Source organism: Entelurus aequoreus, linkage group LG22 (genome assembly GCF_033978785.1).
Source record: "Entelurus aequoreus isolate RoL-2023_Sb linkage group LG22, RoL_Eaeq_v1.1, whole genome shotgun sequence".
Taxonomy (NCBI): domain Eukaryota; kingdom Metazoa; phylum Chordata; class Actinopteri; order Syngnathiformes; family Syngnathidae; genus Entelurus; species Entelurus aequoreus.
In genome coordinates, this window is record NC_084752.1 from 11993751 (window position 1) to 12065839 (window position 72089).

Consider the following 72089-nt stretch of genomic DNA (forward strand, 5'->3'; position numbering starts at 1 on the left):
AATTCTAACTTACCGTGTTTTCCGGACCATAGGGCGCACCGGATTATAAGGCGCACTGCTGATGAGCGGGTCTAGTCAGGTCTATTTTCATACAAAAGGATTATAGGGCGCATTAAAGGAGTCATATTATTATAATATTTTTCTAAATGTAAAACACTTCCTTGTGGTCTACATAACATGTGATGGTGGTTCTTTGGTCCAAATGTTGCATAGATGATGTTTTACAGATCATCTTCAAGTCGCTTTCTGACAGTCGCTTCAGGATGCGCCGTTTTGTGGGCGGTCTTATTTATGTGTAGTCTATAAGCTTCTTCTTTTTCTCTATCTTCTTGTTATGGGACATTCATCCTCTGCTGTTGCCATTTCTAATATAAAGTAGTGTAAAGTTCTTACTTATATCTGTCAGTAAACTCGCCATGAAAGCGCTAAAACATACCGGTGTAGTGAGTTTACATTATTCACCCAAGGAACTTTAGTTATTAGAGAGTTCCAGTCAGACGGTTTTTCACGGGACACATTTCCGGCGTTGTTGTTGCACTAGTGAGCCACGGATGAGGAGATGCTGCTCCTTTGTTGATTGAAGTAAAGTCTGAATGTCATTAAAACAGTTAGCGCCATCTTTTGACACTTCTTCCACTCCCGTCCTTGCACGCTACACCGCTACAACAAAGATGACGGGGAGAAGACGCTGTCGAAGGTGAGCCGCGTAAATAAGACCGCCCACAAAACGGCGCATCCTGAAGCGACTGTCAGAAAGTGACTTAAAGATGATCTGTAAAACATCATCTATGCAACATTTTGACCAAACAACCACCATCACATGTTATGTAGACCAGTGTTTTTCAACCACTGTGCCGCGGCACACTAGTGTGCCGTGAGATACAGTCTGGTGTGCCGTGGGAGATGATCTCATTTCACCTATTTGGGTTAAAAATATTTTTTGCAAAGCAGTAATTATAATCTGCAAATGATGTGTTGTTGTTGAGTGTCGGTGCTGTCTAGAGCTCGGCAGAGTAACCGTGTAATACTCTTCCATATCAGTAGGTGGCAGCCGGTAGCTAATTGCTTTGTAGATGTTTGAAACAGCGGGAGGCAGGGTGCAGGTAAAAAGGTGTCTAATGCTTAAACCAAAAATAAACAAAAGGTGAGTGCCCCTAAGAAAAGGCATTGAAGCCTAGGGAAGGCTGTGCAGAACGAAACTAAAACTGAACTGGCTACAAAGTAAACAAAAACAGAATGCTGGACGACAGCAAAGACTTACTGTGGAGCAAAGACGGCGTCCACAATGTACATCCGAACATGACATGACAATCAACAATGTCCCCACAGAGAAGGATAAAAACAACTGAAATATTCTTGACTGCTAAAACAAAGTAGATGCGGGAAATATCGCTCAAAGGAAGACATGAAACTGCTACAGGAAAATACCAAAAAAAAGAGAAAAAGCCACCAAAATAGGAGCGCAAGACAAGAACTAAAACACTACATACAGGAAAACAGCAATAAACTCCAAATAAGTCAGGGTGTGATGTGACAGTTGGTGACAGTACACCTACTATGAGACAAGAGCTATAGTGATGCATGCTTGGTTATGGTTTGAATTCATATCCAACAATTGCGACAACGACTTTTTACTGTCAACTGAGTTTCGTTTTGTAATGATTTCTGCTGGTGGTGGTTTTCCTATAATCCGGTACGCTTTATATATGAAAAAAGATCAAAAATAGACCATTCATCGGCAGTGCGCCTTATAATACGGTATTTATTATATTTCATCTTTCTGAACATAGTTTTGGTGTTGTACAGTACAAATTACACAGGTGGAATTTTCATTGTCAATCATACTGTTGGATGTCAGTTGTCATTCTAATAGTGCACCCTAAGATTAAAGGGATCCAAGCAAAAACTGAATTTCCGTTAGGTGACTGAAATATAATTGAAGTAGGTCGAAATAAAAATGTAATGACCCGTGTGCAGAAGTTCAAAGGCAAACGATGGACAGTTCTGATGGAGGACAAATGTACGCCAACCGACTAAAGTGACCATATCCTGTTACTGCTGGCAGGAACTTCCTGTTATTGGAACTGTAGCCAGATGCTGGATATGTCAGGCATCTCTCTGTGTCCTAAGACTTCCTGTGCAACAAGTGACCTAAAGAATTGTGAATTCTCGTGAGAATGTGGACTGAAGTGAGAGTCATATAGAACATGTTGTGACGAGACACACGTGAGTCAGGACAGTCCATGACTCATGAGTACCTGTGATGTCAGACAAGGAATAAACACTTCACCTTTTACCCTTTTTCTCTGCAGGTGCTGCTGACCATCATGATTATGTGAGTATTGTCCAACTTTGTCGCCATCTTTGCTATACCTTCAACTTCTTGAAGTACAAAGAATCGAACCACCGCTTTTTGAACGCCATGTGTAATGTTTTATATTCTCAATTAAGGATGTCCGATAATGGCTTTTTGCCAATATCCGATATTCCGATATTGTCCAACTCTTAATTACCGATACCGATATCAACCGATACCGATATATACAGTCGTGGAATTAACACATTATTATGCCTAATTTGGACAACCAGGTATGGTGAAGATAAGGTCCTTTTTTAAAAATTAATAAAATAAGATAAATAAATTAAAAACATTTTCTTGGATAAAAAAGAAAGTAAAACAATATAAAAACAGTTACATAGAAACTAGTAATTAATGAAAATGAGTCAAATTAACTGTTAAAGGTTAGTACTATTAGTGGACCAGCAGCACGCACAATCATATGTGCTTACGGACTGTATCCCTGCAGACTGTATTGATATATATTGATATATAATGTAGGAACCAGAATATTAATAACAGAAAGAAACAACCCTTTTGTGTGAATGAGTGTAAATGGGGGAGGGAGGTTGTTTGGGTTGGTGTACTAATTGTAAGTGTATCTTGTGTTTTTTATATTGATTTAATTTTTAAAAAACACACCAAAAAAAACGATACCGATAATTTCCAATATTACATTTTAAAACATTCATCGGCCGATATTATCGGACATCTCTATTCTCAATGGAATATTTAAAGTGCTGGTGTTGTTTACTGGCGTCATATTGCAGTCTACACATATTTATTTTGTGTGACTGTCATCTACTGGTCACGCTTATCATTACACCATGTACCAAATAAAATAGCTTCGAGGTCGGTATGCACAACCAGAATTATTCCGTACATTAGGCGCAAAGGGTTATAAGGCGCTCTGTCGAGTTTTGAGAAAATGAAAGGATTTTAAGTGCGCCTTATGGTCCGAAAAATACGGCACATGTGAAGTACCAGTGTCCATGCACTCTCTCCAATTCGACTATTGGTCGTACGCCTTATTTCATTTTAGCAAAAATAAATGAATTATTTTTCCCGTCGACCTATGACATCACATTAGCCATCTGCGGATCGTTGCTACTCGTTGGCACAAATGACAAATATTACGTCTCTAATGGCTACGCTGACGTTAAATAGCAGACAGCATCAAGAAATGATCTTGGATTGCGCTACCAACATGAGGCTACAACCAAGAATGTATCGGGGTGGATGCAGGTTTTGTCAATGCGTGGACTATGGGATGGTTTGTTTTCCCGGAATGCAAAGGAAAGTTGGAGCGGGCAAAGCATGAAGGTAAGGACATATTTATTTAAACACTAACAAAAGGAACAAACGAAAAGCGCGCACATGGGCGGAAGTACAAACTTGGCTAATGAAACAAAAACTTGCACAAAGGCAGAAACTATGAACATGAAGCAAAACTCGCTAACTGTGACATGAAAAAACAAAACTTACGTGGCATGGCATGAAGCATAACTATGAACAGGCATGAGTATCAGAAGTAGCATGGCATGAAGTGAGCAGCGGTAAACAGAGTTAGCATGGGTGTCAGAAGTAATGTCGCCAGACAGACTGCCTAGCAACTGAAAGCTTAAATAATACAGACATGATTAGTGACAGGTGCGCGAGTGCAAAACGTGAGACAGGTGAAACTAATGGGTCGCTATGGTGACAAAACAAACTAGAGTGCACAAAGAGTCCAAAAACCAAACCGGACATAACCAAAAGAAAACTTGATCACACAGACATGACAGGTATGAAGCAAAGAAAGACCGGCGGCAAAGTTTTTTCCGAACAAATTTGCAGACGAAGAATCATGGAAACGAAAGTTTCATAAGGCTCTGTGGATTGATGGAAGGAGTTTTAAATCTAAAAGAAAAGACTGATTGTGTGATATTGTTCCAGATAAAGGTTGCTATGCTGGATTATCTTGCCAGTTGTGTGGAATACAGAGTTGTTATTGATCAGTCTGGAATGCTCAAATGCAGCCTGAAGAGGTTTGTGTACGCTTTATTATTCTCCTTTATTTACCTGCTTCATTCTCTGTCATCTCATTCGCATTTTGTTCGGAAGTCACCTCGGAGACCTGGGGCTTCATGTATAAGAGTTGCGTGGATTTCCTACAAAAAAAATTGTGTACACTCAAATTAAGAAAAGGTTGTACGCACAGCTTCGGATGTATTACAGTGAGCACGCATTATTCCAAGCACACATACTATACAACTGATTTGTACAGCTATACATACAGTATCATGGCAGAACGTTGTTAGTGCTCGTGCCTCACAGTAAGAAGGTCCTGGGTTCGATTCCCAGGTTCGGGGTCTTTCTGTGTGGAGTTTGCATGTTCTCCCCGTGACTGTGTGGGTTCCCTCCGGGTACTCCGGCTTCCTCCCACCTCCAAAGACATGCACCTGGGGATAGGTTGATTGACAATACTAAATTGGCTCTAGTGTGTGAATGTGAGGGTGAATGTTGTCTGTCTATCTGTGTTGGCCCTGCGATGAGGTGGCGACTTGTCCAGGGTGTACCCCGCCTTCCGCCCGAATGCAGCTGAGATAGGATGAAGGCCCCCCCGCGACCCCGAAATGGACAAGCGGTAAAAAATGATGGTTGGATATACATATACTGTATGCAGTACAGGCCAAAAGTTTGGACACACCTTCTCATTAAATGTGGTTTCTTTATTTCCATGACTATTTACATTGTAGATTGTCACTGAAGGCATCAAAACTATGAATGAACACATGTGGAGTTATGTACTTAACAAAGAAAGGTGAAATAACTGAAGACATGTTTTGTATTCTAGTTTCTTCAAAATAGCCACCCTTTGCTCTGATTAATGCTTTGCACACTCTTGGCATTCTCTCGATGCGCTTCAAGCACACATGTGAAGTGAAAACCATTTCAGGTGCCTACCTCTTGAAGCTCATACATATATATTTATATATATATATATATATATATATATATATATATATATATATATATATATATATATATATATATATATATATATATATATATATATATATATACACAAACATACATATATATACATACATACATACACAAACACATATATATACATACATACATACATACATACACAAACACATATATATACATACATACATACATATATGTATATACACTACCGTTCAAAAGTTTGGGGTCACCCAAACAATTTTGTGGAATAGCCTTCATTTCTAAGAACAAGAATAGACTGTCGAGTTTCAGATGAAAGTTCTCTTTTTCTGGCCATTTTGAGCATTTAATTGACCCCACAAATGTGATGCTACAGAAACTCAATCTGCTCAAAGGAAGGTCAGTTTTGTAGCTTCTGTAACGAGCTAAACTGTTTTCAGATGTGTGAACATGATTGCACAAGGGTTTTCTAATCATCAATTAGCCTTCTGAGCCAATGAGCAAACACATTCTACCATTAGAACACTGGAGTGATAGTTGCTGGAAATGGGCCTCTATACACCTATGTAGATATTGCACCAAAAACCAGACATTTGCAGCTAGAATAGTCATTTACCACATTAGCAATGTATAGAGTGTATTTCTTTAAAGTTAAGACTAGTTTAAAGTTATCTTCATTGAAAAGTACAGTGCTTTTCCTTCAAAAATAAGGACATTTCAATGTGACCCCAAACTTTTGAACGGTAGTGTGTATATATATATATATATATATATATTATGTATGTATGTATGTATGTTTATTTATATATATAAATATATATGTAGGTATGTACATCTGTATTTAAAAAAATAATAATTTAAAGTCCCGGCCCCTGGCCACATTTTTTAACCCAATATGGCCCCCAGATCAAAAAGTTTGGGGACCCCTGAACTATAATATCAAATATATTTTCAGTTATTTCACTTTTTTTTGTTAAGTACATAACTCCACATGTGTTCATACATAGTTTTGATGCCTTCAGTGACAATCTACAATGTAAATAGTCATGAAAATAAAGAACACGCATTGAATGAGAAGGTCTGTACTGTATATATACACAACATACACACCAGCCCCACATTTTTTTCTCTCAACGTGGCCCCCCCCCCCCGAGTCAAAATATTCGCCCAGGTCTAGGTTAGAGCACAAGAAGTTAAGTTAAAAAAACAAAACTAGGTATAAATGTTAGTGGACATCACTGATAACCTCTTAAATGTAATCACATAAGTTAGTGTTAAACATCTAATGAAGTGTAAAAAGCTTTTGGAGATGGCAATCATCATACTACTCCTAGTACTTCCTCAGTCCCTCCCTGTTTCAGTGACCCTCAGCAGGCTGATGATCCACAGCAAAAGGGAAAACGCCATCAGAATTTCCAGACAAGAACAAAGCCGTTTGGGCTGTGGCTTCCTTCCTTATCGGCCCCCAAGATAAGCAGCGTGCCTCATTCAAATGACCTCAAGGCCCATCTCAGGCAGCACACTCTAGCTCAGAGTGTTTTCATTCTTCACTCCATCATCTATCTCCTTACATGGTGTTGATGAACAACATCTAAAGCCAAGGGTGTTTCAACCTTGCCACTGTGGGCCGTACGTGGACATGATGCAGGGACAACACTCAAAATCATCCAAAGAAAATGAAAAAAACATACTTATTAAAGACATGTTGAACCTGAAAAATATTATGGCAAATTAATGGAATTTTTTTATGCATTGTTTTTGTGAAATAGTTGAATTAAAAATACATGAATAATTGAGTGGTGGACTAATAAAGTACATTGTTGATCAACATACACTACCGTTCAAAAGTTTGGGGTCACATTGAAATGTCCTTATTTTGGAAGGAAAAGCACTGTACTTTTCAATGAAGATAACTTTAAACTAGTCTTAACTTTAAAGAAATACACTCTATACATTGCTAATGTGGTAAATGACTATTCTAGCTGCAAATGTCTGGTTTTTGGTGCAATATCTACATAGGTGTATAGAGGCCCATTTCCAGCAACTATCACTCCAGTGTTCTAATGGTACAATGTGTTTGCTCATTGGCTCAGAAGGCTAATTGATGATTAGAAAACCCTTGTGCAATCATGTTCACACATCTGAAAACAGTTTAGCTCGTTACAGAAGCTACAAAACTGACCTTCCTTTGAGCAGATTGAGTTTCTGGAGCATCACATTTGTGGGGTCAATTAAACGTTCAAAATGGCCAGAAAAAGAGAACTTTCATCTGAAACTCGACAGTCTATTCTTGTTCTTAGAAATGAAGGCTATTCCACAAAATTGTTTGGATGACCCCAAACTTTTGAATGGTAGTGTATGTCAAATACAGTGTATGCATAAACTGTTCACAGCGCTTCACTTTTACCATTTTTTGTTATGTTACAGCCTTATTCCAATATGGGGGGAAAAAAAAAAAAAATGTTCCCTCAAAATTCTACACACAATACCCTATAATGACAATGTGAAGTTGTTTTTCATTTATTTTGCAGATGTACACTACAGGCCAAAAGTTTGGACACACCTTCTCATTTCAATGCGTTTTCTTTATTTTATTTTTTTGTAGATTGTCACTGAAGGCATCACAACTATGAATGAACACATGTGGAATTATGTACTTAACAAAATAAGGTGAAATAACTGAAAACATGTTTTAGTTTCTTTAAAACACACCTTCTCATTCACAACACACCTGATGGTCCCAACCCCATTGATAAAGCAAGAAATTCCACTCATCAACCCTGAAAGGCACACCTGTGAAGTGAAAAACCATTTCAGGTGACTACCTCTTAAAGCTCATGGAGAGAATGCCAAGAGTGTGCAAAGCAGTAATCAGAGCAAAGGGTGGCTATTTTGAAGAAACTAGAATATAAAACATGTTTTCAGTTATTTCACCTTTTTTTGTTAAGTACATAACTCCACATGTGTTCATTCATAGTTTTGATGCCTTCAGTGACAATCTACAATGTAAATAGTCATGAAAATAAAGAAAACACAATGAAATGAGAAGGTGTGTCCAAACTTTTGGCCTGTACTGTATATAGACTAAAGAAAACACAAGTACATAAGTATTCACAGCCTTTGCTCAACACTTTGTTAATGCACCTTTGGCGTCAATCACAGCCTCAGGTCGGTTTTTGTGACCAAAATGTATTGGTTATCATTATCATTGCGGTATTTTTGAATGTGCTAAAAAATTTCTAAAAGTGCATTTTACTAAAATCTTTTAACCAAGTTGCATGTAAAAAACAAACAATTTCCTTTGTACCTCAAGTAAAAAATGAATGTGCAACAAAAACGGAGGGGGAGTAGCTGTGTACGTGATAAAGAACCTGAACTACAAAGTGGTACATGTCATTTGCTATAGAAAATATCTTAGAATGTACAAAAACCAAAACCAGTGAAGTTGGCACATTGTGTAAATGGTAAATAAAAACAGAATACAATGATTTGCAAATCCTTTTCAACTTATATTCAATTGAATAGACTGCAAAGACAAGATATTTAATGTTCCAACTGAGAAAATATATTTTTTTTTACAAATAATCATTAACTTAGAATTTAATGGCAGCAACACATTGCACAAAAGTTGGCACAGGGGCATTTTTACCACTGTGTTACATGGCCTTTCCTTTTAACAACACTCTGTAAACGTTTGGGAACTGAGGAGACCAATTTTTGAAGCTTTTCAGTTGGAATTCTTTCCCATTCTTGCTTGATGTACAGCTTAAGTTGTTCAACAGTCCGGGGTCTCCGTTGTGGTATTTTAGGCTTCATAATGCGCCACACATTTTCAATGGGAGACAGGTCTGGACTACAGGCAGGCCAGTCTAGTACCCGCACTCTTTTACTACGAAGCCACGCTGTTGTACCACGTGGCTTGGCATTGTCTTGCTGAAATAAGCAGGGGCGTCCATGATAACGTTGCTTGGATGGCAACATATGTTGCTCCAAAACCTGTATGTACCTTTCAGCATTAATGGTGCTTTCACAGATGTGTAAGTTACCCATGTCTTGGGCAATAATACACCCCCATACCATCACAGATGCTGGCTTTTCAACTTTGCGCCAATAATAATCCGGATGGTTCTTTTCCTCTTTGGTCCGGAGGACACAATGTCCACAGTTTCCAAAAACAATTTGAAATGTGGACTCATCAGACCACAGGACACTTTTACACTTTGCATCAGTCCATCTTTGATGAGCTCGGGCCCAGCGAAAACGGCGGCGTTTCTGGGTGTTGTTAACTGGCTTTGGCTTTGCGTAGTAGAGTTTTAACTTGCACTTACAGATGTAGCGACCAACTGTAGTTACTGACAGTAGTTTTCTGAAGTGTTCCTGAGCCCATGTGGTGATATCCTTTACACATTGATTTCGCTTTTTGATGCAGTACCACCTGAGGGATCAAAGGTCCGTAATATCATCGCTTACGTGCAGTGATTTCTCCAGATTCTCTGCACCTTTTGATGATATTACGGGCCGTAGATGGTGAAATCCCTAAATTCCTTGCAATAGCTGGTTGAGAAATGTTGTTTTTAAACTGTTGGACAATTTGCTCACGCATTTGTTGACAAAGTGGTGACCCTCGCCCCATCCTTGTTTGTGAATGACTGAGCATGTCATGGAAGCTGCTTTTACACCCAATCATGGCACCCACCTGTTCCCAATTAGCCTGTTCACCTGTGGGATGTTCCAAATAAGTGTTTGATGAGCATCGCTCAACTTTCTCAGTCTTGTTTTCCACTTGTGCCAGCTTTTTTGAAACATGTTGCAGGCATCAAATTCCAAATGAGCTAATATTTGCAAAAAATAACAAAGTTTTCCAGTTGGAACTTTAAATATCTTGTCTTTGCAGTCTATTCAATTGAGAAGGATTTGCAAATCATTGTATTCTGTTTTTATTTACGAATTACACAATGTGCCAACTTCACTGGTTTTGGGGTTTGTAGGTGTCAGTAATAGTCAGCCATCATTCAACTCTGTCAGCCACCTGTTTTGTAAGTACTGTGCTGGGTAACAATATCTTTGTCATCGGTCTGCTTGCTGCAGCGACCCGAGCTCGTCTGTAAAGTTGTCTGGTCCAGTTCTCCAATATTGTAGTCTGTCCAATCATGTGTCTCCATATTGCCATTCTGTCACAACCCTAACTTTACTTTGGGAGCTATATTTTTTCTTTTCAGTTTATCACTAAACCTTCTTGTAATGTTCTTATGTTAGAACTGTATTCTTTGAAAACGCCGCTGGGCAATTAGTGCACGATTCTTTGTGTGTGCGCAGGGTTGCGTGGAGTATGCTGATCTCAATGGCGAACACGCAAATATCAATCATCGCCAATCAGGAATCAACAACTGCCAGGATCTGCCCGTTCCAGTTGATTAGGAGATGCATCTTCATCACACGCCGTTCTGTTTCCACTCCCACTCCCACTCCCAAGTCATGCACACACTCCTGTAGAAGCACTACTTTTCTATCAGTAACATATTTTCATTTTCAATAAAAGCATGTGTCACATTTTTGCTGTATGTGCTTATTGTCATGATCCGCTGCCCGGATCATCTTGGTTTGGTTTTTGACCCCCTCAGTTCCTGTTTTGAGCACCCATGGGTTTGTGTTTTCAGTTGCCATGACTGCAGATTGTTTTCACCTGCCTCTGATTAGTGTTTGGGACGCTCACCTGCTCCTGGGCACTAATCAGAGAGCTACACTATATTGACAAAAGTATTTGGCCACCCATCCAAATGATGAGAATCAGGTGTCCTAATCACTTGGCCACAGGTGTATAAAATCAAGCACTTAGGCATGGAGACTGTTTCTACAAACGTTTGTGAAAGAATGGGCCGCTCTCAGTGATTTCCAGCATGGAACTGTCATAGGATGCCACCTGGGCAACAAATTTTCTGTTGGTTTTATTATAAGAAAATGGGAGAGTTAGGGAACAACAGCAACTCAGCCACCAAGTGGTAGACCACATAAACTGACAGAGAGGAGTCAGCGGATGCTGAAGCGCATAGTGCAAAGACTTTCTGCACAGTCAGTTGCTACAGAGCGCCAAACTTCATGTGACCTTCCAATTAGCCCACGTACAGTACGCAGAGAGCTTCATTGAATGGGTTTCCATGGCCGGGCAGCTGCATCTAAGCCATTCATCACCAAGTCCAATGCAAAGCGTGGGATGCAGTGGTGTAAAGCACGTCACCACTGGACTCTAGAGCAGTGGAGACGCCTTCTCTGGAGTGATGAATCACGCTTTTCCATCTGGCAATCTGATGGACCAGTCTGGGTTTGGAGGTTGCCAGGAGAACGATACATTTGCCTGCATTGTGCCGAGTGTGAAATTTGGTGTAGGAGGAATTATGGTGTGGGGTTGTTTTTCAGGAGTTGGGTTTGGCCCCTTAGGTCCGGTGAAAGGAACTTTGAATGCTCCAAGATACCAAAACATTTTGGACAATTCCATGCTCCCAACCTTGTGGGAACAGTTTGTAGCGGGCCCCTTCCTCTTCCAACGTGACTGTGCACCAGTGCACAAAGCAAGGTCCATAAAGACATGGATGACAGAGTCTGGTGTGGATGAACTTGACTGGCCTGCACAGAGTCCTGACCTGAACCCGACAGAACACCTTTGGGATGAATTAGAACGGAGACTGAGAGCCAGGCCTCCTCGACCAACATCAGTGTGTGACCTCACCAATGTGCTTTTGGAAGAATGGTGGAAAAATTCCTATAAACACACTCCGCAACCTTGTGGACAGCCTTCCCAGAAGAGTTGAAGCTGTAATAGCTGCAAAAGGTGGACCGACATCATATTGAACCCTATGGGTTAGGAATGGGATGGCACTTCAAGATCATATGTGAGTCAAGGCAGGTGGCCAAATACTTTTGGCAATATAGTGTACATATTCCTGTTTTTCGCCACACTCCGTCTGGGTTTCTTGTTTGCCTGCTTGTCTTTTGATTCCTGTGCTAAGTTTCACCTTAGCTCCCCGTGCTATCGGCACGCTTGTTTGTATTTTTGAATGATTTATGAGAATAAATTGTCGCCTTACCTGCACCTTGCCTCCGGAGTTCCTGCTGCATCTTGGAAGAACGACCCGCACATCACCATGCGACACTGACGTAACGCGTATTTCTCTTCAAATATTGTTTTGAAGGGTAATTGTATGTGATTCATGCTTTGAGGAATGCACTGCTTTGTTTCAACTGTGTGCAGAGGTCAATGTTACACTGTGAAGCAGAATGGACCTGAGCAGCAGAGAAGTGTGCACCGCACAGCAACACCCTCCTCCGGTATCATGGCAACTAAGGAGAAAGAGGAAAGGCAGAAACGCCAAGGTAAAATTCAAACTGCAAATGGTGCAAATCAGTCAAAGGGGAACTTCACTCTTTTTAGAATTTTCACAATAAGAGACAAGACCACAAGACTTTTTTTCTTCTTGATTTTAAAGATGATTTTTTTATTTTTTTTAAACAGGAAAAAAATCCTATTGAAATTAAAAAGCTATTTTTCAAGTAAATCCTGGCCAAGAGGCAGCAAAGTTACACAATAAAATGACATTCACATTACCCATTAAAATGACAGGATGGACATCAAGTAAAACAGTTACAGATAGTTTGACAGTTTAGATTTAAAAGCATTTCAGGATAAAAATTCAGTCAGCCTTGAGTTTGACACCTGTGCTCTACAGTTCGTGATGAACCTCAAATAAGCACTTAAACACAGTCTACCTTCCGAAAACAGGAATTCAGTAGCATATTAAGGGACACATCTGACAAGTCCCGCCTCCCTGCGCGCTAACTCCGTGCAGCCTGCAGCGACCTCTTGTGGCGCAAACCTAAACTTGTTTGGGCATTGAAGCAATATACAGTATATGATGAGAGTAGAACTCTGGATTGGTACAACAAAAGAACAAACACTTTATTTCTACTGAATGCATTACAGTGTGTTTTTTTCTACAACTTTATCGGTCATACCAAATTACCCGTCTGGCCTCAGTGCGGTGTAGCCTCGTCTTGTGTAAAGCACCTCAAAGCTGCCGTTTACAAAACCCAAAAGCAGTGAAGTTGGCACGTTGTGTAAATTTGCAAATCCTTTTCAACTTATATTAAATTGAATAGACTGCAAAGACACTTAATGTTCGGAGAGAGAAACTTTTTTTTTTTTTGCAAATAATCATTAACTTCGAATTTAATGGCGGCAACACATTGCAAAAAAGTTGGCACAGGGGCATTTTTACCACTGTGTTACTTTAAAGGCCTACTGAAACCCACTACTACCGACCACACAGTCTGATAGTTTATATATCAATGATGAAATCTTAACATTGCAACACATGGGGTTAACTTATAAAGTGCAATTTTAAATTTCCTGCTAAACTTCCGGTTGGAAACGTCTATGTATGATGACATATGCGCGTGACGTCACGACGGTAACGGAAGTATTCGTACCCAATGTGTCACCATACAAACTGCTCTGTTTTCATCGAACAATTCCACAGTATTCTGGACATCTGTGTTGGTGAATATTTTGCAATTTGTTTAATGGACAATGGAGACTGCAAATAAGAAAGTTGTAGGTGGGATCGGTGTATTAGTGGCTGGCTGTAGCAACACATCAAGGAGTACTTACTTGGATAGCAGACGCGCTAGCCAACGCTAGCCGCCAACCGCATCTGTGATCGGGTGAAGTCCTTCGCGTCGATCGATGGAACGCAGGTGAGCACGGGTGTTGATGAGCAGATGAGGGTTAGCTGGCGTAGGTGGAGCGCTAATGTTTTTATCATAGCTCTGTGAGGTCCGGTTGCTAAGTTGCTAAGTTAGCTTCTGCGTCGTTAGCAACAGCATTGTTAAGCTTTGCCAGGCTGAGAATTATTAACCGTGTATTTACATGTACATGGTTTAATAGTATTGTTGATCTTCTGTCTATCCTTCCAGTCAGGGATTTATTTATTTTGTTTTCATCTGCATTTGAGCCCGATGCTATCACGTTAGCTCCGTAGCTAAAGTGCGTCAACGATGTATTGTCGCGGAGATAAAAGTCACTGTGAATGTCCATTTCGCGTTCTGGACTCTCATTTTCAAGAGGAAATAGTATCCGAGGTGGTTTAAAATACAAATCCGTGATCCACAATAGAAAGAGGAGAGAGTGTGGAATCCAATGAGACCTTGTACCTAAGTTACGGTCAGAGCGAAAAAAGATACACCCTGCACTGCCTCTCTAGTCCTTCACTCTAACGTACCTCATCCACGAATCTTTCATCCTCGCTCAAATTAATGGGGTAATCGTCGCTTTCTCGGTCTGAATCTCTCTCGCTCCATTGTAAACAACGGGGAATTGTGAGGAGTCCTTCCTCCTGTGACGTCACGCTACTTCCGGTACAGGCAAGGCTTTTTTTTATCAGCGACCAAAAGTTGCGAACTTTATCGTCGTTGTTCTCTACTAAATCCTTTCAGCAAAAATATGGCAATATCGCGAAATGATCAAGTATGACACATAGAATGGATCTGCTATCCCTGTTTAAATTTTTAAAAAATTCATTTCAGTAGGCCTTTAAAAGTGTGTTACATACACTTCAAAAGTGCAAAATAGTAAAGAAAAGCAAAAACGTTTGACTCTCTTTCTAATCATTCAAAGTCCTCCTGTGTCCAATAATGTATTTACTGAGATTGTCAACAACATGACAATATCAATCATGTAACGATATAAACCACACAACAGCAAAACAAGTCTTTGATATTTTCATCACAGTAATATTGATATTTATTCTGTGGTAAGTCTGATTACTTGTTTGTTGCTCAGAGACACGCATGTTTTGTTGTCTTTTTCTACGCTGAACATGATTAAATTACCGTCATCCTGTGTTCACGTTAATAACTTGCGTCATCGACAGTACTGCGAACGAACGCTCTTTGTTCAGTGAGTCCAAGGACCACAGGGGCCTGGCGCGCTAGCGTTGGCATGGCAACATCATAGGACATTCAAAGTGGTCTTCGTTACTCCTGCTCTTAAAATCCCATTAGGCTTTAATGAGTGACATCGTGGAGGCGGTCAAAACAGGTATTCTAATAATGCGCTGGTTGAACAATGTGCCTCAGTTCATTCTACTTCCTCCACTTATAGAGGGAGAAGTCATTTGTATACGGTTGTCCAGCTTGCAGCTCTTTTATTATTGGCCCATACCATGTTCTCCAAATTAAACTTGACTCTGGGGATTTAGTTTGGTTTAGGTGAACATTTCTAAAAGTTATGGCATAAGAGATTAAATGCACTGACTTACAACGTCCACGTAAACCCCCTTTGATTGCAGAAAGTAGTTGAAGCAACATGGTGTTTTCCTGTGTTGCATCAGCTGACCTGACATCAAGGCCTGTTTATGTCATGTGACGCAATCACACTGCTCTTGTAATTGTCCTCTTCTATTGGTCTACTATTGCAATAGAAATACAGTTAGTCTTTGTGTGATAAAACATTCTTAATTTACAAATTTACATTTACATTTTCCACATTTTGTTATTTTACTGCCTTGTTCCAAAATGAAATACATTCATTTTATAATGACAATGTGAATGAAATTTTATTTTTATTTTGCAAATGTATTTAAAAAAAAAAAAAAAAGACATGTACATGAGTATTCACAGCCTTTGCTCAATACTTTGTTGATGCACCTTTGGCAGCAGTTACAGCCTCAAGTGTTATTGAATATGATGCTACAAGCTTGGCACACCTATCTTTGGGCAGTTTCGCCCATTCTTCTTTGCAGCACCTCTCGAACTCCATTAGGTTGGATAAGAAGCGTTGGTTTTCATCCAGGATGTCTCCGTACGTTGCCGCATTCATCTTTCCCTCTATCCCGACTCGTCTTCCAGTTCCTGTAGCCAGGCCTGGCCCTAACCAATCTGGCGCCCTAGGCAAGATTTTAGGTGGCGCCCCCCCTCCCTCCCACATCGGCAGTGAAGTGTATATACTCACAAGAAACCGAATAGCTTTGTCTTTGACCTTTTTTTTTTTACTTAAAGAAAGCAAATTAACATATTATATGAGAATGTTATGATTATCTTTAACCGAATCACAGCAGTGCTCAAATTAAAAAAACAGCATTCCCTCTCATGTGATATTGCTTGATTAACATTAATGATGTGCACTTTAACAACTAGGCTTACAACTATACCTAATATATAAAGGGGTGGAAAAGTGACTATTACCTGCAGGGCAAACATTAGCTAACCAGAAGGCAATAACAATGTAAACAAAAAACACCTGCTTAAAAGATCTAATACAAATGTCCCTGAGGAATGTAAGGTGGGAGTACTGTAATTACCTAACGTTACATTATTATTTTCCATAACAATTTATCCCCCTCCACAATATTAACCCGACGTTAAAACAGAACTAGCTATTTATTGATTAGCAATTGCCGAATCATGTAACATTAGCTTAATGCTAAAAAGCCAGGTTACTATCACATTCTGTAACAGACAAATAATTTCATGTAGGCTAACGTTACCTACCTGCTACCTCTGTCTTTTTCTCGTTTCTCCTCCTCTTCTTTTCTCTTTTTTCTTCCCTGGGCACCTGACAGTTTTGGCCGTTTTGACATCTTGTGTTGATTTTTTGATGGTAAGAGTCATGATACGGGAAGGGAGGGGGCGCACCGTGCGGAGGGATGGGGGGCTGGGGGGGAGGCGTAATGTTGTAACAAATAATATTTCTATTAAATAGGCTTTACTTTGCATTTTAATTAACGTGGAATTATTTTTTGTATTTAGAAATAATAGTACCAACTTTTTTTTTATTTTTTTCCTCCAACATTTGTTGCACTGGCGTGGCGCCCCCTGATGGACGGCGCCCTTAGCATTTGCCTATACGGCCTATGCCACGGGCCGGCCCTGACTGTAGCTGAAAAACATCCCCACAGCATGATGCTGCCACCTCCGTGCTTCACTGTAGGGATGGTTTTCTCCAAACATCATGTCTGGAATTTGCTCCAAAAAGTTCCATCTTTGTCTCATCAGACCAGAGAATTTATTATTTATGGTCTGAGAGTCTTTCAGATGCATTCTGGCAAACTTTTGACTAAGAAATGGCTTCCGTCTGCGGCCACTCTGCCATACATGCCTGATTGGTGTATTGCTGCAGAGATGGTTGTACTTCTGGAAGGTTCACCTCTCCTCGGGTTCTTGGTCACCTCCCTGACTAGACTAAGATGAATGCAGCAATGTACAGAGACATCCTGGATGAAAACCAACACTTCCCATCCAATCTGATGGAGCTTGAGAGATGCTGCAATGAGGAATGGAGTCAATTGAGTATTGAGCAAAGACCGTGAATACTTACGTAGATGGGATTTTGAAATTATTTTTATTCGTAATAAATTTGCCAAATTTAAAAAAAAAAACTTTTCACATTGTCATTACGGGATATTGTGCGTAGAATTTTGAGGACAAAAAAATGACTTATTTCATTTTGGAATTAGTAACATAACAAAATGTGGAAAAAGTGAAGCCCTGTGAATTAAACATCTACATCCTCTTATCATCCATATTCCAGGAAAAGAAGAAAGCCCAATCAGGACAATGTCCTCCAGGTGAACGTGACTTTGAACAATAGGAAAGCCTGTAATGTCAGCATGCGGACACTGTGTCCATGTCTTGTCTAAGTTTCATTCTGGCTTTTTTCTAAACTCTTTCCTCTCCTTCCTGCGCTGTCCTGTGACACTGATGGGGTCGAGCAAGCACTCGTGTGAATCTGTCAAATTTAAAGCTCGAGTGTGGAAGGGCAGAGGTTCACCACATAAATTAATAGTTTTAACAAGAAGGATTACCACAGATAGACAGACAACATTCACACTCACATTCACACACGAGGGCCAATTTAGTGTTGCCAGTCAACCCACAATAGTTTAATATCCAAGAATCTCAATAATGAATTAATTTTATTTCTACAATTTCAAGAGTGCCAATGAAACACAAATACTCTATATTGCCAAAAGTATTTGGCCACCTGCCTTGACTCACATATGAACTTGAAGTGCCATCCCATTCCTAACCCATTGGGTTCAATATGATGTAGGTCCACCTTTTGCAGCTATTACAGCTTCAACTATTCTGGGAAGGCTGTCCACAAGGTTGCGGAGTGTGTTTATAGGTATTTACGACCTTCTTCCAAAAGCGCATTGGTGATGTCACATACTGATGTTGGTCGAGAAGGCCTGGCTCTCAGTCTTTGTTCTAATTTATTCCAAAGGTGTTCTATCGGGTTCAGGTCAGGACTCTGTGCAAGCCAGTCAAGTTCATCCACACCAGACTCTGTCATCCATGTCTTTATGGACCTTGCTCTGTGCACTGGTGCACAGTCATGTTGCATCCGCTGACCCCTCTCTGTCAGATTACGTGGCCTACCACTTGGTGGCTGAGTTGCTGTTGTTCCCAAACTCTTCTATTTTCTTATAATAAAGCAGACAAGTGACTTTGGAATATTTAGGAGCGAGGAAATTTCATGACTGGATTTATGGCACAGGTGGCATCCTATGACAGTTCCACGCTGGAAATCACTGAGCTCCTGAGAGCGGCCCATTCTTTCACAAATGTTAATAGAAACAGTCTCCATGCCTAAGTGCTTGATTTTATGCACCTGTGGCCGGGCCAAGTGATTAGGACACCTGATTCTGATCATTCGGATGGGTGGCCAAATACTTTTGGAAATAAAGTGTATATTCTGCACTTTGGACACCCCTGTCTATACAAAGCCAGCATAGTTAGGCATAGTTGTAATACACTTAACATAACAAAGTGTATTACAGATGTACACTTTAGGGGTGAACAAGGGGATGGGTCAAATGCAGAGGACAAATTTCACCACACCCAGTGTGTGTGTGTGACAATCGTTGGGACTTTATCTTTAACTTTAATAAAGTTTTGTATTATTGTAAAGTTTAAAAAAAAAAAAATGGGCAGATCGATCCAAATATTGATAAAATTGATACTGATGTGTATTTCTGGTCTTGCCATCCTCGTCCAACAATATAATACAAGAACAATACTATACAAACAAAAACAAGAAAATCTCCTGTTCACTAACAATACAATAGTACAACTGTTACTATGAGACAAGGCAAGACGAGACAATTTCACCATCTACGGTCCGTAATTTCATCAAAAGGTTCAGAGAATTTGGAGAAATCACTGCACGTAAACAGCAAGGCCTTAACTTTCGATCCCTCAGGCGGTACTGCATCAAAAAGCGACATCAGTGTGTAAAGGATATCACCACATGGGCTCAGGAACACTTCAGAAAACCACTGTCAGTAACTACAGTTTGTGACTACATCTGTAAGTGCAAGTTAAAACTCTCCTATGCAAAGCCAAAGCCATTTATCAACAACACCCGGAAACACTGCCGGCTTCGCTGGGCCTGAGCTTGTTTTATTTGTTGATGTTGTGGCAATCTTGAGCCAACAAGAGATTGGTCAAATGCCTTTCTGGTGACTTGGAAAAGAATGCTCTTTATTGCAGTAGCAACAAGAAACAATGACTAGGGAGCTCAAACAAAACAGACTAACATGAACAAAACATCAACCGCATGAATGTGCATGAATGTTTGATGATGGTTGGAAGGGCAAATCGATAACTATGATGGGTTGTCAGTTTTCTCTGTAAAGCGCTTTGAGTGTCTGGAAAAACATTATAAAAATTTACAAAACCCAAAACCAGTGAAGTTGGCACGTTGTGTAAATTGTAAATAAAAACAGAATACAATGATTTGCAAATCCTTTTCAACCGATATTCAATTGAATAGACTGCAAAGACAAGATATTTAACGTTTGAACTGGAAAACTTTATTTTTTGCAAATATTAGCTCATTTGAAATTTGATGCCTGCAACATGTTTCAAAAAAGCTGGCACAAGTGGCAAAAAAGAGTGACAAAGTTGAGGAATGCTCATCAAACACTTATTTGGAACATCCCACAAACTTTATTGATCCACAAGGGAAATCGTTCCACACAGTAGCTCAGTCACAAAGGATGGAAAGGACAATGCAGGTATAAAGTAGACTAAAATGTACCATGGTAGCAATATAAAATATAACATACATGTAATATTTACATATTATATATACAGTATATAATATATACTAATATATTATATTATTATATTATATGTTTATATAATATATACAATATATTTAAAAAATCCCAATTACCATGTACAACAAAAATAAAAATTTAAATAAAAAAATTTTTTTAAAAAAGGACAGCATAAATAAAGAGTAGATCCAGAAGAAAATATGCATTACATGTTGGTCTGAGTATAATCCATCCATCCATTTTCTACCGCTTGTCCCTCTCAGAGTCACAGGGGTGCTGGAGCCTATCCCAGCTGCACTCGGGCGGAAGGCGGGGTACACCCTGGACAAGTCGCCACCTCATCACAGGGCCAACACAGATAGACAGACAACATTCACACTCACATTCACACACTAGAGCCAATTTAGTGTTGCCAATCAACCTATCCCCAGGTGCATGTCTTTGGAGGTGGGAGTTAGCCGGAGTACCCGGAGGGAACCCACGCAGTCACGGGGAGAACATGCAAACTCCACACAGAAAGATCCCGAGCCCGGGATTGAACTCAGGACTACTCAGGACCTTCGTATAGGTTGATTGGCAACACTAAATTGGCCCTAGTGTGTGAATGTGAGTGTGAATGTTGTCTGTCTATCTGTGTTGGCCCTGCGATGAGGTAGCCACTTGTCCAGGGTGTACCCCGCCTTCCGCCCGATTGTAGCTGATAGGCTCCAGCGCCCCCCGCGACCCTGAAGGGAATAAGCGGTACAAAATGGATGGATGGATGTACTAACCCCTGTGCCACCGTGCTGCCCATAAATAAAACAAAAAATGTAAATAAAAAAAGAATGGGAATCACTTGACATGCAAAAAAAACAACAAAAATAATAATCAAAAATAAAAATAAATACAAAATTAAAATAATAAATGAAACAAACAAACAAAAAAATAAATATTTTAAATAAAAATAAATAATAATAATCACTGGACACGCCCCCTTTGAGCTACGTGCTACGACGAGCCTGCTGGTGGGGGCGAAGTGCCAAGCAATTAATCCGAAAGAATGCCTGCACATTGTGCTTGTTTGAACAAGGACATTTGGAATAAAATCCAATGCGTAAACTTGGCAAATAATAAAATGTGTTTTGACGAGCGAGTGAATATAAATACAATGCCGTTAATGGTAGATTCCACTCGGGCATTTTTTTTTAATATATTATATATACCACAACATATTACAGCCACTATGTTTGGATACTTTTTATTTTTTAAACCTTTATTTATAGTATTCAACATTTTACAACATTAGCATACATCCACTCAGGCATTTCGCTGCATGGATACCGCGGTGCGCTGACGTACGTAGTCTGTATGCACACGTATGTGCCACGACGGTGTCTTTTTTTTTATTGTTTTGATTGTATATGTATGTGACGTTTGTGCGCGTCACTGACGTAGGACGACGGTCGCCCGGCGCCTTAATTCACTTCCAGGTGCAGGCAGCTGCGGTCCAGTCACATTTCAACACGAACTGCTTAGGACCTGATAAATACGCATGCGCACTGCAGCTAACCCCCCTCCGCTTCCCGAGTGCACTGCCACGTTAGTGAGCGCCAGACACAAAACATAGCACCAAAAAAAGAAAAACAAAAACCAATAAGGAAGAACAAAATAGCAAATTTGACTGCAAATCTGTCTGTCCCTGCGGAAGACTTCTCGTCGACGAAGATGCTCAAGATATTCCTCCTGTGCACGTTAGCCGTAGCCATTCCGGCGGAGATCACCGAGGAAGATGACGTCCTGGTGCTTAAGAAAAGTAACTTCGACGAGGCTCTCCTACTGCATCCCAACATCCTGGTAGAATTCTGTAAGTAGCACAAAAGCCACCTAAAAGGTTGTCCGCCATTTTTCCTTTCTCTTCGGCTAGCTTGCTAGCTAACCTGTGTGTCATACAATGAAACTTTGTCGCCTTCCCCAAGTTACTTCCGGTACTGGCTAAATCCAGGAGTGGAATGGAAAAGTCTGTATAATGATGTTTCGATGCAGGCTAACACTTGACTTTGATACAGCTAATTACTTGGCGCGCTATACACAACATATAATACTTTAATGTACTTATCTTTGTAGTAGCATGTCTGTGGTCATTTAATGGTGACAATAAAGACAGAAGTTGTTTGCCAATGAGCTTTAATTTTGAACGAGTCACAAATACTTTGAAGCTGTAAGCAACTCAGGCCTGTCCCGCTGCTCTGGAGTCAGATTGTTGACCTGCTCCCAAACCACGTGACTATCCCTGGACCAATCACGGCCTGATCGTAGGTCAGACAAGCCAATGAGCTGAGGGTGGGCGGGGTTTCTGGATAGTGGAGCTAAGTTGACGTGTACTTAAAAGACTGCAGGGTGGCTTATTGTAAAGTATTGTAAAAGGAAGCGCTGCAGGGTATTAGTTTTTGGCATACCTGAATTGAATATGCTTAAGGGCGAACGCAATGGATGATCTGTGCAAAAATATTTTTTTCATCACCCCGTTATTTGATGTTTTTCAACAACATTCCCGTCTTTCACACCAACCCAGCATTAAAATGTTAAGCTCATTCAAGACTATGGCTGTTTATCAACCTCTAATAATTATCACATTTTCTGTACTTTAACATTTTTCTTAAAGGGGAACTGCACTTTTTTAGAAATTTTGCCTAAAGGAACTGCACTTTTTTAGTAATTTTGCCTATTTATAGAACAGACTTGGGCAAAATACGTCCCAAAGGCCACATGCGGCCCGTTAAGATTTTCAATCCGGTCCGCCGGACGTTCTACGTATTTTTTTTTTAGACCTTTAACATCAAAACTGTAGCCGCCATTATGATGTGCAGTGCCGTTTTTAAATGACCGTAAGTCTTGAACTATAGAAAGTATTTCAATGGTTGAAATCTGCGCTTTAGGATGGGCGGGATTCCTGTATGGTTGTGGAGCTAAGTTGTGTACTTAAAAGACTGTAAAGTATTCAAAATGATGCGCTGCAGGGTATTCGTTTTTGGCATACCTGAATTGAATATGCTTAAGGGCGAACACAATGGATGATCTGTGTAAAATATTTTTTTTCATCAGCCCGTTATTTGACGTTTTTCAACAACTTTTACGGTTTTCAAACCAACCCATCATTAAAATGTTGAGCTCATTCAAGACTATGGCTGTTTATCAACCCCAAATAATTATCACATTTTCTGTACTTTAACATTTTCCTTAAAGGGGAACTGCACTTTTTTTTAGAAATTTTGCCTTAAGGTACTGCACTTTTTTTTAAAAGAAATTTTGCCTATAGTTTAGAACAGACCTTTGATTGATTGATTGAAACTTTTATTAGTAGATAGCACAGTACAGTACATAGTCTGTACAATTGAACACTAAATGGTAACACCCGAATAAGTTTTTCAACTTGTTTAAGTCGGGGTCCACGTAAATCAATTCATGGTAACGTAAATCAATTCAAGGCAAAAATATGGCCCGCAGGCCACATGTGGCCCATTAAGATTTTCAAGCCAGTCCGCCGGACGTTCCACATAATTTTTTTTTAGACCTTTAACATCAAAACTGTAGCCGCCATTATGATGTGCAGTGCTGTTTTTAAATGACCGTGAGTCTTGAACTATAGAAAGTATTTCATTGGTTGAAGTCTGCGCTTTAGGGTGGGCGCGGTTTCTGTATAGTTGTGGAGCTAAGTTACTTAACCAAAGACTACTGCAGGGTGGTGCATTGTAAAGTATTCAAAATGATGCGCTGCAGGGTATTAGTTTTTGGCATACCTGAATTGACTATTATCTGTGTGAATGCTTAAGAGCGAACACATCTGTGCAAAATTTTTTTTTTCATCAGCCCGTTATTTGACGTTTTTCAACAACTTTTACGGTTTTCAAACCAACCCATCATTAAAATGTTGAGCTCATTCAAGACTATGGCTGTTTATCAACCCCAAATAATTATCACATTTTCCTTAAAGGAGAACTTCACTTTTTTAGAAATTTTGCCTAAAGGAACTGCACTTTTTTTTAGTAATTTTGCCTATCGTTTAGAACAGGCTTGGGCAAAATACGTCCCGAGGGCCACATGCGGCCCGTTAATATTTTCAATCCGGTCCGCCAGACATTCTACATATTTTTTTTTTTAGATCTTTAACATCAAAACTGTAGCCGTCATTATGATGTGCAGTGCTGTTTTTAAATGACCGTAAGTCTTCAACTATAGAAAGTATTTCAATGGTTGAAATCTGCGCTTTAGGGTGGGCGGGATTTCTGTATGGTTGTGGAGCTAAGTTGACGTGTACTTAACCAAAGACTACTGCAGGGTGGTGTATTGTAAAGTATTCAAAATGATGCACTGCAGGGTATTAGTTTTTGGCATACCTCAACTAAGTATTATCTGTGTGAATGCTTAAGGGCGAACACAATGGATGATGTGTGCAAATATATTTGTTTCCAGCCCGTTATTTGATGTTTTTCATCAACATTCACCTTTTTCACACCAACCATGTTTTTCATCAACATTCACCTTTTTCACACCAACCCAGCGATAAAATGTTGAGCTCATTCAAGACTATGGCTGTTTATCCACCCCCAAAAATTATCACATTTTCTGTACTTTGTAACATTTTTCTTAAAGGCCTACTGAAATGATTTTTTTTTATTTAAACGGGAATAGCAGATCCATTCTATGTGTCATACTTGATCATTTCGCGATATTGCCATATTTTTGCTGAAAGGATTTAGTAGAGAAAATCGACGATAAAGTTCGCAACTTTTGCTCGCTGATAAAAAAAGCCTTGCCTGTACCGGAAGTAGCGTGACGTCACAGGAGCTAGTATTCCTCACAATTCCCCATTGTTTACAATGTAGCGAGAGAGATTCGGACCGAGAAAGTGACGATTACCCCATTAATTTGAGCAAGGATGAAAGATTCGTAGATGAGGAACGTTACAGTGAAGGACTTGAGAGGCAGTGATGGACGTATCTTTTTTTGCTCTGACCGTAACTTAGGTACAAGCTGGCTCATTGGATTCCACACTCTCTTTTTTCTATTGTCGATCACATATTTGTTTTTTAAACCACCTCAGATACTATATCCTCTTGAAAATGAGAGTCGAGAACGCGAAATGGACATTCACAGTGACTGAACATGTAAATACACGATTAATAATATTCAGCTTTGCGAAGCTAAAAAAATAGAAGCTAACCTAGCTACGTAGCCAACGTGATAGCATCTATCTCAAATGCAGATATAAACTAAATAAAAAAAAACCCTGACTGGATGGATAGACAGAAGATAAAAAATACTATTAAACCATGAACATGTAAATACACGATTAATAATATTCAGCTTTGCGAAGGTAAAAAAAATAGAAGCTAACCTAGCTACGTAGCCAACATGATAGCATCTGTCTCAAATGCAGATAGAAACTAAATTTAAAAAAAACCCTGACTGGATGGATAGACAGAAGATCAAAAATACTATTAAACCATGAACATGTAAATACACGATTAATAATATTCAGTTTTCGAAGCTGAAAAAATAGAAGCTAACCTAGCTACGTAGCCAACGTAATAGCATCTGTCTCAAATGCAGATAGAAACTAAATAAAAAAAAACTCTGACTGGATGGATAGACAGAAGATCAAAAATACTATTAAACCATGAACATGTAAATACACGATTAATAATATTCAGCTTGGCGAAGCTAAAGAAACAGAAGCTAACTTAGATGCGGCGGCGGGCTTACTCACTGTAGTGCGTCTGCTATCCTGCTCAAAACACAACACAACCTCCTGGTGTTGGTGTTGCTGTAGTCCGCCGCTCCACCGATCGCACCTACAACTTTCTTATTTGCAGTCTCCATTGTCCATTAAACAAATTGCAAAAGATTCACCAACAAAGATGTCCAGAATACTGTGGAATTTTGTCGAAGAAAACAGAGGTATTTGAATTGGGTCCAAACACTTCCCTTGCCCTCGTGACGTCACGCGCATACGTCATCATACCGCGACGTTTTCAAGCGGAAGTTTCCTGGGAATTTTAAAATTGCACTTTATAAGTTAACCCGGCCGTATTAGCATGTGTTGCAATGTTAAGATTTCATCATTAATATATAAACTATCAGACTGCGTGGTCGGTAGTAGTGGGTTTCAGTAGGCCTTTAAAGGGGAATTGCACTGTTTTTAGAAATTTTGCCTATCGTTTAGAACAGACCTAGGCAAAATACGGCCCGCAGGCCAAGCGGCCCATTAAGATTTTCAATCCGATTTTTTTTAGACCTTAAACATCAAAACTGTAGCCGCCATTATGATGTGCAGTGCTGTTTTTAAATGACCGTGAGTCTTGAACTATACAAAGTATTTCATTGGTTGAAGTCTGCTTTGAATAAATGGATGATTATAAAATAAGTCAGTCTTGTCTTAAAATTAGGGCTGTAAACGAAAATATTTCATTGCGATTATTGTATTTTGTCTGTAGTTAACTCTTAATCACAGAAGTTTTATTAAACATATACATTTCAAGTGTTTAATATCAACATTGGACTGAAAAAATTATTGTCGCTCTATGCAATTGTCTGTTTATTAAACACAAGCTCACTATAAAGACAAAATAAATTGCACCTGCAGTGTGCCAAAACCATCTTTTCATGTGAATAGTTTTTTTGCCGTTGTGCCAAATATTTTACCTACGTGTTCACTACATTTCTTGCTTGTACGCCATCTGTCAGATGCCCCATGGTGTGGTCACTGCAAAGCGCTGGCTCCGGAGTATGCCAAGGCCGCTGGAATGCTGAAGGCGGAGGGTTCAGCGATCCGCCTGGGTAAGGTTGACGCCACGGAAGAGAACGACCTGGCTCAGGAGTTTGGTGTCCGAGGATACCCAACCATCAAGTTCTTCAAGGGAGGAGACAAGGACTCCCCCAAAGAGTACTCAGGTGAGCTGTTTTTTTCTTTTTTACCCAAACTGAATTACCAGAGGAGACGGGATGTTTTTAAAGCAACATTGCACAATTGTTGGTAAAAATTGATTTAAAAAAAATAAAAATAAAATAAAAATGATAATTAAGATTTTGTCGAAACAAAATACTGTTGTATTTTGAGATAGGAGCTGTCTCTCTGCTTTTTGTTGCTGTTAAGTTGCAAGAATACTGTAAACACAGTTATGAGCCTCCCCGCTGCTAGCTACTGTGGCAAATGCCTCATTGAACAATGTCGACTAATCGGATTATGAAGCGAACATCTATTCAGTAGCTCTAATTTTGCAATCGGCTTTTAAGTTCAGCTTGAGATAGTTTTAGGCACATGCTTACTAACAATTAAAGACTTCTTCACTCTGAAAGATTTATTCATTTTATAACTGCTACTCATAATTTTTTTACTAAAATATTTTTTACTCCATTTAAAGCAAGAGCAGACAACGTGCCTATAAAAACAACATATTTGATATAAAGGACTCTCAAAATGGCAGCAATATAAAAAACAAAACACCAACGCTATTGAGCTTTCTCTAAAGAGAAAAGCGTTTTGTGATAATCTGTTTTGAAAGCTGTACATGAGTGTGTATATATACCAAGTTTTAAAAAAATGTTTTTTGTCTCTGTTGTTAGCTAGCTAGGTAACAAGCTAACAAGGAGAGTTGGAGACAGTATCCTTCAGATGTTAGACAAGCCTCTTGTCACTTTAAAAGTTGTTTCTATTACATTCTATTTTGTATATTTCAAACAATATTTTTTTTGTTCCAAAAGTTAGTTCTTTTTAAAAGGTGTGTAAAATGTTAAAATGGTGGTGTTTTGGGGAGTGCACGCAAGGACTAAATTGATTTCAATTAATTTCAATGGGCGACAATGATTTGAGATACGAGTGTTTTGAGTTACAAGCTCAGACGTAACCAAATGAGCGTGTAAGTTGAAGTAGTGCTGTAATTCAGAGATGACTGCACCCTAACACATTGCCATTAGAGGCCACTCTGATATTTTAAAGAATTGACCCGTTTTCCAGACCATTGTCTTTTAAGTTCAATGTTTTCCAAAGGCTTCACTTTCCCATCGCCACTCCATTTTTTAGGTTATATTGTGTTTACGGTCATGGCAGCATTAAGAGAAGCTTGAAGTTGCTTAAAATGTTTAAATAAATCTACAACCTACTTTAAGAACAATAGAATGTTAGTTTATGTGCATGGACAGAAAGTCTTTGCAGACCACAGTTGCTACAGAGTGGCATTTTTTAGGTATTGCTGGAAGTAGGATGGAGGAAAAAGAAGACAGTAAATGAACGTATGTATTTGTGAACTTTCTGAAGTGGGAAAGGGGTAGGATTAAATAAGCGTTGCTTCTTCCTACTCCTTTTCGGACGTGATGTAAAGAGAAATTATATGAAATTGTGTGTATTACACTGTGTGTTCATGTTCGAAATAAAATTTAAAAAAGAAAAGAAAGAAAGGATGAAATGCGACTGAGGAAGCACAAAGACAGGACACAACTCTTAGTAAGCACAGTCTTAGAATGTACAGTACAGGCCAAAGGTTTGGACACACCTTCTCATTCAATTAGTTTTCTTTATTTTCATGACTATTTACATTGTAGATTGTCACTGAAGGCATCAAAACAATGAATGAACACATGTGGAGTTATGTACTTAACGAAAAAAAAGGTGAAATAACTGAAAACATGTTTTATATTCTAGTTTCTTCAAAATTGCCACCCTTTGCTCTGATTACTGTTTTGCACACTCTTGGCATTCTCTCGATGAGCTTCACGAGGTAGTCAACTGGAATGGCTTTCACTTCACAGGTTTTATACTTTTGATGCCTTCAGTGACAATCTACAATGTCAATAGTCATGAAAATAAAGAAAACGCATTGAAATGAGGTGTGTCCAAACTTTTGGCCTGTACTGTATGTGTATGCATCTTGCACCCTGCAATATAAAACAGGGAATTGACCCACCAAGGAGGAATGATGAAAGCATTTCAGCGCAAAATAAAATAAAAACCCTTACTTGGCAAGAGTGGGTCTATAAAACCCTGTCCAAAAGATTGAATATCGTGATAGTTTGCTATATCAATATATCGTCACACATCTAAACGAGAGAAAAAAAACAGGTAAATCGCCATTTTGGTCATTAGCCGTTATGCTGTCAAGCTATTTTCCTGTGAAATATTGATTGGAAGACATACCTGAATACATGTAACACAGATACCCTGAATGTTTTCAAATCAGACAAATGCTCAATGACTTGGGCAATGAAATGTTTCAGTCCGTTTAAAAAAATGTCAAATTTAGTGGTGATTCTTTGGATTTTAGGTCAATGACTAAGTTTACACTGCAGGCCAAAGTGGCTGAAATCAGATTTTTAAGATGTGTGAATTACATTTATATAGCGCTTTTTTGATCTGATTTTTTTTTTCCAGCTGACTTTTTACACTGCAAGTAAAATGTGATTTTTATCAGACTCCTGTGTAAACGTGCACAGGCCCCAATGTTGTCTAGATGTCACCTGTATACGCACTTCGATAAAGTGAAAACAAAGTTGACCGGGAGGAAGCTGCCTTTGTGAGAGCCTGTTTGCACTATTGAAAAGTGATGCACCGAATATTTGGTCATTTTAAATTGAAACTGAACCAGGTGTGATGAAATATCCATTTCCGCTGGCGACTGCTCCTTTCTGCCGCACACGCCAAAAAAATCAGATTCTGGTCACATACAGAAGTCAAATTTGAAAAGATCAGATTCCAATCGTATTCAGGACTACCTTCTGATGTGACTAGGGCTGCAACTAACGATTAATTTGATAATCGATGAATCTGTCGATTATTACTTCGATTAATAATCGGATAAAAGAGACAAACTACATTTCTATCCTTTCCAGTATTATATTGAAAAAAAAAAACATACTGGCACCATCCTTATTTGGATTGTTTCTCAGCTGTTTGTACATGTTGCAGTTTATAAATAAAGGTTTATTAAAAGAAAAAAAATTGCCTCTGCGCAGCATAGATCCAACGAATCGATGACTAAATTAATCGCCAACTATTTTTATAATCGATTTTAATCGATTTAATCTATTAGTTGTTGCAGCCCTAGATGTGACCTGAATCTGATGCCAAAAGATCAGATTTGAAGCACTTTGGAGTGTTTAGACTGGCAAAAAAAATCAGATCTTTCACTTTAGGGCCAAATAAATCTGTTTCAGTGTGCAGTGTTTGATTTTCAAAGTAAAATTTGGAGGTTTATTAAAGAGTGCCATCATTTGGTGTATTTGTCAGAAAAATAACGGCACAGGATAGAGAACACAGGGTTTCTCCTATATGTATCTGATCATGGCACGGCACCATGGCTAAATTGAAGCCACCACACCTTTTATAAAAATTGCTTTCTGTGGAGTTGAGGGAAGTAGCACTTTGGACTGAGACGCTGCTTCAGTGGGTCAGTCTGAATTTAAAATGTACATGTCAAAGTTGTCAATTAAAAAGTTTTGTTAATTAGTTTTATCTTCATAAATTAACTTATTTTTTTTTGTTTTAGCTGGAAGACAGGCAGATGACATTGTTAACTGGCTGAAGAAGCGCACAGGCCCTGCTGTCACCACACTGACCGACGTCACTGCCGCACAGTCTCTGATCGCCGACAGTGAGGTGCTGGTCATTGGGTTCTTTAAGGTGAGAGCATTTTGAATGTGCAGCCCATAATATGAACTCCAATCTAAAGAAGATATTGGTAAAGTTGTAATCTTGTAATGTAAGCAAATACGCCACAGCGTACACGTCAATGTCAGGCATTCAACAATCGCTATTTCTTTGGAATCAATAGCAGTCTTGCAGAAACTCTCCGCTTACTTTACTCTTTACACAAATCCTCAAAGCAACAAAATACAAATTGATGCTTTTTTCTAGTCGATGTACTTGATGAATTGTTGTAGCCCCAATGTGATTGCTGTTTTAAATTTTTTGTGCTGCCCTGGTTCATACACATAACTTTTTAGTCAAAAGTCTCATCTCGTTTGTGTAGATTTTTCTCTAAAACATAAAAGTACTTTTTTTTTTGTCTTCTTTATCATACAAAAATGTCAATAGGATGTTGAGTCTGATGGTGCCAAGGCCTTCGAAAAAGCAGCTGAAGCCGTAGAAGACATTCCCTTTGGCCTTACCTCCGAGGATGCCGTTTTTACCAAGTTTGAGGTGTCCCAAGACAGCATTGTCCTCTTTAAGAAGGTGAGTGTTAGCTTCTGTCATCAAAAACTCCAAAACTAATGTGGTAGCAATTACTACTAAAGCATTATAAATGACATGGATTGTATTTTATTATCTTGACTTGTTCCAACAGTAACATTTCACATATAGGAAGAATATAAGGCGCACTTAAAATCTTTTTTTTTCCTCAAAACTCGACAGTGCGCCTTATAACCCAGTGCGCCTAATGTACGGAATAATTCTGGTTTTGCTTACCAACCTCAAAGCTATTTTATTTGGTACATGGTGAAATGATAAGTGTGACCAGTAGATGGCAGTCAAACATAAGATAAATGTGTAGACTGCAATATGATGGCAGTCACACACAAGAGATGCGTGTAGACTGCAATATGACTCAAGTAAACAACAGCAACATTTTATATGTTCCATTGAAAATATAGAATGTTACACACGGCGCTCAAAAATCTATTAAAATGTTTTATTACGGCTTTGGTAAGCTATGAAGCCGCACCGCTTGATGGATTGTACTGTGCTTCAACATACAAGTATTATTATAGTGTGTGTATAAGGTAAGACATATTATCTGGCGTTTTGTTAAACAATATTATGCAAAAGCAACTTTTCTTATCTTCTGGTACCTGCTGAGCTGTATTTGGTATCTGCATAAGTCCTGAAAAATTGCGCGCGTCCGCCTTTGTAGTCGGTGCCGACACCATTGTTGATAAGCTTCTTCTTTTTCTCCTTGTTATGGAACATTCATCCTCCGCTGTTGCCATTTCTAATACAAAGTAGTGTAAAGTTCTTACTTATATCTGTCCGTAAACTCACCATGAAAGCACTAAAACATACCGGTGTAGTATGTTCACATTATTCACCCAAGGAACTTTAGTTCTTAAGAGAGTTGTTGTTGCACTAGTGAGCCACGGATGAGGAGATGCTGCTCCGTTATTGATTCAAGTAAAGTCTGAATGTCATTAAAACAGTTAGCTCCATCTTTTGACACTTCTTCCATTCCCGTCCTTGCACGCTACACCGCTACAACAAAGATGACGGAGAAAAGACGCTGCCGAAGGTGAGCCACTTAAATAAGACCGCCCACAAAATGGTGATCCTGAAGCGACTGGTCAAAATGTTGCATAGATTATGTTTTACAGATCATTTTCAAGTTGCTTTCTGTCAAAGAATAATATTACTCCATTAATGCGCCCTATTAGGGCTGGGCGATATATCGAATATACTCGATATATCGCGGGTTTGTCTCTGTGCGATATAGAAAATTACTATATCGTGATATTCGAGTATACGTTCTCACGCAGTTGCTTTTAGCTGCGGGCATTACACTACAGGCTCCTCTCACTCTTGTCTCTCCTTCTCACAGAGAGATAAAACAAGCGTACCTTCTTACATACTGTCGTGCATGCAACGTCATACGCCCTCGCCGAGCAGAGAGGTAGCAGCATGGGTAACGTTAGCTGTGGTGCTAGCGGAGTGGTGCCAGTGGTAATACGAGAGAAAGAAGGTGCCAATCTGGTAACAAATGAAGGAATAATTAATTCCAAGAAAAACCATCGTCCGGCGGTGGTTTGGCTTCAAGTGGGAATATGTCGAACAGACAACCGTAATAATGTCAAGTATGCGGCAAAAGTGTTGCTACAAAAAGTAGCAGCACTGCTAATTTTTAGCATCATTTGAAAAGTCACCCGCTAGAGAATGAAGAGTGCTTGAAACTCTGCATGTCAACATCTCCGTTCGGTGCCACACCAACAAAATGCCCAAGCAACCATTTCCAGATCAACACCGTATGAAAAAAATAGTCAACAGAAGGAGATAACGTTCACAATAGCCTACCACATAGTGAAGGACATACACTATTTGATTTCCTATTATGCAGCTCATTTTTATTTGACAGTTATGGAAATATCTTTTGTGACATCATGCACAAAAGTGCACTTTATTAGTTTTAAACTATTGTAGTGGCGTTCTGTACAAAAAGTGCACTTTAATTTAGTGTTGTTTTGATGTGTCATCTTAGTGACATCATGCACAAAATTGCACTAATAGCTTGTTTTAAAATGTTTCTTACAATCTTGCACTTTCTGTTTTGAAATTACATGAATGTTTGTGCCACTGCTGAATAACTGTTTAATAAATACAGTTTTGGTAAATTGACTTAGCTGTGATTTCCCTCTCTGCATGAAAGTGTAAAATGAGCATATATTAATGCAGTATGAACAAGAATGTTTTAATGTAGACACATAGAATCATCATACTGGTGGGATTATATGCATCAAGTGTTAATTCAAGGCTAACGCAAAATATCAAGATATATATCGTGTATCGTGACATGGCCTAAAAATATTGAGATATTAATGAAAGGCCATATCGCCCAGCCCTTCGCCCTATAATCCGGTGTGCCTTATATATGAAAAAAAGATCGAAAATCGACCATTTATCGGCAGTGCGCTTTATAATCTAGTGCGTCCTATGGTCCGCAAAATACGGTATATTAAAGTGGTCATTTTTGGCCTCACGTGAGTCTTTTTATTTAAGCTTGCGTTTTGGTCGACTGCACTTTTTTAGGATACGCGTTTGTAATCTGACACGGTTGACCCCACAGTATCCCAGGTGCTGATTTTGCCATGTCTTGAGGTCCCCCTACATTGCTTTTCACATCCCTGCCTTTTTGCAGTTGTGAGATCTGCTCACAAAGTGATGTGCGCACATGAGAAAAACAATCCACTCTTAGGCTAATTGACTTTGAGCAGTGAAAACTTTCTTCACTTACGTAGCTAATGCACATGTAGATTTAAATCTCCTACGTTCAAGCATCATAGAATTCCGCAAATGAATGAACCTGGAGCTTGAAACCTGATGGTACATTTTTTGTAAGGACACCTGCTGCAACCACATCTCTTGCATGTACACATTGATCGTGGTAATTGGTTTAGGATGCGTGCCATGGTCTCCATGGAGGACTAATGGAGCAGCAAAAGAAGATAACTAGAGGAAGTGGGGCATTATTACAAGGTTGGTTGTCTATAATCCGTAATGACAAAGTTTCGAGCAGCTTTAGATTCTTTAACCTTCACCTCAACATGTCAGTTAATGGTCCTGTCTGTTGACATGCTGTGTTCAGTCCTATGGTCGTGTAAATAACCTGGATCCATTAACTCATGTGGGCTCCTTGCCTGCAGTTAGGCAAACTCTCAAAACAGGGTCTCGAGGCAACAGGCTTCATTTTACTGCCAGGAATTGCCAGCAAGTCTGACAGCATGGCATCAGCCAAAACAACCTTCTATTGAGCTATTCTTAACACGCAATAGTCAGTTTGCCTGGAAATCCCCAGGCGATTTTCATGTGGGTTGTCAGTAAATGTTTTGTCATCCAGGCAGACAAATGTGTTTTTCTGTTTTCAGTTTGATGAGGGACGAAACACCTTTGACGGTGAGCTTACCAAAGAAAGCATCCTGTCTTTCGTTAAGGCCAACCAACTGCCTCTGGTCATCGAGTTCACTGAGCAGGTAATTAGTGGGGTCGTGTACATTAACTCACCGATCTAAATTTTAGTAATAAAATAGTCCGCAATGCCACATGTCCATGTGAACACTTCGTTTTTATATCTGTTTTACCCAAAGACCGCCACAAAAATCTTTGGGGGAGAGATCAAGTCCCACATTCTCATGTTCCTGCCAAAAGCAGCTTCAGACTTCCAGGAAAAAATGGACCAGTTTAAGAAAGCGGCAGAGTCATTCAAGGGTCAGGTAGGTCATCTCTAAGGTCACATTTTAGTTATGTTTTTCGCAGAAATCACTTACTTCATGTTAGGATGAAGACATTTTGTTTGACTAATTTTCTCTGTGTAGATCCTGTTCATTTTCATCGACAGCGACGTGGACGACAACCAGCGCATCCTGGAGTTCTTTGGCCTAAAGAAAGAGGAGTGCCCTGCCATCCGTCTCATCACATTGGAGGATGAGATGACCAAGTACAAGCCAGATAACGACGCCATCGTTGCAGAAAGTATTATTGAATTCTGCACACAATTCACCGAAGGCAAACTGAAGGTAGGATTGTGATTGACAACAATGCTTCCTTGCTTAATTCATTTTTGATTCAGATAGATTTAAAAAAAAAAAAAAAGAGCTTTATGCTGATTTGTGTAACTGGAAAACAACTAATAGTTGTCTGGGTGTACAACTTTCGGGGTGCAGAGGTTTGACTAAGTTTGAATATCATCAGCAAAAAACAGGCACGTGTTGCGATAGCTTCTCTATAATTCTCTACATATGGCATGTATAGGGATGTAATGATAAATGGCATTAATGATAACCATGGTAAAACGTCCAAAGGTTAGTATTACCGTTTTTAAATTAAGATAATCGAAAAACCAGAACTGCACTTTGATAAACTGACTGGTGCTGACTTAAATGGTAGCATGAATACAAGATACATTCTCTTTTTCCATTAAGAAACCACATACCCCAGTTTAAACTTGTATATAAACACATTGCTGTTTGGGCAACAAAGTTTTTCAATTGTGTACATTGACCCTACAGAGTGACCGATCAATAATCGGAAGAATACGAGACAGAGGTGCGTTCAAGGGCAGCTGAACAGAGTAGAATGCCACAACGACCGCAAGAACACACTTGTTAGTGAAGCATAAGAAACACAAAACATGCAAAATAGTGGGATTTCCAACATCGTATCTATTTATTTTAGTTATCAGAAGAAGAAAACAAAACTGGTTAAAATATTTCAGTGCGATTAGAAGTACTTAGTGAGCACATTCAACAATACCGTGATAACTGATCATTTCAGTCACAATAACCGCGATGGCATTTTCATATTGTTACATCCCTTGGTGCATGTGCTAGTTTGTTGGTTTGGGCTAGCAAAACACTGACAATGGCGAAAACTTTCGCACATGCAGCATAGCCAATTTTAGTGCGATTGCTCCTCTGCAATTTTAATATGAGCTATGTGTACGTGTGGGTTTAAGCAATTGGGTTAATGAGCAAAGAAACATGTATCTGCAGCATATATGTTGGTTGGGGAGACTGTGCAAGCAAAACTTTGAGACAACTGCAATTGCTACGCTACAGTTACATTTGGGGGGTGCGCATGTGTTTGTGGGTTCGAGCAATTGGACAAACTAACATAGAGATGAGCACATTATAGCCGACTGCAGTGTTATCGCTCTACAGTTATATTTGTTGAGCTTGCGCACAGGTGTGTGTTTGGTGGGATTTGGCGATCAAAGCACTGGGACAATAACACCCACCCACTCACGCATGCATAAATTGTAGCCAATTATAGTGCGATTGCTCCTCTTCCATTGCAATTATTTAGTATGTGGACATGCACAAATTGGTTGGGGGGATTGGGCTAACAGACATGTGCACCTGCTCAGTGCAGCCAACTGTTGTGCGATCGCTTCTACAAACGTTCATATTAGATGACAATAGACTACAAAATAATCTGCTAAATCGAAATGAAGTTGTCATTTTGAGTAATGTGATCGCTCCTTCGCATGCAATAGAAAAAGCAGATGAGGAATTATAAATGTGCAAACATGACACCAAATAACATGCCATTCAAAAAATAATTAAGATAAGGCAATTTAGTTTACCTCACCCAACAAGCCCAAGCACTCTCTTACCTGGCCAAGCAGCTGAGTAGCAAGCATGGTAGCTAATGTGGTACATTCTCACTTGGTGACAATTGTTGTGCTGTCTCTTCCTCCTCAGCCTCACCTCATGAGCCAAGACATCCCTGAAGACTGGGACAAAAACCCAGTTAAGGTTCTGGTCGGCAAGAACTTTGAAGAAGTCGTCTTCAATCCCAAGAAAAACGTCTTTGTAGAATTCTGTAAGAACTGTGCTTCTCAGTTTGTTTGCATAATGTTGAGAACAAATTAATTTTGAAACAGGATTAGGGCAAATCTGTTCGTCCTTACCGACCTTAGCGAGGCAAAAGGCTCATTTTTTAAAGTCCTATTTTCAACATGGCTGTTAAATAGGCAAAGTCTGTGTGTCTTGCCTGTAACCTGAATCTGTACCATTCTTAGTCTCACAGGGAACTAAGCCTTTTTCATTTCAAGCGTCGGTCAGGCTTCACACGTACGCAATGTGGCTGCTTCTGCCATGGGAATTGTTACCAGACACTGATGCTGAAAAGAGCCACTTAAAAATAGTAGCTGTATCATTCAGCAATTCACATTGAAATGTGCACTATTTTGGGTAAATTCTTTGATTCATCCCTAGTAGGGTATTGTGCAACTCAACAGATAATGGCTTATTTCTTAGGGTATGTCCACACAATCAGTATTTGTGAACAAAAAAAAAGGGTGATAGCGGAACAAAAGTCCTTGATTGAATGAACTTTCCTGTGTTGCAGATGCACCTTGGTGTGGCCACTGCAAGCAGCTGAATCCCATCTGGGAAAAGTTGGGAGAGAAATACAAGGACAGTGCTGACATCGTTGTGGCAAAGATGGACTCCACAGCCAATGAGATTGAAGTAGTCAAAGTCCACAGCTTCCCCACACTTAAATTCTTTCCGGTGGGAGATGAACACAAGGTATTTCAATCATTTATTTGAGCAGACTTTTTTTTAAACACACGAGCAGGTCTTCACCTGGTCTTGCAGTTGTTCATTGGAAATATAGGGGTTTATTCACTTCCAAAGTAACGGCCAAGTGTCATTAGAGCTTCTAGGTTTAGCAATGCGAACGGTGGAAATGTGAGCCTGTTGACCTCCATATGCTTCTTGTTTGGTTCTGCTACCTTCCTGCTTTATGATACTTGTAAGACTGCTTTCCTCTTGCGCCGATATTCTCATTTTTGCCATCAGTTGTTTTGTTGGTTTAGCTGTGGTTCTTAACCATAGGGCAGGGGCCTATTGTTGGGCTGTGAGCGCCCCTAGAGGGCTGCCAAAAAATACCTGTTTCTCATCTGTGGGCCGTATGGGCCACAGCAGTACACTGTTGTAATAGTTTTCCACCACTTGTGGCAGTAATGACAATATTTAAAAATATTTAAAAAAATGACTAAACAAAGAGGTCTGGAGCTAAAGTCAAAGAACTTTCTCAAAGCGCAAAAAATATGACTTAAGTGACAAAGCTGTATTTTAATTTCCGCCTGCAGTTTATTTGAGAAACATTATTTATTAATTAATTTAGAATTTTTAATTTTAGCACTAATTGTATTTACATTTTTCATCAATTGAGTAATTTTGCAGTATATTTTATTAGTGTTTTGTATTCGGCCTGACCTTAGCCTTAAAAAATGTATACACATTTTTATATAATTTTACATGGTTTATTCTGTTAAACTGTTAGTAGGTACAATTATTGAATACAATTAAAATCAAGACTGAAATTACTAAAAAGAAAAATGCTCCCGCAAATTATCAGTTTTGCTACACTTAAATAACTGCAGCCCAGACATTAATGTTGCACTACAATATATATCGCACAGCACAAGCTGCTATACTGGTTTCCCCCTCGTAGAAAGTGTGAAGATTAGCTCCTGACCCTAATTTGACAATGTCTGTGGAAGGCTGTGGTGTCTGCATTGAAATACATGTGTCCTTTTCACATGTGACCACTTCCAATAAAATCACGCCTGAGCAATCTTATACTGTATTGTAAAGCTTCTATATACCGGGTTGAAGAAATAAAAAAAACTACATCCTGTCAATAGGTGATCGATTACAATGGGGAGAGAACATTGGAAGGCCTCACCAAGTTTCTGGAGAGTGGTGGTCAGGATGGAGGTGCTCCTGCTGGGGATGATGATGACGACGACGATGACTATGATGAGGTAAGAAATTCACCATTTATTGGTATACGTGTCTTTGCACACAATATACGATGACAAGTTGTTTAGTGGCGTGACTTCTAATTCTAGCAGCATTAAGATATGTTAGTTTTAAGTATATATTATAGTATAAAACTTAAGCAAAGAATGTAGACAAAATATGCAATGATTATAAGTTGCAGCAGTCTTTCGAGCAGTGTTATTTCACATAGGGTGATAAAGAACATAATTATTTTACAATGTATGAGTACCTACAGTAGCACAGATGTATACAATTTAGGGCTGTCAAGCGATTAACATTTTTAATTGAGTAATAGCATCTTGTCTGTAGTTAACTCGTAATTAATCATGATATCACAATTTTTTTATATCTTTAATAAATGTACCTTAAGCAAATAATTTTCGAGTTTTTGGTACTACCAACATGGGACAGGACAATTAGTTTTTTTTTATGCAAATGTTTTTTTTTTGTTGTTTTTTTTTTTAAATGCTCAATACTAAATGGACACAATCTTTTAAAGACAAACACACTATGTATCCTTCACACAATTATACTGTCTCACACATGCTTATAAGCTTGTGATACAGGATCCCTTTAAAACTAAACCTATTTTTAATAACAATAAAAAATGGCTTGCAGTGTGCCAGCACAGCTCAGCTGGATGTGTAACTGTACTGCTCAGTCTTTTTAACGGACTCCCGAATTTTAGTACCCCTACCAAAAATCTCCCGGGGCAACCATTCTCCCGAATTTTCACCCGGACAACAATTATTAAGGGCGTGCCGTGATGGCACTGCCTTTAGCGTCCTCTACAACCTGTCATCGCGTCTGCTTTTTCACCATACAAACAGTGTGCCGGCTCAGTCACATGTTGTATGCGGCTTCTGCATACACACGAAAGTGACTGCAAGACATACTTGATCAACAGCCATACAGGTCACACTGAGGGTGGCCGTATAAACAACTTTAACACTGTTACAAATATGCGCCACACTGTGAACCCACACCAAACAAGAATGACAAACACATTTCGGGAGGACATCCGCACCGTAACACAACAGAACAAATACCCAGAATCCCTTGCATCCCTAACTCTTCCGGGCTACAATATACACCCCCGCTACCACCAAACCCCGCCCACCTCAACCCAGTCCCCCACACCTCAAACCCCCCCCCCCCCCCCCAAATCTACCGAATTCGAAGGTCTCGAGGTTGGCAAGTATGCTGTGAAGTGAGTAAGGTTGTATATACTGTATAGAGTAGACTAACCCATGTGGTTCCTGTGGATGTGAACACAATTACTGTAGTGACTAAATAACATAGTGACTGAAACATACATAGTGATTCATTTGGATGAATGGGCTATGTATTTATGTCAACTCTGTTGATACTTTTTCAATTATTTAATCACTAAAACATCTTTTAAATGGTGCTTTTTTTTGCTAATATATTGCATGTTCAATTGCTGAAAAACCAAGAGCTTCGAAGGGGTTGTCCCTCCCACCAGGACCTAGCTGGGGACCTGTGGCCCCCAGACTCCCGTCTTTTTCATTAAGTTCATATCACATGCCTGTTTAGAATTGTGCACCCCATCAATTTTACAAAAATCTCTGAAGTTGATTAGAAAGAATGGTTCAGATAGACTCAAGGTATTTGAGTGCATTTAATCTTTACTAGTTTTCGTTGTGTCTTAAGATCCTAAAATAGCCCTAGGATGAGTCATGATTGTAGGTCCTAACATTATCCCTGACCCCTATTTCTCCAAGTGGGTGTGCTTAAAGGGGAACTGCACTTTTTTGGGAAATTTTGCTTATCCTTCACAATCATTATGAAAGACATGACGACGGACTGATTTTTTTATTTTTATTATGAATTCTAAATATTAAATTATGTCAAGTCTGCTTACAATAGAGACTATGGGAGCTGTTTAATTGTAGAGCCCTTAAAAACATCCAAATACCTCCATATAGGTTTTATATACATGATGTAAGTATAAATGTAACTAAGTAACTGGTACATTTATAATAACGTTGGCAATTTACATATTTTGAGCATTTTAATCATACGCGGCACATTAATTAAAAAAACTCATAACGTTTGCTTTTTTTTCTTCATCCCTGATTTCTGCTCACTGTAGACTTTGAGAGCCAACAAACATAATTAAACATCACTTACTGTGCAAGGTCTGCTGTCATTAGGTTGCCGACTGCTAGGATGTTCATATATTCCATTGAGATGAAAAATTACCATAATCCTTGTGAGGGCGGAACAAGTGTTTCATGTTGTCCACGCCAGTTCCAGATCCTAAATGGCTGTCAAAGTGTGCCAACTTGTCAGATTATATCTTCAGCCATCTTCTTTTCAGGTGAGAGGCATGATTGATGATCTACAATAAACTTACAGGGTGCATGGAAACAAGCAAGCAGCTGATCAGTTGATGATGTAAACATCATATTAATATCACTAATACTTGGTTATATTTAAGTTGCTTAATGTAAATGGAGTATTGCTGGCGCTTTTTGAGTGGTTATTGATTTTTATGGGCGAAACAGTGGACCTCCCATTGGCTGCGCTGTTATTAGCGGACTTCTATTTACGTTTAATATTTAGAACGCATTTTTAAAAATCCATCCGTCATGTTTTTCATGATTGTGAACGATGGGCAGAATTCCCCAAAAAAAGTTCCGTCCCCCTTTAAACTAAAAGATCGATAGTTGAACAGTGAGCATTGAAGTCGTTTGTAATTCACAATTTCAAGTGTAAATAGGTGAGATGTTAATGTGTCGGGTTTTAATGCAGAGGATTCATGCTGGCTTTTAATTGCCGCTCACAAAGCCGAACATTACGGGTCCTCTTTGCACAACAGGACTGATTAATTTTATTACCACTCCTTCTCAGAAGTCTAATTTGAGCACAGCCTATTACTGTCCACTCATATCTTCTACAGCTGTTCTGTTTACTGGGCCTTGCCCGGAGACGCACGTGCAACATGGAGGGCCTTCCTGCGCACATCTTTCTCAGCTGGTCCCAGACCAGACAGGAGTGCAGATGTCACATAAAGTGGGGCGAGGGGGGAACTATTTGATCCCATACTGGTTTTTACAAGTTCACCCTCTAACAAAGATATCAACTTTTTTTTTTCGTAGCTTGATTGTCACAGAAAGATCTTCAAAAAAAATGTAAAAGTTCATACATTTGTATTTGATACTGTGAAATAACTATTTAAAGGCCTAGTGAAACCCACTACTACCGACCACGCAGTTGATAGTTTATACATCAATGATGAAATCTTAACATTGCAACACATGCCAATACGGCCGGGTTAACTTATAAAGTGCAATTCTAAATTTCCCGCCACACTTCCTGTTAAAAACGTTTTATTATGCTGACGTATGCGTGTGACGTCACGAGGACAAGGGAAGTATTCGGAGCCCGGAGAATCCTATACAACAAGCTCTGTTTTCATTTCATAATTCCACAGTATTCTGGACATCTGTGTTGGTGAATCTTTTGCAATTTGTTTAATGAACAATGGAGGCTACAAAGAAGAACGTTGTAGGTGGGATCGATCGGTGTATTAGCGGCTGGCTGTAGCAACACAACAAGAACTTAGCAGACGCCTAGCCGATGCTAGCCGCCAAACCCACGGATGAAGTCCTTCGTCGCGCCGTCGATCGCTGGAACGCAGGTGAGCACGACTGTTGATGGGCAGATGAGGGCTGATGAATGGGCAGATGAGGGCTGGCTGGCGTAGGTGGAGCGCTAATGTTTTTATCATAGCTCTGTGAGGTCCGGTTGCTAAGTTGCTAAATTAGCCTTAGCGTCGTTAGCAACAGCATTGTTAAGCTTTACCAGGCTGAGAATTATTAACCGTGTAGTTACATGTCCATGGTTTAATAGTATTGTTGATCTTCTGTCTATCCTTCCAGTCAGGGATTTATGTATTTTGTTTCAATCTGCATTTGAGAACGATGCTATCACGTTAGCTCAGTAGCTAAGTGTGTCACCGATGTATTGTCGTGGAGATAAAAGTCACTGTGAATGTCCATTTCGCGTGCTCGACTCATTTTCAAGAGGATATAGTATCCGAGGTGGTTTAAAATACAAATCCGTGATACACAATAGAAAAAGGAGAGAGTGTGGAATCCAATGAGCCCTTGTACCTAAGTTACGGTCAGAGCGAAAAAAGATATGTCCTGCACTGCCTCTAGTTCTTCATTCTAATGTTCCTCATCCACGAATCTTTCATCCTCGCTCAAATTAATGGGGTAATCGTCGCTTTGTCGCTCCAAATCTCTCTCGCTCCATTGTAAACAAAGGAAAATTGTGAGGAATATTACCTCCTGTGACATCACGCTACTTCCGGTACAGGCAAAGCTTTTTTATCAGCGAGCAAAAGTTGCCAACTTTATCGTCGATTTTCTCTACTAAATCCTTTCAGCAAAAATATGGCAATATCGCGAAATGATCAAGTATGACACATAGAATGGATCTGCTATTTCCGTTTAAATTAAAAAAAATAATTTCAGTAGGCCTTTAATACCAAAGCAAAACATGAATCCGCAAGTACTTGGTGGAAAAACCCTTGTTGGATGTTTTTTGTGATTATGGCAAAAGTCACAATTATTGAACCTTCTACCGCACTTTCGGTTATTGCACGGCTATCCCACTCAACTATTCTATTTGGGCGAGGTCTTCCTTGTTGTAGCCAAAGTGTGTCTGAACTAACCATGAATGTGTACACACTCGTGTTGTATCGCTCAGCTGTGTTTTAGTTTCCTCCATGATGGGACTGTCACATGACTATTTCTTCCCATGCCTTTCTAGGAATTTGTTGTGCTTTGCAACACATGGATGCATGTCGTAACTGCACAGCTAGTAGTGTATTTTAGGGGGTTGGTGTACAGCAAAACAACAAACAGCAGTTTTAACGCCAGTTAAAATCTTTGAAGTTGGCTTTTTATTATTTTTAACGAAGGGTTTCAAACATTTCAGAAGGGATTTTGGCCAGAGGAACATTCCGATAGCAGATTGTTTCCACCTCCATGTTTGTTAGTAGTGATGCCGCTGGATTAGTTTCAAGTTTGAATGGTCAACAAAAGTATGGCAAGTCCATTCCTCTCTTTCTGGCGTTATGTTTTAACATTCTTGGCTTGCTGATTCTGCTTCAGTATGGTGCAGACGACCAGTGATACATTTGTGTTTTTAATCATTTATTTGTGATTCAATGAATGAACTTCTTCTCAGACTGACCTTAACGTGCACTTTTTTCCTTTACATGGTTGGAAAAACAGTTATTTGCATCTCTAGCTATGAGCTAATACTGGCGAGTAAGACCAAATGTTTTGGTGTGACTGAGTGTCAGACATTTGCTACCCTGATTATTGCGGGGATGTTTAACTATTTGCTTGCAACTTAAAGCATAACAATAGTCGGACAGCTCTTCTATCAAAACACTCTTAAAAATGTCATTAAATCACTGTTGGCGTTAACACACTTTTTGTGTCTTTTTACGCATTGAAATCAGAAAGGACGCGCATTTCCGAAAGTCCTCTTCAGGAGCCACTTTTCAGCAAATGGCTCACTTATGAAGATGGAAAGATGTTTTGCACGCCATGTAAATGGGCTAATAAAACAACACATTTACGACTGGGTGCACTGATTTTCAAAGATCCAGCCTCACCAGGCACCAAGAAACATCCTGTTACACCTTTCCTGCTTGTCTGCTCCCAGACCGTGGTCCAGGAGCGCATGGGAGACGTTCCCTCCAGGGCCGATATATTGTCGGGGGTTAACACCCTCCACTTTACCCGGCAGTGGCTCCCTACAGTTCCGTTCTTTGGTCGGAGTGACGAGGCTGTCGATTTGTTACAACTCTTTATTTGTGTTTTCCACAAAGCCAAGCGGATATCCACCAGGCTATTAACACTCCTGAACATGCTAGCGCTCCCTCTCCTAACTTGCCCACTCACTTACACGCGTCACTCACCCCACATGCTGCCATTCTTAAAGGAGAACACACAGCTTATGGCCATCACCAAGCCAGAGATGAAATGCTAGAGGCATTGAGTGCAACTGTATTAAAATGACATTGAAACTAACTTGCCAAATTCTAAGTTTGTTGGCATTATTTGCCATGAAAGTGTAGATGTGGCGGTTTTTAAACTGATGAGAATATATAACATACAGGTGAGAATAATCAATTCCATTTGTCATATGCATGTATGCCTTGGCACACCACTATCATCATTTCATGACCGAAGCAAAAAACTTTTTACACTCTTATACTAAAATAAATACACCTACAACTTCCATCCATCCATTTTCTACCGCTTGTCCTTTTCAGGGTTGCGGGGGGTGCCTGAGCCTATCTCAGCACCTACAACGTATTAAATGAAAATATAGAAAAAAATACCGGCAGCAGTAAAGAGTTTAGATCAGTGGTTCTTAACCTGGGTTCGATCGAACCCTAGGGGTTCGGTGAGTCGGGCTCAGGGGTTCGGCGGAGGTCAAGACACAACCGACTCATGTAAATAAAAACTTCTCCCTATCGGCGTATTACGGATACGGCAACAGCAGAAGTCAGACTGATTTGCAGGTGTGTAATTTGTTGTGAGTTCATGCACTGTGTTGGTTTTGTTCTTTGAACAAGGTGATGTTCATGCACGGTTCATTTTGTGCACCAGTAAAAAACATGGTAACACTTTAGTATGGGGAACATATTCACCATTAATTAGTTGCTTATTAACATACAAATTAGTAACATATTGGCTCTTAACTAGTCATTATTAAGTACTTATTAATGCCTTATTCGGCATGGCCTTATTATAACCCTAACCCTCTAACCCTAACCAAATAACTCTAAATTATGTCTTTGTTACTTAGAATATGTTCCCCATACTAAAGTGTTACCAAAAACATATAACTTTGTCTTGAATTTGAAAAAAAACCATTTTATTTTTCACGAAAGAAGGGTTCGGTGAACGCACATATGAAACTGGTGGGGTTCGGTACCGCCAACAAGGTTAAGAACCACTGGTTTAGATCCATGAAGGAAAGAAGAAAGTGAATCAATGAATGTTTATAACTGAATACATTTACATATGCATAACAATGTATTTTCTTTTGTATAATTTTTTTAATGAATCAACGTTTATGACAACCTTTTTCCAAAACACAATATAGAATGTGAGATATAACAGGATAATTCATACATTTATCATTTGTTTTCAAGACGGTTAAAAATTGGGACCCCAAAAATTTACTGTGGGACCCCATTTTTATGACTTGATGGGGTACCTGTGACCCCATTTTTTTAATTCCTAGCACCAACACTGTCAATGTTTTTGATGGATTGTTTTTACATCCAAAAATGTTTGCACTTCATGCTCTGATTGTAGTTGTTTGAGGATTAAAGTAACATTTGTGTTTGCTCGCCAGGATCTGGGTGAAGGTCAGGACGAGGACTCTGACGGTGAGGATGACGATGGTCATGACGAGTTGTAAGAACTGGTAGGAGAGAAAAAAGGAGTTCCACCCTGTCCCCTCTTTACAAGTCACTACACTAACTTCACTTTTAATTGAACCCCCCTGACCCCGAGAACATTAATAAGTCACTTTCGTAACCGCCAAGTAGTTGGCCAAGTCAGCACATGAGTGGCGAGGCGGCCCCCAACCTCACATTCTGGTGTTCTATCTGAAGGGAGGGGCTGCACAGTGATGCCTCCAGCAAGGCTTCCACGCCAACTCTCTGCCTTTTTTTCTCAAACCTGATTTTTTTTTTTAGCCATCAAGAGTCTGCGCTAAAGCGGTTTTGTGCGAGGACAAGTGGCATTCTTGTTTGTATTTTCCCTCGCCGTGTAGCAACTTCTTGCCCCTCTGTGTAGTTAAAGATCTTCGTTTGTTGCTCTCCTCACTCGTCTTGAGGAGGACTGACCATTTTTCTAAAAGGAACAAATGCTAACTTTTTTTGGCTAGGGGAAAAAACATGTTTTATTTAATTTCTTTAACTATCTAGTGTGTTTTTTTTATGTTTGACCATCGTGCCCAGTTGGCCTCCTTGGGCAGAGTTGGCACTTGGACACACTCAGGCCATGGATGTTTGGTTTTGGCGTTTTTTTGAGTGGGTTCTGCAAAGTGGCGTTGTGTTCATGCCTCACTAGAGATTGTTTTTGGTGACTCAAACAGGACATTTGATGTTGGTTTGAGAGAAGTGCTTGTTAATCTGACGCGCCTCACACATGCTGTACCTTGTATCCATCTTGGCTCTCCCAACACGCTACTTGTCACCGCAAACTCAAGTGGGAATGGATTGTTTGCATTTAGTCTTATTGACTAAAATAGAGCGTACTGTATTACTGTAGGTGGTGGCACAAGTAGAGCTAGGAGATTACGTTTAACATCTGTACAGCAGTGAGGGATACTTAAAGCATTCCATCATATCCAGATTGGTGTGGAAAATGTGAAATGGTGGCCAATAAACAAAAAAAATGAAAAACACATTTTGCCTCCTGTTTTTGTTTTGCAATGTCAATTTAGTCATACACGTCAAACGTCTGTTTCCAACTATATACAAAATCATTCTTGCGTGTTTTGCCCCAATGGGAAGGCACAAGGAGTACCGTATTTTTCGGAGTACAAGTCGCTCCGGAGTATAAATCGCACCTGCCGAAAATGCATAATAAAGAAGGAAAAAAAACATAAGTCGCACTGGAGTTTAAGTCGCATTTTTTGGGGAAATGTATTTGATAAAACCCAACACCAAGAATAGACATTTGAAAGGCAATTTAAAATAAATAAAGAATAGTGAACAACAGGCTGAATAAGTGTACGTTATATGACACATAAATAACCAACTGAGAACGTGCCTGGTATGTTAAGAGCCTACTGAAATGAAATGTTCTTATTAAAACAGGGATAGCAGATCCATTCTATGTGTCATAGTTGATAATTTCGTGATATTGCCATATTTTTGCTGAAAGGATTTAGTAGAGAACATCGACGATAAAGTTCGCAACTTCTGGTCGCTGATAAAAATGCTTTGCCTGTACCGGAAGTAGCGTGACGTCACAGGTTGTGGAGCTCCTCACATCTGCACAGTGTTTACAATCATGGCCACAAGCAGCGAAAGCGATTCGGATCGAGAAAGCGAAGATTTCCCCATTAATCTGAGCGAGGATAAATGATTTGTGGATGAGGAATGTGAGAGTGAAGGACTAGAGGGCAGTGGAAGCGATTCAGATAGGGATCTTCCTGGATAGATAGGAGTACCAGTACTTTTTTTAGGTCAGTTCAGGAGGACAGTCAAGATTCTGGTCAATTGATAATCGCAATTATGACACTTGCACGCTGTCACATTCACTTAATCAGGTGGCGCTGCAACGCATAAAAAAGATGGAGGTCATCAGCTTGGAATAATTGCAAATAAGGAAGCAACACCCCACAACTTTGTGACACGACACTGTCTTCGCCTCAAAAGTCAGTCATGTCGAGCACACTAATAATCCAGCAAGTGTCGGTTTGAAGTGGACCTGCTTTACTCCAGAGTCCCGACCAATTAACTGTCCTTTCAGCCATCTAGTAATCCACAGCCCAATATTAATCCACTCCAAAAAGTGAAAAAATAAGTAACAATCCATAAATTGCTCTGAAGCAATCCATTTTCTACCACTTGTCCCCCTCTTGGGGGGTGTACTAAAGCCCATCCCAGCTGCACTTGGGCGGAAGACAGGGTACACCTTGGACCAGTCGCCACCTCATCACAGGGTCAATACAGATAGACAAGATTCACACACTAGGGCCAATTTAGTGTTGCCAATCAACCTATCCCCAGGTGCATGTTTTTGGAGGTGGGAGGGAACCGGCGCAGTCACGGGGAGAACCTGAGCCCCCGTGGAACGAACCCATGACCTTATTGTGAGGCACACACACTGTCCCCTGTGCCGCTGCTAATATATTTTATATGATGTATCATGTGAAACAGCTGTGTCATTGAGGGGCCATATTGCAGTGAGGGCTTCCATCAAACGGCAAATATGAATTATGCATTTGAATATTGAGAATATTTTTTATGTAAACTGTTAAAAAATAAACATCTGTAGATTTTACAGGGAAAAAATGGCAACTCATTCACCAGAATTTAACTGAAATATACAGTGTTTTTACAACGTATTACGGTAAATGGGAAAACAATAACACTTTTAATTCTGCCATCTGAGCTGCCAGATTATTACTGTCATTTTTTGTTTTCCATTTGCGGTAATACACCTTAAAAACAACAAAAACTGGCAGTTCAAACGACTTGAAGTTGTCACTTTGACTTTTGATTCCAAAGCAGGTTTTAGTTTATTGATAAACAACGATAATAATCCAAGAAAATGGAAACTGTACTAGGTTTGTACGGTATACCGGTATTAGTATAGTACCGCGATACTAATGAATCATATTCGGTACTATACCGCCTCTAAAAAGTACCGGTCCCCCATACTGAGTGTGTGTATGTGGGGTGGGAGCCCTTCAGGAGTCCAGTCATAATAATAATAATGATATATTAAAGAGCAAATTGGGGCCACAAACAATATTTGGGGTCACCGTGTCTTGGTGCGTCATTTTGCTATCTATGATTTTGGTTCTTGAATAGTCGATGACGAAAGCTGAAGACATTCATTTCAAATGAGAACAACATCCTGGCTATCGCATCTGAACGTGAGTGACCCGGGAGTCTCCTTTAAATCTGATCCTCCTCCACCTGCTGAGGACGTGAAGATTCTCCCGGCTCGTGACCGGTTAAGGGAGGAACCCTGACCGCTCCTAAAATAGCCTGACGGGGCGTATAAAAAGAGGCAGAGGGAGGTCTTGCACCACTCTTGATTCATCCTGAGAACGTGAGTGGATCTGACAGAAGGAACATTAAAGAACAGCGACTTTCTCCGTGGGATCTGACAGAAGGATGAAGTACTACAGTTACCCTGTGTCTCAGACTGTGGGACTGGGCGCCTTCCCCCGGGACAAGTACAGAAGCTCGGCTTCGCAGAAGTGCCTCCGCAGCGTCCATTTCTCTCACGACGTCGTCTTCCAAGATTATGTACGGCACGGTGAGCTGGAGAGGATCAAATGCTTCATCCGCGCCAAGAGAGTCCGCCTGGACACCATCTACCCCTCCGGTACCGGCCTGTTCTGGTCTGACGTGAAGACGGTGCGTTGACATGGTCGCTAACATAAGTGTGCGCAGGTATGGCGGCCATCCATGAGGCAGTTCTGTCCGGGAACCTGGAGTGTGTGGAGCTCCTGGTCCGCTACGGAGCAGACATCCACCAGAGGGACGAGGAAGGGTGGACGCCGCTTCACATGGCGTGCAGTGACGGCTTCCCTCACATCGCACGGTGAGCATCTTCACACTCCCAACATTCCTGATACCGACAGCCAGTAACGTGGTCCATTTTTCCTCCAGCTACCTTCTCTCCCTTGGCGCCGACCCAAACCTGGAAAACGACAACATGGAGAAGCCCTCGGACCTCATCGAGCCAGACAACAAGGAACTGCTGGACCTATTCGGCCCGGTCGTCGACGGCTGAGAAGCTCTGAGGTTCCGTCTCTCGACTCGGAGACGGGCGGTGAAGCCCCGACGAGTTCGGCATCTTGAAGCGGAGAGCTGCCTCGACTGAGGAGGCGACGGCGGACGCCCGACGAAAGGAGGCCAGACGGAGCTGGCTGCATCCTTTGGTAGACCTCCAGGAACCAGCTCTGGTTTTTATGCTGCGGTGACTTTCAACCAACACTTTGGTCTAATTTGACATGATACTGGAGAAGGTGGACAAGACACAGGTTGTGGCTCACATGAAATACGTCCATCAGTGCACTTCAATAAGTACACTGTCCTCAAGTCACAATTTTTACCTGCTTCTTCTTCCCCTCCTTTTTCTTGTACCCATTGAGCGTTATTTCCCGCATCTGCTTCGCTTTTATCCTTCTTCGTGGGGACATTGTCGATTGTCATGTCATGTTCGGATGTACATTGTGGACGCCATCTTTGCTCCACAGTAAGTCATTGCTGTCGTCCGGCATTGTGTTTTTGTTTACTTTGTAGCCAGTTCAGTTTTAGTTTCGTTCTGCGTAGCCTTCCCTAAGCTTCAATGCCTTTTCTTAGGGGCACTCACCCTTTGTTTATTTTTGGTTTAAGCATTAGACACCTTTTTACCTGCACTCTGCCTCCCACTGTTTCCGACATCTACAAAGCAATTAGCTACCTGCTGCCACCTACTGATATGGAAGAGTATTACACGCTGCCGAGCTCTACACAGCACCGACACTCAACAACAACACATAATTTGCAGACTATAATTACTGGTTTGCAAAAAAACATTTTTAACCCAAATAGGTAAAATTAGATAATCTCCCACGGCACACCAGACTGTATCTCACGGCACACTAGCGCCGCGGCACAGTAGTTGAAAAACACTGCTTTACACTATGAAGTAAAGGAAAACATGACAGATTTGTAATTCTATTTAAGTGACTAATGACAGGTTATATGATTATTTAAATTCATATTCTGGCCACTTTATAGTGAATTTGTTAGCACTTTTTTGGGGGGAAAAGGACAACTAACTTTTTTTTTTTTTTTTTTTGGTTGAGTGGTTATGTAGATATGTTGTAGATATATATCTTTAGAAAGTCCAACATCTAATTTAGGTTTTTACATGTTTTTTAAATAGCTGGTCTCAACCAAGTTCATGCAATAATTTGTATTTTAGTGATTTGATTTTTATTAAGGATCCCCATTAGCTGGTTGCCTCAACAACCCACTAGTCTTCCTGGGGTCCACAATTCAATACAATTACCAGTAGAGCATATAATTATAACTACACAATATATAAAAAAAATAAAAGCATCAATAAAAAACAAGCAAACAATTTACAGTCACAGAATAATAATTACCATATTAATATAACTACACAATATAAAACCAAACAAATCAATGAGCAAACTAATTTAAAAACTCAGATAAAATATTACTCTCTTTTTAAAAACCTGTTTACTTTCAATGCTGGTGAGAATTCAAGGCAGGTTATTCCAGAGCGATAAAGATCTATAAATAAAAGTTTTCCGCAAAGCATTCTTCCTGGGACGAGGGAGTACAAAATGCCCCTCACTGGATGCCCTGGTATTGTGATTATGTATAGTGCTACTGTGAACTATTTGGGCCATGAGAAAAGCAGGAGTTTTACTACCGGTTACTGATTTGAACAATATAAGAGTATTAGCCTAGAATTTGGTGCGCCAGCCTTGGGTGTAACGATACAAGGATTCGGAATCAGATTTTTCAGTAGAGAACATTCGATATGGGATGTAATTCTGATTTTTCAACATGACAATAAATAATTTTTAAAAATACACTAAGACGTGCCATTTTTGGTTTGCAGGTGCCATTTTTTTGTGTGGCAATTACCACTTTGTGGCTGTGTCTCAAAAAAAAAAACTTTTGTCAGTACACATTGTTAAGAAAATAATATAATTATGTCTCCAAGGCTGTACTACTTTTACTTCCATTGCTGCCCCCAAGCTAATGTGTGCCAACTTTTCCTACAAGGAGAAGAAATTATAAAGGGGAAAAATGGAAATAATGAAAATCTCTCAAGATAAAGCTAGTGCAAGTAATAAATTAGAACGCACCCTTTATGAGAAATTACAATCATTAAATGAGAAATAGAGTGACGATTTTTTTCAAATAACTGATAGCCTGCCAAAAGTTATTTTTGTAATTAAAAAAAAAGATTGAGTATGTAAGTTTGTAATTGGGGGGGGTTTCATAAAGAAATACAATCATGTGTGCTTACGGACTGTATCCCTGCAGACTGTATTGTTCTGTATTGATATATAATGTAGGAACTAGAAATATTAACAGAAAGAAACAAACCCTTTGTGTGAATGAGGAGGGAGGTTTTTTGGGTTGGTGCACTAATTGTAAGTGTATCTTGTGTTTTTTATGTTGATTTAATAAAATGAAATAAAAATTATTATTATTTTTATTTCATTTTTTTCTTGTGCGGCCCAGTACCAATCGATCCACGAACCGGTATCGGTGGTTGGGGACCACTGCATTATATAGTTTTGTGAAACCATTGCAATAAAGTAATTTAAAAAAATCTCTTTCATGTTATTTTAGACTTATTTGCTGTAAGTCTTTACACCTTTTTTTTTTATTGCTTGCTTTTTTTTAAAGTTACACTTTCAATCGCAGGTTTTTTTTATCTCGTCTGGCATGCTGTTATTGACTGTTTATTAGGGCTGTGAGTCTTTGGGTGTCCCACGATTCGATTCAATATCGATTCTTGGGGTCATGATTCGATTCAAAATCGATGTTTTTTTTTCAATTCAACACTATTCTCTATTCAAAAACGATTTTTTTCCCGATTCAAAACGATTCTCTATTCATTCAATACATAGGATTTCAGCAGGATCTACCCCAGTCTGCTGACATGCAAGCAGAGTAGTTAATTTTTGTAAAAACCTTTTATAATTGTAAAGGACAATGTTTTATCAACTGATTGCAATAATGTACATTTGTTTTAACTATTAAATGAACCAAAAATATGACTTATTTTAACTTTTTGAAAATATTGGACACAGTGTGTTGTCAAGCTTATGAGATGTGATGCAAGTGTAAGCCACTCTGACACTATTGTTCTTTTTTTTTTTTTATAAATGTGTAATGATAATGTCAATGAGGGATTTTTAATCACTGCTATGTTGAAATTGTAACTAATATTTATACTGTTGATAATATTCATTTTTGTTTCACTACTTTTGGTTTGTTCTGTGTCGTGTTTGTGTCTCCTCTCAATTGCTCTGTTTATTGCAGTTCTGAGTGTTGCTGGGTCGGGTTTGGTTTTGGAATGGGATTGCATTGTTATGGTATTGCTGTGTATTGTTTTGTTGGATTGATTAATTTAAAAAATATATATATATTTTTTTTAAAATAAATAAATAAAATAAAATAAAAATCGATTTTTTGTTACATTTGTTACTGTTTATGTACTGTAAAAATACTAATAAAAAACTAGTTACGAGCTTGTCACGTGGCGGAAGAGGCGGGACTAATGTAAAGTAATGGCGGCTGTCGCCAGTGCCTACGACAAGCTAGTGGGGGCAAAGTGCTGCAACGCATACGCTTGCACACTGGGGGAATAACAGAGTTAAACTAAAACAATAAAATGTGGAAAATTAGTAGCAAACCGCATATAAATCAAGTTATGATTTATTTCCAATATACATCAAATGCATGGCCTTTAGCGGGAACATGCCCCTACCTGGTCGGCACGTCGCCGGGGTGCTACTAGCTAGTCGTCGAAGAAGAAGCGGGTAAAAATTGGCGTCCTCATTTCCGGTAAGCGTGAAACGACAGTAATGAATTTGGGATCAAGATTGACGCACTCAGGAAGTAAGTACACGTTTTATACATACTATACTTATTGAAGTGTACATAGTATACTCATTGAAGTGTACGTAGTATACTTATTGAAGTATACTGTAGTGTGCTTTATTGGAGACACGACTATCAGCTGCTAGCAAGAAGAAACGTTAGCATCACATGGATTTGCCAACCAAAGGAAAACCTGGATAAATGTTGTTTTGGAAGGAGCATAAACGCTAAAGTGTGAGGCTGATTTAAACGCTGACAAGTGGGTGAAGTAGCTAAGAGCTCAAAAGTCATACATGTGTTAGCTGTACGTGTAGTAGCATTGCCGGCTAACGTTGTTGTTAATAATAAAATGTTGACTGTTTGTCCCTCAGGACGTGCAGGATGAAGGTGAAGGTGAAGAAATGGAACGGGGTCGCGTCCTGGTTGTGGGTGGCTAATGATGAGAACTGTGGTATCTGCAGACTGGCCTTTAATGGCTGCTGTCCTGAATGTAAGTATGCACTTATCTCCTAGGTACACTATATGGTAGTGATGGGTTGATGAGGCCTCATGAAGCGTTTCGACACATTGCAAAACTGTATTGATACTGTGTCGATACTGTGTCACTAAATACTGACATCTGCTGGACATTAAAAATCCCTACAGGCAACCTATGGACCGACTCAACTGACACTGATTTTATGACCTAGTATATACAATAATATAAACCTAGTCATTGTATTTCATTTAGGATTATTTCATATCTTCATTTAAATAAAAATATATTTTTATCTTTTTTAGATACAGTCAAATAATGTGAACATGTATCATGACTAGGATGGTAGAAGGTGGGGATTGAACCCCAGTAACCGATTGCTGGCACGGCCACGCTACCAACTTCGCCACGCCGTCATTCCTGTACCTTCTCTAGTAACAGTAGTGATGGGTCCTGCAACACAGATGCATAGGCGCATGCGTCGAGCTCATAGAGCGAAACCCTGTGTCGGTGCGCGTACCGCTTTTAGAAAGTCACGTGACCGATCATGAGCTGCTTTGGTCACGTGACCGATACGCGAACTGTATCGCACTGACGCCTCCTCTGTGCCCTGTGAGCAACATTCCCTCTAAGGTGCGCGCCTGCGCAAATGCGCAGTGCTCAAGCGTCCTCCGCGCACACCGTGCGCCGCACAGCCAATATATGCCGCGCACCAAATCAAACCCATCTGAATTCTAAACAAAATAAACACATTTATTCTGTGTAATTTTGAAATGCAACTTTGAGTGACAGTGACAACAAGCGGCCCTAATGGTGTTCGTCAACAACACGCATTGCGCCGCTTCCTAATAAACACAGTTTGGCGCGCAGGCGTCAGTGCGATACAGTTCATGAGCGGTCACGTGACCAGAACAGCTCATGAGCGGTCACGTGACCAAAACAGCTCGTGTTCGGTCACGTGACTTTCTAAAAGCGATACGCGCACCGACACAGGGTATCGCTCTATGAGCTCGACGCATGCGCCGATGCATCGGTGTTGCCGGACCCATCACTACTATATGGCCAAAAGTATTTGGCCACCCATCCAAATGATCAGAATCAGGTGTCCTAATCACTTGGCCCGGCCACAGGTGTATAAAATCAAGCACTTAGGCATGGAGACTGTTTCTACAAACATTTGTGAAAGAATGGGCCGCTCTCAGTGATTTCCAGCGTGGAACTGTCATAGGATGCCACCTGTGCAACAAATCCATTCGTGAAATTTCCTCACTCTTAAATATTTCAAAGTAAACCGTCCGCTTTGTTATAAGAAAATGGGAGAGTTTGGGAACAACAGCAACCCAGCCACCAAGTGGTAGGCCACGTAAACTGACAGAGAGGGGTCAGCGCAAAGTGCAAAGAGGTCGCTGACTTTCTGCACAGTCAGTTGCTACAAAGCTCCAAACTTCATGTGACCTTCCAATTAGCCCACGTACAGTACGCAGAGAGCTTCATGGATTGGGTTTCCATGCCCGAGCAGCTGCATTTAAGCCATACATCACCAAGTCCAATGCAAAGCGTGGGATGCAGTGGTGTAAAGCACGTCCCCACTGGACTCTAGAGCAGTGGAGACGCCTTCTCTGGAGTGATGAATCACGCTTTTTCATCTGGCAATCTGATGGACAAGTTTGGCTTTGGAGGTTGCCAGGAGAACGGTGCATTTCGGACTGCATTGTGCTGAGTGTGAAATTTGTTGCAGGAGGAATTATGGTGTGGGGTTGTTCTTCAGGAGTTGGGCTTGGCCCCTTAGTTCCAGTGAAAGGAACTTTGAATGCTCCAGGATATCAAAACATTTTGGACAATTCCATGCTCCCAACCTTGTGGAAACAGTTTGTAGCGGGCCCATTCCTCTTCCAACATGACTGTGTGCACCAGTGCACAAAGCAAGGTCCATAAAGACATTGATGACAGAGTCTGGTGTGGATGAACTTGACTGGCCTGCACAGAGTCCTGACCTGAACCCGATAGAGCACCTTTGGGATGAATTAGAACAGAGACTGAGAGCCAGGCCTTAGAATGGTCGAAAATTCCTATAAACACACTCCACAACCTTGTGGACAGCCTTCCCAGAAGAGTTGAAGCTGTAATAGCTGCAAAAGGTGGACCGACATCATATTGAACCCTATGAGTTAGGAATGGGATGGCACTTCAAGTTCATATGTGAGTCAAGGCAGGTGGCCAAATACTTTTGGCAATATAGTGTATGTGATCAACATTTTGAAAAATGAACTTCAAAACATTATAGCCCCCTTAATAATTGTCATAAATGCATTAGATCAGGGGTGCCCATTACGTCGATCGCGAGCTACTGGTCGATGGTGGAGGGTGTGTCAGTCGATCGCCAGCCAGGCGTTAAAAAAATAGACCTCAAAATTAGCAATCTTCAATAAGACGTCACTTTCGTCACATTCATGGCACCCGAGGGTCTTGTGAGATGACGCTGGCTGCTGCCAGATCATTATTAAGAAAAAATGACAGAGAGGAGGGCGAGAAACATTTTTTATTTCAACAGACTCACGCGCCGTACTTGCTGTCAAGACTCTAAAGACGCGACTGCACAATTCCTGTCTTCACAATAAAAGCCCTGCTTCATCCTGCCTGCTCTAACAAAATAAGAGTCTCAGAAAACTAGCGTGCACAAGCTAGCAAGCTACGGAGTTTGCCGCCAATGTATTTCTTGTCAAGTGGATAAAAACTAGTATGGAAGCTGGACTAATAAGATGCCAAAAAGCAACCACTTTCATGTGGTATTGGACAGAAAGGAGAACTTTTTTTCTCCTCCATTTGAAAATGTGGACGTTATCATCACTACTGTTTGATTCCAATCAATGCAAGTCATCAAAATCAGGTAATACACTAATTTATATTCTTGTCTTCATGAAAGAAAGAAATCTATATGTGTTAAACATGCTTGTATTATCATTAAACACATTTAACTTGTTAACAAAAACGTCTTTTATAAATAAATACATATAAATTATTTATATGAATGAGGTAGATCCCCTCCACTTGGTCAGTTGAAAAGTAGCTCGCCTGCAGAATAAGTGTGGGCACCCCTGCATTAGATACAAGTAACTTACCGTATTTTTCGGACTATAAGTCGCAGTTTTTTTCATAGTTTGGCCAGGGGTGCGACTTATACTCAGGAGTGACTTATGTGTGAAATTATTAACACATTACCGTAAAATATCAAATAATATTATTTAGCTCATTCACGTAAGAGACTAGACGTATAGGATTTCATGGGATTTAGCGATTAGGAGTGACAGATTGTTTGGTAAACGTATAGCATGTTCTATATGTTATAGTTATTTGAATGACTCTTACCATAATATGTTACGTTAACATACCAGGCACGTTCTCAGTTGGTTATTTATGCCTCATATAACGTACACTTATTCAGCCTGTTGTTCACTATTCTTTATTTATTTTAAATTGCCTTTCAAATGTCTATTCTTGGTGTTGGGTTTTATCAAGTAAATTTCCCCAAAAAATGCGACTTCTATATGTTTTTTTCCTTCTTTATTATGTATTTTCGGCCGGTGCGACTTATACTCCGAAAAATTTGGTAATTAAAATGGTAATACCGTATTTTCTGCACTAAAAATCTCATTCCCAATACAGGTTCTGTTACACCCCTAGACACATTTTTTCCATTAATAGCTGTACCATCACAATTGTCAATCTGTTTTGCAGGTAAGGTCCCTGGGGATGACTGTCCACTGGTCTGGGGTCAGTGTTCCCACTGTTTTCACATGCACTGCATCTTGAAGTGGCTCAACTCTCAGCAGGTCCAGCAGCAGTGTCCCATGTGCAGGCAGGAGTGGAAGTTTAAAGAATGAACACACCTGATTGTTGGTATGATTGTAAATAAGCTTTTTTTTCATACATGTACTTGACACAACTGAAATGAAGCGGACGTCTAAGGCATTGGTGTAGTTCATTTGAAAAATAAGTTATCCGAGCCAAATATGTGTTTGTACTGTACAGTAGAGGGCACTGCAGGCTGGGGTAAATAAGCCATTGGTCAACACAGGTGGTTGTCAGGTGTTGACCTGGCAAGTTTGGACTGAATTTGGCAAATTATGGAGTTTTTTGACTTGCTGGAGCCAAATAAATTGTTGACGTTTCATTAAAGATGGCTCTTTGAATTTAATTTTCACATGCCAAATCAAGCACAAAATTAACCGCTTGCAGAGGTGCTTGCTGAGTAAACCAGTGCTGTTGGGTATTTGTCATCCCTTCCAGAAAAACTCAAGCATTTCGAGGTCACATGGTTGCAACCCATGTGCGCTACATTTTCTGACGGCCATTTTGTGTTCAACCCAATGCAATAGTGACTCGATCGTTAAAATAATGCATTTAAGCGTTGCCTCCTTGCATTGTGACTCTCAATGTGTAAATGCTGAAAAATAATGAGGGAAAATAAATAATTTATTAACTTATTTTTTATTAAAGAAGTGTACGTACTATCTTAATGTCAGTCAATTGCTAGCATGCTAACTGTTAACGTGCGTGAAGTAACAAAATAATTAACTTTTTAGAAACTGTTTGCTGGCATACGCCTCAGGCTCAAATATGTTGTTACTTGGTGCATGTTAACTGTTAGAATGCTAATGTTACCATGCAATTTTTTTTTTAGCATTTTGCAGGTATGCACCTCAGAGTCAAATATAACTGTTAGTATGTTCGATTTTTACCAAATTTTGCAAGTAAATGCCTCAAAGTATTCAAATATTCTTATTTTATGGAGGTTAACTGTTAGCATGCCAACAAGGGGCGGCGTGGCGAAGTTGGTAGAGTGGCTGTGCCAGCAATCGGAGTGTTGCTGGTTACTGGGGTTCAATTCCCACCTTCTACCTTCCTAGTCATGTCCGTTGTGTCCTTAGGCAAGACACTTCACCCTTTGCCTCTGATGGCTGCTGGTTAGCGCCTTGCATGGCAGCTCCCGCCATCAGTGTGTGAATGTGTGTGTGAATGGGTAAATGTGGAAATACTGTCAAAGCGCTTTGAGTACCTTGAAGGTAGAAAAGCGCTATACAAGTATAACCCATTTATCATTATTTATAACAGTTGAAATGCAGTGCACTGTCAGTACCCCAGATGGTGCACTCAAAATTTAGTCGACACAATTTTTTGGGCGGTGCATCGTGTAGAGGTGGCTAGCTAGCACGGCTAAAGCATGGCCACACATTGGGGAGACGCTTCTGAGTTACTCATTCAGAGAGGGACTAACTTGATTGGTTGCAATTCAGCATTCAAAAGGAGATAAGAGGAGGAAGTGAGTAAATATTAGGATCGTCCGTTTCGGTAAGTGCACAACAACAGTTATAAAGTATATTTGGGACAGTACTAGGACGGCAAGATTTTGAGGAAAAAACCTAATTGTGATTTTTTTTTTTCCCACCAGGATTGCGATTTTTATATTTCATACATTAAAATGCATAACACTGAATATAAGGACTGAAGGAAGCCATGTTACTTCTAGACTGTTATTCATCATATCCTTGTCTCAAGGTGCCACACATTAGAACAATATGCAATAATTTACTTAAAAAAATATTTGGCTTTCTGCAGACAGCGCTTTCATCTCCATCAAGTTCTTAAACTGAAGAAATAATAGATACAAACTATACAGTGTTTAATGTAATCATAATATACAATAATAATGCAATATTGTGGCCAAACAGCTCAATTTTTGTTTCAATTGACCACAGAACTTTCCTCCAGAAGGTCTTATCTTTGTCCATGTGATGTCAGATGAAACAAAAATTGAGCTGTTTGGCCACAATACCCAGCAATATGTTTGGAGGAGAAAAGGTGAGGCCTTTAATCCCAGGAACACCATCCTACCGCTACCGTCAAGCATGGTGGTGGTAGTATTATGCTCTGGGCCTGTTTTGCTGCCAATGGAACTGGTGCTTTACAGAGGTGTACAGCTCTGGTAATGGGTACATTCACACCCACCTGCACAAATGTACTTCAAAATAAATGACTTTTTTTTTTTACTAGGGCATGCATATACAATATGCATTAGTTTGACCATTTAAAATCAACGATAATAAAAAGGAGATGCTTGGAAATAGCATAAAAATGCCCCGAAAACTTTGAAAAACGTGATTCATAGCGTTACTTTTTGGTGTAACCACCATGAGCGTTCTTTTCAGGTATATTTCTTTTATATTTTTATAAATCATCATATTGATGTATTACTAAATTTAAATAAGTATTGATCAATCTTTAAGCTGTGTGTATTTGATTTCAGTTTGCTTTTGACATCTTATTTAGAATTGTAGTTGAAACTTTTACAACCTTGTGTTGCGCTCATGATGGCGTAACCAAACTAGATTTAATTTAATGATCTTATTTTGAATATTTATTCCCTTTTTTACATTTAGTATATTTAAATATTCATTTATAAACATTGAATACATTTCAAATATCAATAAAATGCAATTGCCTTCATCTAATAGGGTAATGTTTAGTTACACCAAGTCATGAACGTAACACTAAGCTTCATCACTTTGACTTGTAATATCTCTAATTCTGGTGGTGTTTTATGCTTTTTTCTTTTGGAACATGTACTATACATATAATACAATAAAGTCCCATATGAAATTATGTTTCCAGCAATACTTTAATTTTGCCTTTGAAAGTAACACTCCAATATCCATTAGTGGAGCTGTACACCTAAAGTAACACTCCAATGTCCATTAGTGGAGCTGTACACAGAGAGTAAATGGAACAATGAAAAAGGAGGCTTACCTCCAAATTCTTCAGGACAACCTAAAATCATCAGCCCGGAGGTTGGGTCTTGGAGCAGTTGGGTGTTCCAACAGGACAATGACCCCAAACACACGTCATAAGTGGTAAAGGAATGGCTAAATCAGGCTACAATTAGGGTTTTAGAATGGCCTTCCCAAAGTCCTGACTTAAACGTGTGGACAATGCTGAAGAAACAAGTCCATCTCAGAAAACCAACAAATTTAGCTGAACTGCACCAATTTTGTCAAAAATTCAAGCAGAAGCTTGTAGATGGCTACCAAAACCACCTTATTGCAGTGAAACTTGCCAAGGGACATGTAACCAAATATTAACATTGCTGTATGTATACTTTTGACCCAGCAGATTTGGTCACATTTTCAGTAGACCCATAATAAATTCATAAAAGAACCAAACTTCATGAATGTTTTTTGTGACCAACAAGTATGTGCTCCAATCACTCTATCACAAAAAAATAAGAGTTGTAGAAATGATTGGAAACTTAAGACAGCCATGACATTATGTTCTTTACAAGTGTATGTAAAATTTTGACCACGACTGTACGTAAGTATTCACAGCCTTTGCCGTGAAGCTCAAAAGTGAGCGCAGGTGCATCCTGTTGCAACTGATCAGTCTTAAGATGTTCCTACCTTAATTGGAGTCCACCTGTGGTAAGATCAGTTGGTTGGACATGATTTGGAAAGACACACACCTGTCTACAGTATATATAAGGTCCCACACTTGACAGAGCACAAACCAAGAATGACGTCAAAGGAATTGTCTGTAGATTGTGTTGAGGCACACATCTAGGGAAGAGTACAGACAAATATCTGCTGCCTTCAAGGTCCCAATGATCACAATGGCCTCCATCATCCGTGAATGTAAGAAGTCTGGAACCACCAGGATTCTTCCTAGAGCTGACCGGTTGTCTAAACTGAGCGATCAGGGCATCTTACCGAAGGACAACCATCTGTGCTGTAATCCACCAATCTGACCTCTATGGTAGAGTGGCCAGACAGAAGCCCTTCTTTAGTAAAAAGCACATGGCAGCCTTTCTGGAGTTTGACAAAATGCATCTAAAAAGACTCTCAGACCTTGACAAACAACATTCTCTGGTCTGATGAGACAAATTGATTGATTGATTGAGACTTTTATTAGTAGGTTGCACAGTGAAGTACATATTTCGTACAATTGACCACTAAATGGTAACACCCGAATAAGTTTTTCAACTTGTTTAAGTCGGGGTCCACTTAAATTGATGATTGAAGTCTTTGGCGTGAATGCCAGGCGTCATGTTTGGAGAAAACCAGGTCAATACCATCCCTACAGTGAAGCATGGTGGTGGCAGCATCATGATGTGGGGATGTTTAACAGTGGAAGGACCTGGGAGATGAGGCAGGATAGAGGGAACGATGAATGCAGCAAAACCTACTCTTGAACTCAGAATGAGGCGACGGTTCATCTTTCATCAGGACAACGACCCTAAGCACGCAGCCGAGATATCAGAGGGATGGCTTCAGGACACTTCTGTCAATGTGCTCGAATTAACATCCCTGGAGAGATCTGAAAATGGCTGATTGAGGTTGAGAGGTGCTGAAAGAGGAATGGGCAAAACTGCCCAAAGATAGGTGTGCCAAACTCGTGGCATCGTACTCAAAAAGACTTGAGGCTGTAACTGCTGCCAAAGGTGCATCAACAAAGTATTGAGCAAAGGCTGTGAATGCAATTCCTTAGTTTATAATTTTTAATACATTTGCAAAAAGCTCTAAAAAAAAAATTTTCATATTGTCATTATGGGGTATTGTGTGAAGAATTTTGAGGACAAAAAAGATTGTATTCTATTTTGAAACAAGTCTGTGACATAAAATGTGGGGAAAAAGTGAAGCGCTTTGAATACTTTCTGGATGCAGTAAAACTGTGTTATAAACTATACAGTACATGGTCCATGGAAATGTTGCATATAGTCCTAACAACATCAAATTATGTAATAATTAAAATACAATATTTTAAGCTTCTGCTATGATAAGCTTATAATTCTCATCTGGCAACCCTGCAGTCACGTGACTCCCAGGCAGTGTATCAGGTAAACTAGCTCATTTCTAAAAGCTTTTTTTTGCCATTAAAGCTCATTTACATCATTTACCAATTGCAATGCTTTAAAGGGTCAAATATTACAATTCAACTATTCTTAGCATGTTTCTTGAATTAATGATTGTGGAACAAGTAGAGGAATATAGCTATCTGCCTTTTAGCCTTGACATCGTTAGCCTCACAGTTTCAAGGATTTTCATGGAATAAAATGATATTTTGCTTCAATTTAAAGTATATTTGTGCGACACAAAGTTATGATATTACGATATACCTATTTCTGATAAGTAGTACTTCATTTTAAAAACAAATATCCACCACTTTAATCAAATGTGTTAGGAGTTAATGCAGTTACTTGGGTGTTTCTCCGTCAGGCGGCCACCAGGGGGCGCCCCAGTAAGCCGCCACCTTCTAACAGGCTGATTGTGTTTCTTCCTAGATCCACTTTGCAGCCACGGAGCTCAAAGTTCCAAAAAGCAGTGGACCACATCACTCACATATTAAGCTGCTGCTGCTGCAACAACAACAACAACAAGATGTTCTGCAGGAGGGTTTGGCAGAGACTCGGTCCGGGGGTCCTGAGGGTCTTCACACCAACATTTAGCAAAGGTCAGTTTAAAAAATGTTAATTGTTGGGTTTGCTTTGTGTTGTGTGTTTACATTGATTTACACATGAAAAAGTCTTATTGTCTACTGTAGTATACTTAAATTGATATATTCATGATATATATGATACATACACCCATTATAAAACTAGAATATAACATACAACTGCTGACTCCTTTGTAAGAGTTCAACATTTGCTGTTTTTTTGTTTTTGTTTCTTGTCATAGAGCATTAAAATGGCAATAACTTAGCCCAAAGGGTGGTACAGGGGCCATTTTAGGAACAGTGTGTTTTTATTTATTTAATTTTTTTTATTAGCTCTTGTCATATTGTAAACATAAAGTACATGTTTTATTAAAATTACATAACATGCTAATTTGATTCATCACCTATATCAAAAGGCTATAATGTTTTGTTCGTATAGCCCTGCATATATATGATATGTGATGGATTTATTCATCACATATTATTAAGGAAATTCAACAGTTATAAATTTGGAAAAAGTGGAATGAGAAAAACTAATGAATAATAGTAGTCACCCCCAAAAAGATGACACTATATAGATATGTATTTGTAGTTATGAAGTGTGTGGAGAAATGAGCTGCATTCCTGCTTGCTAAATAACAACCTGTTCCTCCATAGTGTCATATATAATATCCCTCCATCCATCCATTTTCTACTGCTTGTCCCAATATGTAATCCATATATTGGTATGCATTGAATTGCTTTGTGTGTCTTTTATGTACAACATTACATTAGTTGAAGTAATCCTTCATTTCTTTTGATTAATAGAATAACTATTACAACCCCGATCATACATATCTTCTATATGCAACCATCACTAGAAAGGGTTTTTGGTGCCGTGCTATATAATCATGTGTGTAAGTTTAAAGTCAACATTTTTCATCATCACAAATCCAAGTTCTCGCCGTGCAAGTGAGTTTTGGGTCTTGTATTCTCAGGATGCTTCTTTTCTTTTCACGCATCCTTGCCCGCATCATCATTTACTCTGGGCTCTGAGCATGTGGAATTCAGGCGACGGGGAAAAACTGCTTCCACTGCTTTTTTTCCCCCCACTGTCAATTTCCTGAATCGAGTCCCGACTCTTGGCTGGAGTGAATTTCTAGCTTTGTTTTATTAAATTTAAATAAGAAACACATGAACGCTCCTCCCAAAGTTGGTACATAAAAGGGACAGACATGCTGTTACTCATTTTGTAGTCTCAAAAGCAATACCACTTAGTGCACTTACGTAAGTATACTTAGTGAGTGTGCACATTTTGATGCACTGTAGTTGTGTACGTTTACTTTTTTCCTTCTCTTCTTTACTGGTGCAATGCAACCACTTGGTGCAGAATGATTTCATGTCATTTGTGACTGCACGTCACTAACACTTAAGTGCACTAACTAAAACACAGCCTGGGTGTAGTTGGTAGTCTCTTCTGACACAACGTGTGAGGAGAACACATGGTCACACAACAAGATCATCCACACGTGTATCTTCCGACTCAGGGGCCATCTTGGCATGAACGTCCGTTTTAACAGGCTTGAACAAGTGAGATTAACTGATTACTTTGTATAAATAACTCGTACTTGGCCTTGTCCATGCAAGGTGCCGCACTCGCTGTCACAATATTGGACCTCACTGCCTCATCAGGACACGGCCATTAAAATGTGTTTTGGAGGGGACACACATGCACGCTCGCGGCATAGCCGAGTCACAGGAGTGTAATGCTACCTTACCAACTACAATGTCTCTAAATTATTTTCTTTCACATATGCACAAGGGGGCAGACATTTGTTTACACCCCCATAAATGTAATAACTATTACAAACCCGATCATACAAAACCCAAAACCAGTAAAGTTGGCATGTTATGTAAATCGTAAATAAAAACAATGATTTGCAAATCCTTTTCAACCTATAATCAACTGAATAGACTGCTAAGACAAGATATTTAACATTCAAACTGGAAAACTTTGTTATTTTTTGCAAATATTAGCTCATTTGGAATTTGGTGCCTGCAACATGTTTCAAAAAAGCTGGCACAAGTGGCAAAAAAGACTGAGAAAGTTGAGAAATGCTCATCAAACACTTATTTTGAACATCCCACAGGCGAGCAGGCTAATTGGGAACAGGTGGGTGCCATGATTGGGTATAAAAGCAGCTTCCATGAAATTCACAAACAAGGATGGGGCGAGGGTCACCACTTTGTGAACAAATGTGTGAGCAAATTGTTTAAGAACAACATTTCTCAACCAGCTATTGCAAGGAATTTAGGGATTTCACCATCTATGGTCCGTAATATCATCAAAAGGTTCATAATATCTGGAGAAATCACTGCACGTAAGCGGCAGTGCCCGTGACCTTTGATCCCTCAAGCGGTACTGCATCAAAAAGTGACATCAGTGTGTAAAGGATATCACCACATGGGCTCAGGAACACTTCAGAAAACCACTGTCAGTAACTACAGTTGGTCGCTACATCTGTAAGAGCAAGTTAAAACTCTACTATACAAAGCGAAAGCCATTTATCAACAACACCCAGAAACGCCGCCGGCTTCGCTGGGCCTGAGCTCATTTAAGATGGACTGATGCAAAGAACACTTGTCAGTGTTCTGTGGTCTGACAAGTCCACATTTCAAATTGTTTTTGAAAACTGGACGTCGTGTCCTCCGGACCAAAGAGGGAAAAAAACATCCGGATTGTTCTAGGCGCAAAGTTCAAAAGCCAGCATCTGTTATGGTATGGGGGTGTATTAGTGCCCAAGGCATGGGTAACTTACACATCTGTGAAGGCACCAATAATGTTGAAAAGTACATACAGGTTTTGGAGCAACATATGTTGCCATCCAATAAACGTTATCATGGACGCCCCTGCTTATTTCAGCAAGACAATGGCAAGCCACATGTTACAATAGCATGGTTTCATTGTAAAAGAGTGCATACTAGACTGGCCTGCCTGTAGTCCAGACCTGTCTCCCATTGAAAATGTGTGGCGCATTATGAAGCCTAAAATACCACAACAGAGACCCCCGGCCTGTTGAACAACTTAAGCTGTACATCAAGCAAGAATGGAAAAGAATACCACCTGAAAAGCTTCGAAAATTGGTCTCCTCAGTTCCCAAACGTTTACTGAGTGTTGTTAAAAGGAAAGGCCACGTAACACAGTGGTAAAAATGCCCCTGTGCCAACTTATTTGCAATGTGTTGCTGCCATTAAATTCCAAGTTGATGATTATTTGCAAAAAAAAATTACTTTCTCAGTTCCAACATTAAATATATTGTCTTTGCAGTCTATTCAATTGAATATAAATTGAAAAAGATTTGCAAATCATTGTATTCTGTTTTTATTTACAATTTACATAATGTGGGCGTGTGGTTAGGGGCTTGGTCACCATGACGTCGTCAAATCATTTGTATGATATGTTATATGATTTTATTGAAAAAGTCTAACAAATGTATAAATATATTTAAAAACAAATCTGTATTATAAATCAATATTAACATATAGCTTTTATATTGTGTTGCTCTATTTTCAATTGTTGCCGCTTATTGTACAATATACTTTGTTGAGAATTTTTCAATTGTCTAGAGACTTTTAGTGACTTTCTCTATTAAAAACAACAAACAACAGATCTAGCATCTTTTTCTGGTGTTATTATAGACCGTACTCATGTTTAGAGACTCTATCTCTGTCCCTCGATGTGCGTGACAAACTGCAGGCTGCAGCGAGCATGATGAGGTCACACTTGCTTTGCGCTGCTGCTTTTGTTGGACTTTCTCTCCGTAAAAGCCGCCACGGTCCTCTTAATAGTTGCACCTTTTGTGAATGGCTGTCATCAGATATACGAATTTCCGCCCACATCGCAGACACGCTGGCTCCACTGCATCGCCTACGTCATCACAACATCCTGTTCCAGTGGTCAGTCTTTTTTTGGCGGACAAATTTTAGTGCATTACTAGTCAATATTGCGCAAATAATACCGTATTTTTCGGAGTATAAGTCGCACCGGCCGAAAATGCATAATAAAGAAGGAAAAAAACATATATAAGTCGCACTGGAGTATAAGTCGCATTTTTTGGGGAAATTTATTTGATAAAACCCAACACCAAGAATAGACATTTGAAAGGCAATTTAAAATAAATAAAGAATAGTGAAGAACAGGCTGAATAAGTGTACGTATATGAGGCATAAATAACCAACTGAGAACGTGCCTGGTATGTTAACGTAACATATTATGGTAAGAGTCATTCAAATAACTATAACATATAGAACATGCTATACGTTTACCAAACAATCTGTCACTCCTAATCGCTAAATCCCATGAAATCTTATACGTCTAGTCTCTTACGTGAATGAGCTAAATAATATGATTTGATATTTTACGATAATGTGTTAATAATTTCACACATAAGTCGCTCCAGAGTATAAGTCGCACCCCCGGCCAAACTATGAAAAAAACAGTGACTTATAGTCCGAAAAATACGGTAGGTTATACATCCATTCATACTGTTAATGTTTTATCTGTGTGGTTTTAAATTGTTGTTCATTATACCCATAATTGCGAATAAACGGTCCGTGCCTGAAAGGGGATTTGCGGAGAAAGAGGAAGTGTTGTTGTGTGTCTGGGAGTGCAGGACGTAGACATGAAATTAATTTAAATGGTGCTTGCCCCCCTAAAACACCACCATTGCAACATGTACTGTACCATCCATGGTGAAAAGAAAAACACATTTTTAGATATGAAATATCGTATAAAAACAATACAATAGAATATAGAACAAACTACAAAATTCATTTTATGAAGTAATATACCTTATTTTCCGGACGATTAGGCGCACTTGAAATCATTTTTTTTCTCAAAACTCGACATTGCGCCTTATAACCCGGTGCGCCTAATGTACGGAATAATTCTGATTTTGCTTACCGGCCTCGAAGCAATTTTATTTGGCACATGGTTAAATAAGTGTGACATAAGAGATACATGTAGACTACAATATGATGGCAGTCACACACAAGAGATACGTGTAGACTGCAATATGACTCAAGTAAACAACACCAACATTTTAAATGTTCCCTTAAAAATATAGAACATTACACACGGCGCTCAAAAATCTATCAAAATGTTTGGTAAGCTATGAAGCCGCACCGCTTGATGGATTGTACTGTGCTTCAACATACGAGTATTATTATGGTGTGTGTAAGACATTATCTGGCGTTTTGTTTCACAATATTATGCAAAAGAAACTTTTCTTACCTCCTGCTACCTGCTGATCTGTATTTGGGATCTGCATACATCCGGAAAAAATGCACACGTCCGCCTTTGTAGTCCGTGCCGACGCCGTATTCGATAAGCTTCTTCTTTTTCTCTATCGTCTTGTTATGGGACATTCATCCTCCGCGGTTGCCATTTCTAATATAAAGTAGTGTAAAGTTCTTACTAATATCTGTCAATAAACTCGCCATGAAAGCGCTAAAACATACCGGTATAGTGAGTTTACATTATTCACCCAAGGAACTTTAGTTATTAGAGAGTTCCGGTCAGACAGTTTTTCACGATACACATTTCCAGCGGATGAGGAGATGCTGCTTTATTGATTTAAGTAAAGTCAGTTAGCTCCATCTTTTGACACTTCTTCCACTCCCGTCCTTGCACGCTACACCGCTACAAAAAAGATGACGGGGAGAAGACGCTGTCGAAGGTGAGCCACGTAAATAAGACCGCCCGCGAAACGGCAAAAAATCATAATAATAATATGACTCCTTCAATGCGTCTTATAATCCGGTGGGCCTTATATATGAGAAAAGATTGACAATAGACCATTCATCGGCAGTGCCCCTTGTAATCTGGAGCACCCTATGCTCCGGAAAATACGGTAATAATGTACAGCGTTTACCTTGGAGAATTGACTTCTACAGTATCCCCTTCCAGCTACGTCTCCGTCAAACACACCATCAGATCATTTTCAATATTTTCAGGGATAAATGTCCACTGTTTAGATATTATTTAACACCGTATTAAACTCATTCTGCTTCAGTATGGTGCAGACTACAGTGATAGAGTGAAGCACTGGGAATACTTTCTGGATGCCCTGTACACTCTGTGATGTTTTTAATCATTCATTTAAATGAATAACATCCTCTTCTGCTTGTCAGAACTGTGCTTCACACTCACTTTCTTCCTTCCCATGGTTAGAAACCAAAGTTATGCCCATCGCGATCCATAAGTTAATGCTAGCCATCAGACTGTATAATGCATATGTTCCTTTTTTACTGTACTTAAATGTATAATAGACTGTATTTATATTATTCACATGTGAATAATGCTGTATAATAGACTGTATTTATGTTATTCACATGTGAATAATGCTGTATAATAGACTGTATTTATATTATTCACATGTGAATAATGCTGTATAATAGACTGTATTTATGTTATTCACATGTGAATAATGTTGTATAATAGACTGCATTCATATTATTCACATGTGAATAATGCTGTATAATAGACTGTATGTATGTTATTCACCTGTGAATAATGCTGTATAATAGACTGTATTTGTTATTCACATGTGAATAATGCTGTATAATAGACTGTTATTTACATGTGAATAATGCTGCAAAATATACTGTATTTGTTATTCACATGTGAATAATGCTGTATAATAGACTATTTATACTGTATTATTCACATGTGAATAGTGCTGTATAATAGACTGTATTTATGTTATCCACATGTAAAAAATACCTAAATGTTTATTGTGAGCGAACTGTGGTGCTGAATTTCCCCCAGGGATCAATAAAGTACTTGCTATTCTATTCTATTCTATTCTAGTGAGTAACACCAGATGTTTTCTCTCATCTCAAAATACTTTGAAGTTGAGGTAATAATAATAATAATGGATTAGATTTTATATCGCGCTTTTCTATTGTTAGATACTCAAAGCGCTCACAGAGAAGTGGGAACCCATCATTCATTCACACCTGGTGGTGGTAAGCTACATTTGTAGCCACAGCTGCCCTGGGGTACAACTGTTTATCTAATATTGTGTTCATATTTTCATGATATACAATACATGATAAATATGAGTAAAGATGCTAATACTGAAAGTCCCTCTGGCTCTCGCGGCCCCCTGAGGGGACCCACCCCACTGTTTGAGAAGCACTGACTTACAAGTCGTTACTTGCACAAGTTTCAAGAACTTGTTGCAGGCGGCTGAGTATGCATTAGTTTAGCTCGGAACTAAAGTACCAGTACCAATCTGGTAGCATGTTTCAGTGTTC

At 39.5% G+C, this 72089-nt stretch overlaps 4 protein-coding genes across 5 annotated transcripts in view; all 4 read left to right on the forward strand.

Annotated features, from left to right (window-relative positions):
• The first annotated feature begins 21923 nt into the window (after window positions 1-21923).
• Window positions 21924-47915, forward strand: LOC133639211 (protein disulfide-isomerase-like). The gene is made up of 11 exons (XM_062032353.1): window positions 21924-22252; window positions 27133-27339; window positions 30927-31060; window positions 31475-31612; window positions 35008-35112; window positions 35227-35352; window positions 35455-35655; window positions 37342-37462; window positions 37991-38172; window positions 39297-39416; window positions 46855-47915. Exons 1-11 carry the CDS (start codon window positions 22114-22116, stop codon window positions 46918-46920), a joined length of 1539 nt encoding a protein of 512 aa, XP_061888337.1. The 5' UTR covers window positions 21924-22113; the 3' UTR covers window positions 46921-47915.
• A 2447-nt stretch (window positions 47916-50362) lies between these two features.
• Window positions 50363-53211, forward strand: LOC133639247 (protein phosphatase 1 regulatory subunit 27-like). The gene is made up of 3 exons (XM_062032424.1): window positions 50363-50576; window positions 50645-50795; window positions 50864-53211. Exons 1-3 carry the CDS (start codon window positions 50363-50365, stop codon window positions 50985-50987), a joined length of 489 nt encoding a protein of 162 aa, XP_061888408.1. The 3' UTR covers window positions 50988-53211.
• Window positions 53212-54520: 1309 nt separating this feature from the next.
• LOC133639386 (anaphase-promoting complex subunit 11) lies at window positions 54521-59499 on the forward strand. 2 transcript variants are annotated; one of them, XM_062032654.1, is made up of 3 exons: window positions 54521-54853; window positions 55207-55325; window positions 59046-59498. In XM_062032654.1, the coding sequence occupies exons 2-3, from the start codon at window positions 55217-55219 to the stop codon at window positions 59189-59191; spliced, it is 255 nt and encodes an 84-aa protein (XP_061888638.1). In that variant the 5' UTR covers window positions 54521-54853; window positions 55207-55216; the 3' UTR covers window positions 59192-59498. The 2 variants fall into 2 exon arrangements, with proteins under 2 accessions (XP_061888638.1, XP_061888639.1); XM_062032655.1 differs by lacking the exon at window positions 54521-54853 and adding an exon at window positions 54864-55094 and having other exon boundaries at window positions 59046-59499.
• A 4677-nt stretch (window positions 59500-64176) lies between these two features.
• The window catches only part of LOC133639385 (uncharacterized), a 28799-nt gene continuing 20886 nt past the window's right edge, over window positions 64177-72089 (forward strand). Inside the window, exons 1-2 of the mRNA XM_062032653.1 lie at window positions 64177-64194; window positions 64639-64808. Coding sequence (XP_061888637.1) covers window positions 64736-64808 — 73 coding nt within the window. The 5' untranslated portion in view covers window positions 64177-64194; window positions 64639-64735. The remainder of the gene's footprint in view (window positions 64195-64638; window positions 64809-72089) is intronic.

Excerpts from the sequence above, each read along its gene's own strand:
- LOC133639211 (XM_062032353.1), top strand. The coding sequence starts at position 22,114 with ATGCTCAAGATATTCCTCCTGTGCACGTTAGCCGTAGCCATTCCGGCG. Across the intron at positions 35,353-35,454 it reads CAGAGTCATTCAAGGGTCAG|ATCCTGTTCATTTTCATCGA; the intron begins GTAGGTCATCTC and ends TTCTCTGTGTAG. Across the intron at positions 38,173-39,296 it reads CGGTGGGAGATGAACACAAG|GTGATCGATTACAATGGGGA; the intron begins GTATTTCAATCA and ends TCCTGTCAATAG.
- LOC133639386 (XM_062032654.1), top strand. The coding sequence starts at position 55,217 with ATGAAGGTGAAGGTGAAGAAATGGAACGGGGTCGCGTCCTGGTTGTGG. Across the intron at positions 55,326-59,045 it reads TAATGGCTGCTGTCCTGAAT|GTAAGGTCCCTGGGGATGAC; the intron begins GTAAGTATGCAC and ends TCTGTTTTGCAG.
- LOC133639247 (XM_062032424.1), top strand. The coding sequence starts at position 50,363 with ATGAAGTACTACAGTTACCCTGTGTCTCAGACTGTGGGACTGGGCGCC. Across the intron at positions 50,577-50,644 it reads GGACACCATCTACCCCTCCG|GTATGGCGGCCATCCATGAG; the intron begins GTACCGGCCTGT and ends AAGTGTGCGCAG. Across the intron at positions 50,796-50,863 it reads GGCTTCCCTCACATCGCACG|CTACCTTCTCTCCCTTGGCG; the intron begins GTGAGCATCTTC and ends TTTTTCCTCCAG.